This window comes from Bubalus kerabau, chromosome 9 (genome assembly GCF_029407905.1).
Source record: "Bubalus kerabau isolate K-KA32 ecotype Philippines breed swamp buffalo chromosome 9, PCC_UOA_SB_1v2, whole genome shotgun sequence".
NCBI lineage: Eukaryota > Metazoa > Chordata > Mammalia > Artiodactyla > Bovidae > Bubalus > Bubalus kerabau.
In genome coordinates, this window is record NC_073632.1 from 57824299 (window position 1) to 57896387 (window position 72089).

General features: G+C 40.0%; 1 protein-coding gene across 1 annotated transcript; it reads left to right on the top strand.

Moving 5' to 3' along the window:
* Positions 1-3448: 3448 nt before the first annotated feature.
* MCHR2 (melanin concentrating hormone receptor 2) lies at positions 3449-41483 on the top strand. Its single transcript, XM_055591417.1, is given in 7 exon segments — positions 3449-3544; positions 5135-5212; positions 14142-14313; positions 29898-30108; positions 35048-35242; positions 38195-38314; positions 41141-41483. Coding segments are annotated over 7 exon segments (1215 nt in total).
* Positions 41484-72089: the final 30606 nt, after the last annotated feature.

Sequence of the window (72089 nt, forward strand, 5' to 3'; positions counted from 1 at the left end):
GCCACTAGAGCTTGTCTGGTAGGACTCCAGTCTCGCGGAGAAGAAGGGCGTTCGAGGGGAGGGCAGAGAGCACTCAGGTTTCCGCAGGGCCGGAGCTCCACGGCCGGGGCGGCAGCACTGGGCCGGCCGGGGGGCTCGGGGCCCGCGCGGGGGACCGAAAGGCCGGGCTCCACCCGCCGCTCCTCCCAGGGGCGGGTTGACCGACAGGTGTCGCATCGCACTGAGCATTTTCTCTCCACCCTCAAGGTATAGAATGGGCTTCTGCGGAGGCGCCGGCGGGACGGAGCGAAGGGCGGGTGGCCAGTGGGTTTCATACACACGAAAGGAAATGGATACACAGATGGGAAAAGAAAGGCAGAATGGCTTTCAGAGAAGCAGCAGCCGCAGCTCAGAAAGCTGGAGCGCGCAGAGCTCACGCATCCGGCGTATTTCCGAGAGGAAAAATGCTGAATCAGAACCGCGAAGGCGAGGCATGCATCGCTGGGTTATGCTTCCCTAATCAGGGGTGCAGGATGCCTTTTTTAAACTAAAAAAGCCAGAGTTCCTCACCCAAGTTGATGCCCTCGGCCCCTCAGCCCATACCGTGTTCGCACCTCTGGTCTCTTGGTTAACCTTGCATTACTCATCTGTCACATGGCGCGTGCAAGGTTGTCAGAACTCTGCCCATGCCTTTAGGAAGTTAGTAGCTGTCAGGGAACCACAGCGGGGAGAAGGGAATGTGGGCTTTTGCACATCAGCCCAGAGCTTCTCAGAGTCCTTGAGAAATTCTTTCTAAAAGTTCTTTCTTTAGCAATGAGAGAGAAACGCACTCTCTTAAGCTTCTTAGTAAGATTTTGCCCCAAAGTTTTATATCTTTATTTGTAGTGGAATCTTATTAAAAGGCCCCTGAAGCTACTACTAAAAGAAACAGGCATAAACGTGCAATTGTCTTTATTTCCTGTATGCACAGAAATTTCACAGAACTTAGCTCAGTGCAAATGTGGGGGCCAGGTGTTTTCAATGAATGTTTTCTAATTTTTCTAATGTTGCATTTTCTATTTAACCTGTTTCCTAATATAATTTGTGGGTAGAGATGTGGAAAGGGGGTACCACCTGACTGGCATGACAGGATGGGGAGCCCACTATTTGTTTTTCATTTGGATCATGACATCTGTTTTTTTTTTAATTTATTTTAATTAGAGGCTAATTACTTTACAATATTGTATTGGTTTTGCCATACATCAACATGAATCCACCACGGGTGTACACGTGTTCCCAATCCTGAACCTCCCCTCCCACCTGCCTTCCCATACCATCCCTCTGGGTCATCCCAGTGCACCAGCCCCAAGCATCCTGTATCCTGCATCAAACCTGGACTGGTGATTCATTTCTTATATGATATTATACATGTTACAATGCCATTCTCCCAAATCATCCCCTCCCTCCCTCTCCCACAGAGTCCAAAAGACTGTTCTGTACATCTGTGTCTCTTTTGCTGTCTCGCATACAGGGTTATCATTACCATCTTTCTAAATTCCATATATATGTGTTAGTATACTGTATTGGTGTTTTTCTTTCTGGCTTACTTTACTCTGTATAATCAGCTCCAGTTTCAACCACCTCTGTTTTATGTCACCGTTGAATTGGCCTTTTGCAGAGCAGACATGCCCTCATCTATTGCCTCGTGGCTATGACAAGATAGTTACAAGGTCAGGATTGCTTGACTCCTAGCCTAGCACAGCTTGTTAAACTGCACAGAGTAATATATTCCAATAAAAGAGCTTGGGGAATAAAGAACCATCAGTGTGCAGCCCACCCACCAGAAATGTTAATGTTGATTGCTAAACAGAAATTGAGATTGAGTAGGAAAACCATCAGGCACTTTAAAGAGGAACCTGGTACAGTCCTATGAGTCCAAGATGCTACGAGGGAACAAATTCCATGCTTAGTGTCAGCCTGCTTTCCTCAAAGCCCCCAGAAGTGGATTCGGGGAGAGGATTACTGCAATCTAGTGATAAGTCTAGCATCTATTAGAGTTGAGCCTGTACCTCTTAACACAAGTGATGGGCTAAATGTGTAAGGTGCAGCAATTGTTCCACCAGACATCAAATTTCCCAGTTAACTAGATTGGCCCCAGAGTATAATATGGGGGTTCCCTCTACAGAACCTTTGAAAGCCCACTAGATCCAGTGGTCAGGGCAGTGTCTGGTCAGAGGCCCTAGGTGCCCTGGGAAGGAGAGTCACAGCTCCCAATCCACAAAGGACAAACGAAAGGACATGCCCCAAAGACACTGGGACTCTTCTACCTGTTACCATGACACTCCCTCCTGCATGCCACCTGGAAGGAAGCAAGGCTTTCACTTACCTCGTGTCCCACACTCACCCACCCCCAATCCCCTCTGCATTTATTTTTAACATTCTGATCCTCAGAAGTGAAATGAAATAAATACAGGTGGGGGAAATTGGAGAGAGCAGGAAATGGGGAAAGAGGGAGGAAGACTTGTTCATGCCTCAGGCCTGAGGAAAAGAAAGAACTTTTGTCAAGAGCCTACTCTGCTTTAAGCAATGTTTGGGTGCTTCATTGTATTAACCTCCCCCCCTCCCCGAGTGCGATGATAGAGAGTATCATTCTCCCACTTCACCAATGGGGAAGCCACGGTGGGAAAAATGAGGCTCAGAGAAGTTGGTGACTACTTGAAGTCACACAGCTAGAAAGTGACAGGGTTCGGATTAGGCCCTAAATTGTCAGATTCCTCCAGGAAGGTAGCATGCTTGACCTGTGAGGGTGGAGGAGGAAAGCCCGCGTGCCTCTGTCCTCTCTGTGCGTCTAGCTCCTGGCTACCCTGAAGAGGGGGAACTTGGAATAAAATGATCAAAAGCTGTGCCCCAGGGATATAAAGAGATACCTGAGTCTCTTACAGAAGTGCTGGGCCTCACAGATGGTCTGCTCCCCTTCTCTCCCCATCCTCTGTCTCCATATCTACACTCTCTCATTCCTCTGGCCCCAAACTAGGGGTCAAATGCTGGGGAACCCCAAATGCTAGGGTTCCAGAACCACTGACAGGTATCCTTTCTCTCCCTGGGTACCACCTTTTCACACCATACCTGGGTTTCTTCTTTCTATCCCATGCTAACGGAATCGGGGATGTTATAAAGATCCCTTGACCAGTCCTGGTGTCTGAGTGATTTCCTGGGTCCAGCAAAGAGACCAAGTTTCCAGAGCCTTGAAGACAAGGGCTAACACCCCAAAATATGGACTCATTTTTCCACTCTACCTTCATTGGCTGAGCAGCTGCCAAGAACAAAGGCCACATCTCCCAATACCTGGCAAACAAATGCAGTATTGTCTCATGAATCAATTGCTTCTCTGAGGTGCCCACCAGTGTTTTTGGAGAGAAGCTTCGAGAACAAGTTGAGGAGCGGCTGTCCTTCTGATACTGGAGAGATTTCCCGAAAGAATCTAGACGTCATGAAGGAGGCAATGGTTCAGACAGAGGAAGCGGCTGCTGAGATTACTAGGAAGCTTGAGAAACAGGAGAAGAAATGCCTGAAGAAGTTCGAAAAGGCTGGCTGCAATTGCCCTGGCTTCTTCAGAAAATATTAGTGCCCCAGAGGAGAGTGAGAAGACAAGTGAAAGACCCAAAAAGAAGAAAAAGCAAAAGCCCCAGGAGGCTCCTCAGGAGAATGGAATGAAAGACCCATCTGTCTCTTTTTCCAAACCCAAGAAAAAGAAATCTTTTTCCAAGGAAGAGCTAGTTAGTAGTGATCTTGAAGAGACAGCTGGCACTGGAAGTCTTTCCAAGAGGAAGAAATCTTTTCCCAAAGAAGAACTAGTTAGTGACCCTAATGAGTCAGAAAACAAAAGGTCCCCAAGGAAAAGCAGAAAGTGTCTTCCAAGGAGGAGCCACTCAACAGTGGACCTGAAGAGGCTACTGCCCCCAAGAGCAGCAGCTCCAAGAAAAAGAAAAAGCTCTGAAAGTTATCCCAGGAAAGTTAGAATGGACATCTTCCTAGTGGGGCATAACTTACGGAGGTATTCCCTATCCCATCCTCTAAAGCCCAATAAAAATTAAAAAAAAAAAAAAAGATCCCTTGAAATATAGCAGCAGATGCACATCTAAGGCCCAAACTAAGTGTGTCTTCAAGGTCTGCAGAGTGTAGGGATTCCCCTGCCTAGGGTGGGAAGCCTGAGAGGGTAGATGACTGGAGACACTTAGGCAGACTCGGGGGTCTCTCTCTTTGGAAAGGGCAGAAGGAAATGGAAAGGGAGGAGATGGAGAGGGAGAGAGAGAATGATTCTGATGCAGGGAAGACTTTATAGAGAAGTTTTTAAAAATTAGATTCAATTGTGTAAAACTTAATGTTGACACAATGACAGTCTTTTGCAAATTTCCTGTGACTTAGAGCTAATTACCATGCATCACAGTAACAGCTGTATTTCATTAAATTTCAGAATAACTTGGGTACATCTTATTTAATTAATAAAACTCTTAACTCTTTATGTATATTCAAGTGAAATAGCTGGATCACAGATCCAAGTATTTGGCATGATTACTGATTGCAATAAACACACACACAAACATACATACAAATATACCCACGCACTTCCATACAAAAGCAACCTGTTTCAGTGTGCCCTGCCCAGCCCTGACAATCAGATGTTCCCAGGTAAGGTGACCTCTCCTTAGCATAAGAACGGTTCAGATTTAGTAGAGGATGATGGAGTATACTGACCTTCCTTTGGTCCATCTCACTCATCCGTGTGGGAGAGTTTGTGGTTCTGAGGAAACTCATACACCTGGACACTAGTATTTAACAAAGCTCCACAGTTGATTGAATAAAGCTTGCCAGTGTGCTTTTAGAATGCTTACTTTCTCATTAATTTACAGACAAACAATAAAACATAATAATCAGTATGTAAATTGAAATTATCAAATTAATCAAAATATGTACCAAACATAGCCACTATATTCATATGAGACTATTTAACGCTAGCAGATTTTCAGCAACGGACTCTCTTCTTAAAATAAAAAGCTTATAGATTAGGTAGGCAAAGAGTCAAGTGATTAAAAAATATATATATATTTTAATTTAATTGTTTTTGCCAAGAAGGAATATAAATTTTTCAGAAATTTTCTTCTTTAATCTTATTTAGGATTATATCCCATATAATCCTTTAAAAGCATATGAAATAAGAGATAAACTGAGGCAAGCTAAAAAGGATATGAGATGGGTTAGAATTATACTAATGAAATTTTAAATTAATAGCAATATAAATAATTATTGTATGTTATCAAGGACATTTTCTCTAATCAGCATTCTAAGGCAGCTCTGTCCAACAGAAAAATGAGCAACCAAGGCAAACCACATATGTAATTATAAATTTTCTAGTAGCCACATTTAGAAAGCCAAAAGGAACAGGTAAGATTAATTTTAATAATATATTTTATTTAATCATTATATAAAAATGATCATTTCCATATGCAATCAACTTAAACTTGTAATTAAGGCACTGATTTATTTTTTTATATTTAGTCAAATTCAAAATGTTGTGTACATTCTATATTTACAGTCCATCTCAATTCAGACAAGCCATTTTTCATGTGTTCAATAAGCCACATGTAGCTAGTGGCTGCTGAGGTCCTAGGGAAAGGTCAATTTCACATACATACTGTGCTACTATATTAGGTGATAGGGAAAAATGATGATTAAAACATGATTCCTGTCTTCAATGAAGGCAATGTGTAGGAAGTCTTTTGAACTAGGAATCTTCCTAGGGGGTCAAGGACTATTAGCCTATATGTACCTTTCTCCAAATTAGAGACTCTCTCCTTCCCCAAGTCACTTCACTCTCATCTGTCAGAAAATAAATATAATAAGCTGGTTCTATTAAAATAAGATACTCTACTACCACCAGTCAAAAAATGTTTTTATAAATATATAAACCTATGATGCCTACAAAGTAAATGAAACACCCTCCCCTCGATGTAGGGCTTCCCTGGTAGCTCAGACAGCATAGAATCACCTGCCGTGCCGGAGACCTGGGTTTAATCACTGGATTGGGAAGATCCCCTGGAGGAGGAAATGGCAATCCACTCCAGTATTCTTGCCTGGAGTATTCCATGAACAAAGGAGCCTGGTGGGCTACACTCCATGGGGTCACAAAGAGTCAGACATGGCTGAGAAACTAACACTACAACACTACAACAAAACATGACTCCTGTCCTCAATGAAGGCAATATGTAGGAAGTCTTTTGAGCTAGGAATCCTAGGGGGTCCAGGACTATTAGCCTACATGTACCTTTCTCCAAATTAGAGACTCTCTCCTTCCCCAAGTCACTTCACTCCCATCTGTCAGAAAATTATCTAAGTCTCAGTTTCCCCCATACTTTGAGATAGGTACTGTTCTTATTACTCTTTTACCAAGGGGGGAACTGAGACTTAGATTCCTCAACCAAAGTTACACATTGCAAGTGGCAGAATGCAGTACAATTTATATAACCATAAACCCTTAAACATTAGGATGTAACTCCAGGAAGTAGAAATCTTATTGGTTTTGTTCTTTGCTATAGACACTGTAATGTAATGAGTGAATGGATGACTTACAGTTGAGCATACCTAATCATTAAAATAGAGATTGCCCAAAGACAGGTTCAGTAGAATGGGAGGAGATGAGTGAATCAGGTGAAAAATAATGAGATCTCCCAGTTAGTTGGGCCACAACTTAGAGAGAAAATCTACACACTGGACCTCATAGGTATGTGTGCATGTGTATATGGACGGGGTGGAGGCAGGTATATACAATTGTTTTATTTTGTGCTTTGTGGCTATTGAAGCATTCTTAATGACTTTATGACTTGTTAGCAGCAGATTTTTTTCCCCAGATAATTTTTTTCTGATATTTAACTTGAAAATAGTAACAGGTAGCCATAAACTTGGTTCATTAGATTCATGACTATGGTTACTGAAAAATAGTTGAGGATTATTATTTCAGGATTTATTTCTAAAAATAATCAAAATTGTGTGAAACTGTCATTCAGATGTAAATAAATTCATCATCTGTTCTTTTGATTTATTCTCCACATCATGCTCCTCTTTGCCATGTACATATTCTTATCACTTTTCAGACTTCTTAACACTTTCTTTTTTCTTTAAAAAAGTCTAATTTCCTTGAAACTCATTCCTCCTTTTGCTTGTCCTAGTCATCATGAATAAATTGTGTATGTATGAAGGTGTCAGTGTATATAGATGAACGATGTGTATCAGAATACATTAAACTGACACTGTCAGTCTTCTTACAACACCAACCTCACAAGCATAAATTTCCTTTTTTTTTTTAAGAAAAAAAAAAATCTTCTTACAAAATGACATTCTCAACTACTTAAGACCAGTTTTCTGGGGTTATATTCCAAGTCAGTATCAAAACTTGCAATTTAATAAATGAGAAAGTTTTCTACCCAGAAAAGTTTCAAGGGAAAGTATTGATTACCTGGGTGGATGGAGTCACTCCAGAGGTACCACGTGAAGAAAAACAGGGATAGTGCAGGGTGTTTCCTGCAAGATAGTTTTTATTAAGTTAGTCTTAATTAAGCATTGACTTTTTTTTTTTTTTTTTTTGGTTGCACCATGTAGCATGCAGAATCTTAGTTCCCGGACCCGGGATAGGGCCCAAGTCCCTTGTGGTGGAAACATGGAGTCTTAGCCACTGGACTGCTGGGGAATTCCTTAAGCATTGGCTTTTGTTGTAATGTTAGAGGGAGCTGACCTGGATAAAAATGGCCCTTAGATATAATGAAATCATATTTAACAATTGAGACACTGTTTATATAAAAAGTTCTTAAAATAACCTCCTGAGTAAATATTAATAATATTTAAAATATGAACAATTTAAAAATAATGCTTAAAAGTTTTCAACAGCTAATATTTACCAGCCATCAGTGAATTCATATTTTCTTCCTATATATTTAACTAATGAGTCTATTAAGGACAGGAATATAAGTATATGTTACTTTGTGAACCTTGTGAAACACTAAATATTACTGGACACTAACTTTTCATGTTTGGCAGTCATATACCTGCAGGGCAAGCAGGCCACCACCTGCAATAGCTAACAAGACAAGATGAAGAACAAGGAGATTATTTTCCTTGACATGAATTTATTATTCAATTGATGCATTTCTGAAGTTTGAAATTAAGTGAATTGATCAAGTAAGAAATTTCTTAAAAATATGACGGATTCACAAAATTTTACTTAGAATTTTCACAGATGCATCAATTTGCCTTTACTTAGAATTCTAACATTTACAGCAGATGCTAAGTATTTGGTTTTGATTGACAACAGGAAAACAGTCACAGCCAAGATACAGGGCTTTTACTCTGTCAGATTCTTACTGATATGAGTGAAAATTTTAGATGAAAGCTTGCAGTTTACTTTCAGAGCTCTTTCTACACATAGTATTATTTCATAGATAACTTCCTTCCCCACTCTCTGAAGTCCCCATCTTCCTCAGAGAAGTTGAGAGCTGGGAGATAAAATAAAGCAAGAGGTACAGAGAGATAGAAGGGTGAAGATGAAGAGATTTGTGTTGAGATTTAAATAGCCCAGGAGTTGTCACTAACATGTTTAACATTTGTTAAATGTTTTAAAAAATTAATGTATAGCCATATACATTACACTCCCAAATTTTAGATGTGAGACTGTTAGTCTTGGAAACACACAGTGTGAATGTTGGCTAAAACTTGGGGAGTTACATTCCTGTAGATTCTATTTGGAGGAGAGATATTGAAATACATAAATGATTTGGGAGATGATGGATATGCTATACATAATTCATTGGAAAAAGTTTGCATATGTCTTAAACTTAAATCACTGTTTCCAAAAGTACATATGTTTGCCAAGCCTATTAATTTGAATATATAATCCATATTTTCTTTTTTAACTTTGTGAAAATGCTAAAAAGAAGTTGTCATAAAAGTTAAATTTTCACCTCTTATCTTGAACGCTAGATTTCTGTGTATCTCCTCAAATCACTCTTAAACATCATATTTTTTCATGACCTAATAACAGAATGAAAACTGAAATAAACTAATCATCTAGATCTTTTCAAATAGCCACGTTTGTTGTTTTAAAGACAACATGAGGTCACTGAGTGTGACTGTTTTTCTGCATGATATTTTCAGAGTTCAGTCAGTCATATATAACTGTTTTGCCTGAAAATACTTCTTTTGCTAAGTTTTTGCATATATTTAGGCATCAAATTTCAGCATAACAAAAGCACAAAGTTAACATTTATATTAGCTGATTTTTAAAGTTTGAAGTAACTGAATAGAAAAGTGGGAACATTAAGATGAAAATAGGTACTAACATTAAAAAAGAAGAATGAACGTTAATTTAGGTTATTGCCTTGAAACTACATGGTCGATGTCAGACTGCCTTGTAAAAACTATTTTTACTATCAATATTACCTGCAGAGCCATATATAAAACTCTCTCTTTAGCGGTGACCATCAATCTGACTTTTCCAGTTATCACTTCTTTGCTTTTCTTTATATTTTTACTGTTATTATATGTATCTGTGGAAAATTATTAAAGAGATGGGAATACCAGACCACCTGACCTGCCTCCTAAGAAACCTGTATGCTGGTCAAGACGCAACAGTTAGAACTGGACATGGAACAACAGACTGGTTCCAAATCAGGAAAGGAGTACATCAAGGCTGTATGTGGTCATCCTGCTTATTTAACTTATATGCAGAGTACATCATGAGAAATGCTGGGCTGGATGAAGCACAAGCTGGAATCAAGACTGCTGGGAGAAATATCAATAACCTCAGATATGCAAATGACACCACCCTTAATGGCAGAAACCAAAGAGGAATTGAAAAGCCTCTTGACAAAGGTGAAAGAGGAGAGTGGCTGGCTTAAAACTGGCTTTAAAAAGCTGGCTTAAAAAGCTGGCTTAAAACTCAACATTCAGAAAACTAAGATCATGGCATCCTGTTGCATCATTTCATGGTGAATAGATGGGGAAACAGTGGAAACAGTGACAGACTTTATTTTTTTGGGCTCCAAAACCACAGCAAATAGCAACTATAGCCACGAAATTATAAGTCGCCTGCTCCTTGGAAGAAAAGCTATGACCAACCTAGACAGCATATTAAAAAGCAGAGACAACACTTTGCCAACAAAAGTCCATATAGTCAAAGCTAAGGTTTTTCCAGTAGTCATGTAAGGATGCGAAAGTTGGGCCATAAAGAAGGCTGAGTACCAAAGAATTGATGTTTTTGAACTGTGGTGTTAGAGAAGACTCGTGAGAGTCCCTTGGACTGCAAGGAGATCCAACCAGTCCATCCTAAAGGAAATCAGTCCTGAACTTTCATTGGAAGGAGTGATGCTGAAGCTGAAGCTCCAATAGTTTGGCCACCTGATATGAAGAGCCAACTCATTGAAAAAGACTCTGATGTTGGGAAAGATTGAAGGCAGGAGGAGAAGGGGACAACAGAGGACAAGATGGTTGGATGGCATCACCGACTCTCTGGATATGGGTTTGAACAAACTTCCGCAGATGGCAAAGGACAGGGAGGCCTGGCGTGCTGCAATCTATGGGGTCACAAAGAGTTGGACATGACTGAGCAACTGAACAGCAACAAATATGTATCCCTAAAAATACTATACAGAAAGCTGAGCACAGAAGAATTGATGCTTTTGAACTGTGGTGTTGGAGAAGACTCTTGAGAGTCCCTGGGACTGCAAGGAGATCCAACCAATTCATCCTAAAGGAGATCAGTCCTGGGTGTTCATTGGAGGGACTGATGTTGAAGCTGAAACTCCAATACTTTGGCCACCTGATGCCAAGAGCTGACTCATTTGAAAAGACCCTGATGCTGGGAAAGATTGAGGGCAGGAGGAGAAGGGGACGACAGAGGATGAGATGGTTGGATGGCATCACCGACTCAATGGACATGGGTTTGGGTGGACTCCAGGAGTTGGTGATGGACAGGGAGGCCTGCTGTGCTGCAGTTCATGGAGTCACAAAGAGTTGGACATGACTGAGCGACTGAATGGAACTGAACAATATAGATTAGTTTTGCCTGTGTTTTAAAATTCTACCTAAATATTGTGTCTGTATATATTGTATCTGTTATATATTGTATCAGTTCCCTTCTAGTGCTGTACAATATTTCATTATGTCAATTTATCACTTCTGGTAACCATCATTTTACTCTCTGTTTCTATAAGATCAGCATTTTTAGATTCCACTTGTAGATGAGAACATACAGTATTTGTCCTTCCCATCTTATTTCACTTAGCACAATGCCCTTGAGGCTCATCCATGTTATCACAAAAGACAAGATTTCACTCTTTTTTATGACTCAATATTATTCCTGTGTGTTTGTGTATCACATTTTCTTTTTCCCATCAGTGCACACTGAGACTATCTCTATGTCTTGGCAAATGTAAATAATGCTACAATGAACATAGGAGTACACGTATCTTATGATACTGATGTATTCAGACCCTGATGCTGGGAGGGATTGGGGGAAGGAGGAGAAGGGGACCACAGAGGATGAGATGGCTGGATGGCATCACCAACTCAATGGACATGAGTGTGGGTAAACTCCGGGAGTTGGTGATGGACAGGGAGGCCTGGCGTGCTGCGATTCACGGGGTCGCAAAGAGTCGGACACGACTGAGTGACTGAACTAACTGACTGAACTGATTCATTTCTTTCAGATGTATACCCAGGAGTGGTACATTAAAACTAGTAGTTCTAGTTTTTAATTTTTTGAGGAAAGTTCATTCTGATTTCCATAGTGGTTTCACTAATTTACATTCCTACCAATAGTACAAAATGATTCACTTTTCTCCACATCTTTGACCCTTGTTCTTTTCTTTTTTTATAATGGCCATCCAAACAGATATGAGAAAATAACACATTGTAGTTTGATTTGCATTTCCCTGACAGTTTTGTTGACATCTTGTCATATACCTGTTGGCCATTTGTCTGTCTCCTTCGGAAAAAAATGTCTATTCAACTCCTTTGTGCTTAGTTGCTCAGTCGTGTCTGACTCTTTGCGACCCCATGGACTGTAGTGCATCAGGCTCCCCTGTCCATGGGGATTCTCCACGGAAGAATACTGGAGTGGTTTGCCATGCCCTCCTCCAGGGGATCTTCCCAACCCAGGGATCAAACCCAGGTCTCCCACATTGGAGGCAGATTCTTTACCATCCGAGCCAACTAGATTGCTTGTATTTTGCTAGTGAGTTGTATAAGTTCCTTACGTATTTTGGATATAAATCACTTATCAGATGGCTGGTTTGAAAATATTTTCTCCCATTCAGTATGTTATCTTTTGATTTTGCTGATTATTTCTTTTGTTGTACAGACTCTTTTTACTTTGATATAGCCCCATTTGTTTATTTTTGCATTTGTTCCTTCATTTTGATGTCATGTCCAAAAAATTCATTGCCAAGACAAGTGTCAATGGACATTTACCCTGTGTTTTCTTCTTTTAGTTTTATAGTGTATGGTCTTACATTTAAGTCTTGAATGCATTTAAATCAGCATATAAGCAATAAATGTGTCTTTGCATGCTTGCTGGTCATTGCCCTCAAAAATATTTTGATGATTTTCTGATACCTTAGGATAGCTGTTTTTCCCTTTAAAAAGGATTTGCATTTCTATCTACCCGGTATCTAGGGGGCTTTGCAGACCTGGACCACGTAAGATTAATTTCAGGCCTTGAGAGTCCATGGCCTGCCTACTCATGGTCTAAATCTGCAAGGATTCTTCTGGAGCTTCCCAGTGAAAATCTGCTTTTCTTTTCCTTCTCTCTCTCCTCTCCATTCCAAAGTCACCAAGGCAGCTCTCTCAGAGTTCTCAATGGTTGTGGAGGTAAGAAAGGAAAATGTAAATAAGGTTCATTCATAGCTAAGAATGTTGCCCCTGGGGTTCCAGCTCAGAAGAAGGGTTCTTCTGCAAACTTCCCCACCTTCAATAGGCTGAGAGCCTTGACAATTCCTCTGGACAAAATACAGACATTCAACCAGAGCTCAAATTGTTGTGGCATTAAGCGCCTTCTGGAGAAAGATAGCCTTGATGATTCAGTATTCCTCTTACCTTGTAGTTACTGGATCTCATCTAAAAACTAGCCAAGGAGGGCCCACTAATTTTTCAGATCTTGAATATTTTTAAATTGCTGTGTGTACACACACACACCCATATATACATTTTGCCCATAATATTTTTTTTCACTTTAATTTTTTTTTATGAATGGATAAGAAAGCTGTACATATACACAATGGAGTATTACTCAGCCATTAAAAAAATTAAAGTCATAATATTTTATTGCTTTCAGTGAGAGGGTTAATCTGAGTTACTCAGTTTACTATTACCAGAAACACTTAGATGGCATTTTTTTAATGTCTTTTATCAAGATGGTTGACCAAGCAAGTAATTTCCCGGCTCCATTGGTTTTGTTTATTTACTTTTTATTTTCAGGTTGGTTGCTGGACATTTTTTCCTGTGCCGTAATTCTGCTTTGAACATGGTCCCCTGAGTTGCTACAACACTTCCCTTACCACACTGTCCTTTACTGATTTAACTCTTCCTCATTCCTCAAGACAGGCCAGGAATCATCTTGGGAAGTCTTATCCCACTGCTTTTCTAAGCAATCAGAGTTGGAGTCTCCCATTCATTTTTATCAGAGATAGAGAAGATATACTTAACAACCTAGGCACTGTGGGGGTTCGAGCCAATACGACTGATGTGCAAGTCAATAAGAACAGATGCCAGCTGTAAACAACCAGCACCAGTGTGTCCTGAGTAAATATTAGCTGTGATTGAAGCGTGTACTACAATCAGGTGGAGAACACGTGCACATTATCCTGGTACACTGTTCAATAATTTACTGTTTCCATATCTCCTCTGGTAATTCATCACATCATATGGACAGGAAGCAATCATACTCACCCTGGAATCTTATGTTGCATGAGCTCTTGGTGAAAAGAAAGCCCCAATAAATATTTGTGGAATTAACAAAAACTTATATGGAAGGAATTACCTCAAAATTTCATTAAATAAATCACATCCTATTCCTTCACAGCTTTAACTACAGGGGGTTCATGGACAATGAATTTACTTCACTCATCCTGTTGTAACAGGATGTTACATCCTGTTGTAACACCTCTGCTGAACTTTTTAACAAATCATGGAATGGAGAGTTTGCTTATCAAACCCTCAGCATGGTGGATACTGTCATCCTTCCTTCCATGGTTGGGATTCTCTGTTCAACAGGGCTGGTTGGCAACATCCTCATTGTATTCACTATAATAAGCTAAGGGCTTCTTTTTCTTTTCCATCATTAACTTCGTTCTATACTTCCTAAATGAATCCTTTCTCCCTTGTAGAATTTTTCCTAATGAAATCAGATTTTGGAAACATTTGTTTAAGATACTTAAAGAGGATCTATAGATATTTTCATCATGTAAATATTTTCATCAAGTAAATGCTGAGTCACAAATACCAAAATGAAGAAACCTAGGCCAATGCTGACTGCTGAGTCAGTCAGTTTTTAGAGCAGCAATTCTTATTCTTAGCCATACATTAGAACCATGATGGAGCTTTTAAAAATCCTAACACACAGTTTTTCCCCCAAACAAATTAACTCTGAATCTCAGGCAGCAGAGCCCAGGCAAGGATTGAAACTGTTTCAAGGCAACTATTTTATTTTCTGGCAATAAGAGTTTTCCTAAGAGGCTGATCTGGTTTGGCTGGTAAAAGAGACTCTTCTGCACTCATTTGGGCAAGAGAGAGACTCTATCCCAATCACCCAAACATTCAAGCAGTCATGCATGGTGGGCTATTCCCTACAATACAGACCACCCGTGTGGGTCAAGCTGAGAGGCATCTGCTCCCTATCACCTCCTGCCTTTCTGTCACAATCCCCACCTAATTCAGCTAATTTCCTGCTTCCTCTCAAACCTACAGCATAAGGTTTAACTTGGAGCATGAAGAACAAGTTACAGTTGGCCCCCAGTATCCATGGGCTCAGTATCTGCAGGTCCCACACCTGCAGATTCAAGCAATTTCAAAAATATCTTGAAAAAAATTCCAGGAAGTTCAAAAAGAGCAAAACATGAATTGACCATGCTCTGGCAGCTATTTCCATAGCATTTACATTGTATTTAATACTGTTTACATAGTATTTTCATAGCATTAGGTACTATAAGTAATCTAGAGATGATTCAATGTATTAGGGAGAATGTGTGTTGGTTATAAAGAACACGGCACCATTTTATGTGAGGGACTTGAGCATCTTCGGATGTTGGTATGGGGGGTCAGGGCGGTGGCTGTCCTAGAAATGATCCCTTGTGGATATAGAGGGACCACTGTACTTGTTCTCTACCAGCTTCAGAAAATGGATTTAGAGTTTGTATGCACATGCCACATTATTACATGATTATCTTTGCTCTACTGACTATTTTCACATTTAAGTTTTACTTGTTTTAATACATACAAGATGTTAAAACTTTTTTGTCCTGGTCTATGATCATGCTTATAGCCACCATTTTAAAAGATTTTTGTCCTCAGTTCAGTTCAGTCACTCAGTCATGTCCGACTCTTTGTGACCCCCTGAACTGCCGCACACCAGGCCTCCCTGTCCATCACCAACTCCCGGAGTTTACTCACAATCATGTCCATTGAGTCGGTGATGGCATCCAACCATCTCATCCTCTGTCGTCCCCTTCTCCTCCCACCTTCGATCTTTTTGTCCTTATTTATATATTATAAAACAATTTTAGGGCTTCCCTTGTGCCTCAGTGGTAAAGAATCCGCCTGCCAATGCAGGAGACGTGGGTTCCAACCCTGGTTCAAGAAGATCACACATGCTGTGGAGCAACTAAGCCCATGTGTCACAACTATCGAGCCTGTGCTCTAGAGCCCGGGAACCACAAAGACTGAGCCCTTGTCTTGCGACTACAAACTGGAGAAGGAAATGGCAACCCCACTCCAGTATTCTTGCCTGAAGAATCCCGTGAACAAAGGAGCCTGGAGAGTTACAGTCTATAGGGTCGCAAAGAGTCAGGCACAAGTGAAGGGACATAGTACGCAGGCAGTGCACATGAAACAAATCATCAAAACTATCATTAAAACGACAAAGATGGTTGGATTTCCCATGTGCATGGAAGAATCCTCACAGGACCAACTGAAAACAAGAGCAGCCCTGGGGATGGTAATACGAATGACACTATCCCTAAGAAAGCCCATCACTAGTCACTTTCCCCATTCGGCTTCTTATCAGCCAGGCCACTTTCAAATTTTATTCTCATTATCTCTGTAGTTAAATATTGTATATCAATGGTATTTTTATACCATCCATAATTGAAGGCTTATTTGGTATACTGGAATTCTACTTCTAGTAAATTCAAACATTCCTTATTGTGTCCTATAAAACCATTTGTGAATATCAAGCATTTAAAATTATTTCTTAAGTTCTGGAAGCAGTTCAACTCAATATGTATTACTAAATACCTGCTGCATGCCCAGCACTTTTATAAGTGTTATGTAAATACCAAAGAAATATGGCAGCATCTGTCTCTAAAAGGTCACGATTTAGTGGAGGAGATAAGATGCAAATACATGAACCCATTTGAAAAATAATACAAGGTATTAAGAACAATCAAATGGGAGGGGGAAAGATGGTTCAAATAATAAGTTCCAGGAAGGGAAAAGAAAGTAATCAAATAGTCTCAGAAAACTTTAAGGAGGCAATAGCATGGAGTAGAAAGTTAATAGTCAGAGGACTTTCCTGGTGGAACAGTGGATAAGAATCTGCCTGCCAAAGCAGGGGACATGGGTTTGATCCCTGGTCCAGGAAGATTCCACCTGGCTCGGGGCTACTAAGCCCATGTACCACAACTACTGCACCACACTCTATAGCCCACGAGCTCCAACCACCAAGCCGGTGCACCACAACTACTGAAGCTCAGGAGCCCTAGAGCCCACGCTCTGCAACAAGAGAAGCCACTGAGTAGCCTGAGCACCACAATGAACAGTAGCCCCAACTCCCTGCAACTAGAGAAAATCTGGGCAAAGCAACAGAGACCCAGCACAGCCAAAAATAAGTAAATAAATAAAAATTTTTAAATGAAAGAAAGCTAATAGAGACCTGGGGTGGGAGGTGTGGTTTCCAGCTCACTCTGTTTGCCTATTGCTCCTGATCACTTCTCCTTCCATCTTTCCTCATGCCCCTCAGAATTTCTGCCATCCTGTCCTAAAGATCTCCTGGTAGCTCATCTGGTAAAGAATCCACCTGCAATGAGGGAGACCCCAGTTCAAATCCTGCATTGGGAAGATCCTCTGGAAAAGGGATAGGATACCCACTCCAGTATTCTTAGGCTTCCCTAGTTGCTCTGCTGGTAAAGAATCCACCTGCAATGCGGGAGACCTAGGTTCAATCCCCGGGTTTGGAAAGATCCCTTGGAGAAGGGAAAGGCTACCTACTCCACTGTTCTGGTCTGGAGAATTCTATGGACTGAATAGTCCATGAGTATCACAGAGTCAGACATGACTGAGCAACTTTCACTCACTCCTAAGGATACAAATTCCATGCATCATGCCTCTGGAGCCTTGGTCCCACAGTTGAGAAACCAAATTCTTATAAGGTGTTCAGTTCAGTTCAGTTCAGTTCAGTCACTCAGTCGTGTCCGACTCTTTGCGACCCCATGTATTGCAGCACGCCAGGCCTCCCTGTCCATCACCAACTCCCGGAGTTCACCCAGACTCACGTCCATCGAGTCAGTAATGCCATCCAGCCATCTCATCCTCTGTCGTCCCCTTCTCCTCCTGCCCCCAATCCCTCCCAGCATCAGAGTCTTTTCCCATGAGTCAACTCTTCACATGAGGTGGCCAAAGTACTGGAGTTTCAGCTTTAGCATCATTCCTTCCAAAGAAATCCCAGGGCTGATCTCCTTCAGAATGGACTGGTTGGATCTCCTTGCAGTCCAAGGGACTCTCAAGAGTCTTCTCCAACACCACACTTCAAAAGCATCAATTCTTCGGCGTTCAGCCTTCTTCACAGTCCTCCAGAAATGGTTGCATTTTTACAGATAACTTTTATTTGCAAATACTCGAGTGAAATTCAGGCCCCATGACAAGCAATTCAAGAAATATGGATCCAGAGAAATTTCTTAGTCCCTTTCATTTTTTTTTTTTTAAGATCAAATTTTTTATTATAGTTATAATTAACAAACAATATTAGTTTCAGATATACAATATGGTGATTCAATATCTTTTATGGCAGAGGTCCCCAACCTTTTTGGCACTAGGGACCAGTTTTATTTAAGACAATTTTTCCACAGATGGGAGTGAGGGGTAATGTGAATGATGGTTCAGGTGGTAATGCAAGTGATGCGGAGCAATGGGGAGTGGCAGGTGAAGCTTTGCTGGCTCACCACCCACTGCTCACCTCCTGCTGTGAAGCCCAGTTGGGCACCCCTGTTTTATGGTATGAAATGATTAACACATTAAGGTCAGTTACCACCTGTCACCATGCAAATTTGTTACTGTTACAAATTTTTTTTTAATTTTATTTTATTTTTAAACTTTACATAACTGTATTAGATTTGCCAAATATCAAAATGAATCCGCCACAGGTATACATGTGTTCCCCATCCTGAACCCTCCTCCCTCCTCCCTCCCCATTCCATCCCTCTGGGTCGTCCCAGTGCACCAGCCCCAAGCATCCAGTATCGTGCATCGAACCTGGACTGGCAACTCATTTCATACATGATATTTTACATGTTTCAATGCCATTCTCCCAAATCTTCCCACCCTCTCCCTCTCCCACAGAGTCCATAAGACTGTTCTATACATCAGTGTCTCTTTTGCTGTCTCGTACACAGGGTTATTGTTACCATCTTTCTAAATTCCATATATATGCGTTAGTATACTGTATTGGTGTTTTTCTTTCTGGCTTACTTCACTCAAGAAATATGGATCCAGAGAAATTTCTTAGTCCCTTTCAAATTACACCAATAGACAATGGACCTGATTCCATCCACTCACATGGAGACCAACCTGGCAAAAAGAAGAAATTTGGAATGTGAACTCTTCTTAAAGTCAATATTGAGCTGTAATTCCTAGAAACAGATTCTCAGGAAGTAAACTGCCATTAAACTGAAAAAAAAAAAAAAAAAAAACAAAGGAAAGAAGGAAAACCTGAGCTGTCATCCTTACAAACTATTTGCAATGACTGTGAAAAATCTATAACTTCTTCATATCATCATTTTATAAATAACATGTGAAAAGATATATATTAATAGAGCTTTTAAGATAAATCTTTTACTTGTTCAAAAATCATTTGAAGGCAACTTAGTTTTTATTTTTATTGCTAAATTGTTAATATTTTTCTTTGTAAACTTTTCTCCAAAAATTTATTAATCAGTCCAAAGTCATTTGAAAGTAAATTAGTTTTAATATTTTTGGCTTAAAATTTAACAGTTTTTGTTAATTAATCTCCAAAATTTTAAGGCAATTTGCATTAATGTTTTTAATCCTGCTTTGCCATGATGTTTTACTTGCTACCTTCTTAACAGAAAATAGCTCAATTAAAGACCACACCAAATATTAGTAGTACTACACTAAAAATAAGGAGAAATGGATACACTTAAAGAAGATTTAGGACTTTCTCAATTATGGTAAATATTGTATCAGAAGAGAATGAGTAGAATAGTCAGATCATTAGTGACACTAGGAAGCAAGAAATAACTTAACTTCTACTTTGCCAATGGAAGACTACAAACGTGTATGAAAATAATAGATTTAAAGAAGATGGAGCTTCTGGAATAAGATATCTAATGTGGCTTTCTTAAAAACTAATTGATTTGTGCTTTAGGAGTGTAAGTATAAAGTAATAAGACCAGATCACTATTGGTCTGTCATATTTTAAATTCATAGCAGGTCAAAAGGGAGCCAGATTAAAATATGTAGGAGGAAAATTGGGCCAATTATAACATAAGACTTTCCCCTTTTATTCTTGGGAGAGGGACTTATGAACTCAGCCCCATTACTCAACTATTCTCCATAGCCACAGTGGGTCCTGGGGAACTACTTCAATAAAGGAGATGCCATTTTTCTCTATGGTCCTCCCCCACCACCCTCAATGTCCTGAACACATCCTTCTCCTGTCTACTGACAGACTGTTACCCAGTGGGCAGAGACTCTCTCAAGAATGCTTTGTCTCCTTATAAATAAAATGTTCCCATTCTGTCATCCCCTGCCCTCGACTGGCTGTCAAGTCAACTAATTTACACTTAATCATGAATTACTGAAACATCTTACTTTTTAACCACCTCCCCGCAGTGATGTCTACATTTTACACAGAGGTTACAAGAAGGATAGTGAGTGTTCCTGAAGGAATACTAATGGCCCAGTGATGGAATTCCAGTTGTTAAGACAAAGATGGGAAATGCTTAAAACAAGCCTCCTCCTTTTCCCCACTCAGCTGAAATAATAACTAAAGCCCCTCTGACCCAGCCCTCTACTGCTCTCCGAGTATCAGCCATATGTAAGCTGTTGTTGGGGTTGACCCCCACCCATGCTGCACACGTAATGATATGTTTAGATGCTATGAACCTCACAGCCACATCTGTTTAAATGAACTGGAAAGATGGTTGGAGACCCTCGTTGCTATGGTCCAGTGCATCAAGACAACTCTGGAACTTAAAGGGGTTAAATGTCTTCCCCCAAGGACATAATAAATGGCACAGAAATGAAACTAGAATTTCCAATTAGGTTATCTTTATGCAGAGTTAGCAAATATGTCACTCTGCTCTAAACTCTCCCATCCTTGGCAGTCATCTCTAATCACACAGGTCTGTCCTTTCCTAGTGCCTGTGTGATGACTCAAAATTCTTTTCCAGCTCAGCTCTTTATGAAATCACTGCTAATCCATTGGAGTTGGCTCATGCTGACCTCAAAACAAATGGATAGCCAGTTATTTCTCCAGCAAAAGTGGAGTTTACTCGGGCTCATCAAAATACAGCAATTTGGGATCTGCAGCTATGGCAAGCCGTGGGCAAGACCCATCTAACAGGGGAAGAACAGTCTCTCATTAGCTAAGCTTTTGCCAGGCAAGAAGAGGAAGTCTTTCTTCTCTTCAAGCTCTGCTACTACAGAGCATGATAGCATCCCCTTCTGGCCCTCTGACTCAATTTTAATTGAGGTTTCAGTTTATTCATTTTTACACTAACAGTAGGAATTTAATTCAATGAGAGTTAAATGCCAAACAGGGACCGGTGAGGCAACTCAGAGATAAACAAAATTAGAAAGCTACCCCAAGGCCACCACCCCTTTCCTGGCCCTAGGCTGGATGGAGGTGGAAAAAAAAGTGGCTTAACAAATCCTGGAAATGGGGGCTGCAACCACAGTGGGATCTGGGCCCAAGGAACAGAGCCTGGAGCGGAGGAGGTGGAGCCATGGGAGGGAGGCAGCCACTGCCACAGATGCCAACAACACAAAGGGGAAGGAAATACCCTGCCTATCCTCTCTTCTCACCCTCCAATTTCCCTCCAACAGTGCTTCCTATTGGCCAAATATACCAAATGCCAGTTAGCAAGGAGACCTAGCAGAAGCAGAAGATATTAAGAAGAGGTGGCAAGAATACACAGAAGAACTGTACAAAAAAGATCTTCACGACCCAGATAATCACGATGGTGTGATCAATGACCTAGAGCCAGACATCCTGGAATGTGAAGTCAAGTGGGCCTTAGAAAGCATCACTACGAACAAAGCTAGTGGAGGTGATGGAATTCCAGTTGAGCAATTTCAAATCCTGAAAGATGATGCTGTGAACGTACTATACTCAATATGCCAGCAAATTTGGAAAACTCAGCAGTGGCCACAGGACTGGAAAAGGTCAGTTTTCATTCCAATCCCAAAGAAAGGCAATGCCAAAGAATGTTCACACTACCGCACAATTGCACTCATCTCACACGCTAGTAAAGTAATGCTCAAAATTCTCCAAGCCAGGCTTCAGCAATACGTGAACCGTGAACTTCCAGATGTTCAAGCTGCTTCTAGAAAAGTCAGAGGAACCAGAGATCAAATTGCCATCATCCGCTGGATCATCGAAAAAGCAAGAGAGTTCCAGAAAAACATCTATTTCTGCTTTATTGACTATGCCAAAGCCTTTGACTGTGTGGATCACAATAAACTGTGGAAAATTCTGAAAGAGATAGGAATACCAGAGCACCTGACCTGCCTCTTGAGAAACCTATATACAGGTCAGGAAGCAACAGTTAGAACTGGACATGGAACAACAGACTGGTTCCAAATAGGAAAAGGAGTACATCAAGGCTGTATATTGTTACCCTGCTTATTTAACTTATATGCAGAGCACATCATGAGAAATGCTGGCCTGGAAGAAACACAAGCTGGAATCAAGACTGCAGGGAGAAATATCAATAACCTCAGATATGCAGATGACACCACCCTTATGGCAGAAAGTGAAGAGGAACTCAAAAGCCTCTTGATGAAAGTGAAAGAGGAGAGTGAAAAAGTTGGCTTAAAGCTCAACTTTCAGAAAACAAAGGTCATGGCATCTGGTCCCATCACTTCATGGGAAATAGATGGCAAAACAGCGGAAACAGTGTTAGACCTTATTTTTTTGGGCTCCAAAATCACTGCAGATGGTGACTGCAGCCATGAAATTAAAATATGCTTACTCCTTAGAAGAAAAGTTATGACCAACCTGGATAGCATATTGAAAAGTAGAGACATTACTTTGCCAACAAAGGTCCATCTAGTCAAGGCTATGGTTTTTCCTGTGGTCATATATGGATGTGAGAGTTGGACTGTGAAGAAAGCTGAGCGCCAAAGAATTGATGCTTTTGAAGTGTGGTGTTGAAGAAGACTCTTGAGCGTCCCTTGGACTGCAAGGAGATCCAACCAGTCCATTCTAAAGGAGATCAGCCCTGGGATATCTTTGAAAGGAATGATGCTAATGCTGAAACTCCAGTACTTTGGCCACCTGATGCAAAGAGTTGACTCATTGGAAAAGACTCTGATGCTGGGAGGGATTGGGGGCAGGAGGAGAAGGGGATGACAGAGGATGAGATGGTTGGATGGCATCACTGACTCGATGGATGTGAGTCTGAGTGAACTCCGGGAGCTGGTGATGGACAGGGAGGCCTGGCGTGCTGCGATTCATGGGGTCACAAAGAGTCGGATACAACTGAGTGACTGAACTGAACTGAACTGAAGGAGACCTAGAAATAAAGGGCAGAATAAGCTGATCAGCAAAGCATCATCCTACATATGTGGTGTTACATGATTTTTTGGTTTTATTTAACCTATTGCATATATGTTTTCAGATCATGAACTCATTATTGCCAAATTCATACTTAAATTGAAGAAAGTAGGGAAAACCACTAGACCATTCAGGTATGACCTAAATCAAATCCCTTACATTTATACAGTGGAAGTAACAAATAGATTCAAGGGATTAGATCTGAGAGAGAGAGCACTTGAATAACTATGGATGGAGGTTCATGACACTGTACAGGAGGCAGTGATCAAGAACATCCCCAAGAAAAAGAAATGCAAAAAGGCAGAGTGGTTGTCTGAGAAGGCCTTACAAATAGCTGAGAAAAGAAGAGAAATGAAAGACAAAGGAGAAAAGGCAAGATATACCCATTTGAGTTCCAAAGAATAGCAAGGAGAGATAAGAAAGCCCTCCTCAGCAATCAATACAAAGAAATAGAGGAAAACAACAGAATGGGAAAGACTAGAGATCTCTTCAAGAAAATTAGAGATACCAAGGGAACATTTCATGCAAAGATGGGCACAATAAAGGACAGAAACGGTGTGGACTTAACAGAAGCAGAAGATATTAAGAAGAGGTGGCAAGAATACACAGAAGAACTATACAAAAAAGATCTTCATGACCCAGATAATCACGATGGTGTGATCACTCATCTAGAGTCAGACATCCTGGAATGTGAAGTCAAGTGGGCCTTACAAAGCATCGCTACAAATAAAGCCAGTGGAGGTGATGGAATTCCAGTTGAGCAATTTCAAATCCTAAAAGATGATGCTTTGAAAGTGCTCCACTCAATATGCCAGCAAATTTGGAAAACTCAGCAGTGGCCACAGGACCAGAAAAGGTCAGTTTTCATTCCAATCCCAAAGAAAGACAATGCCAAAGGATGTTCAAACTACCACACAATTGTACTCATCTCACACGCTAGTAAAGTAATGCTCAAAATTCTCCAAGCCAGGCTTCAACAGTACATGAACCGTGAACTTCCAGATGTTCAAGTTTAGAAAAGGCAGAGGAACCAGAAATCAAATTGTCAATATCCACTGGATCATCGAAAAAGCAAGAGAGTTCCAGAAAAACATTAACTTCTGCTTTATTGACTATGCCAAAGCCTTTGACCCTGTGCATCACAACAAATTGTGGAAAATTCTTCAAGAGATGGGAATACCAGACCACCTTACCTCCTGAGAAATATGTATGCAGGTCAAGAACCAACAGTTAGAACTAGACATTGAACAACAGACTGGTTCCAAATCGGGAAACGAGTACATCAAGGCTGTATATTGTCACCCTGCTAATTTAACTTATATGCAGAGTACATCATGAGAAATGCTGGACTGGATGAAGCACAAGCTGGAATCAAGATTTCTGGGAGGAATATCAATAACCTCAGATATGACACCACCCTTATGGCAGAAAGCAAAGAGGAAGTAAAGAGCCTCTTGATGAAAGTGAAAGAGGAGAGTGAAAAAGTTGGCTTAAGACTCAACATTCAGAAAACTAAGATCATGGCATCTGGTCCTATCACTTCATGGCAAATAGATGGGAAAACAGTGGAAACAGTGACAGACTTTATTTTGGAGGGCTCCAAAATCACTGCAGATGGTGACTGTAGCCATGAAATTAAAAGACACTTGCTCCTTCTAAGAAAAGTTATGACCAACCTAGACAGCGTATTAAAAAGCAGAGACATTACTTTGCCAACAAAGGTCCATATATTCAAAGCTATGGTTTTTCTAGTAGCCATGTATGGATGTGAGAGTTGGACTATAAAGAAAGCTGAGTGCCGGAGCACTGATTCTTTTGAACCATGGTGTTGGAGAAGACTCTTGAGAGTCCCTCGGACAGCAAGGAGATCCAACCAGTATCAGTCCTGAATATTCATTGGAAGGACTGATGCTGAAGCTGGAACTCCAATACTTTGGCCACCTGATGCAAAGAACTAACTCATTTGAAAAGACCCTGATGCTGGGAAAGATTGAGGGTAGGAAGAGAAGGGGATGACAGAGGATGAGATGGTTGGATGGCATCACCGACTCAATGGACATGAGTTTGAGTAAACTCCGGCAGTTGGTGATGGACAGGGAGGCCTGGCATGCTGTAGTCCATGGTGTCGCAGAGTCAGATATGACTGAGCAACTGAACTGAACTGATATATGGTTATTTCTGGCTGAAAAAAGAAAACATGTCTTTAATAGAATTTCTCTTATACATTAAACATATAAATAAGTAAAAAATCAATCATACAACTACTACCAAACAGATAATTACTGTGATTACTCAGACATACTATTTCAGTGTACTTTTAAATTAATATTTAAATAAGTTTGGGATCCTAACTAGTTACATAGTTGATGTTTTTTTTAACTCAATAAGTATTTTCCCATTTGGGCTTCCCTGTGGCTCAGACAGTAAAGAATCTGCCTGCAGTGCAGAAGACCCAGGTTAGATCTCTGAGAAGATCCGTGGAGGAGGGAATGGCAATCCACTCCAATATTCCTGCCTGGGAAGTCCCAAGGACAGCGGAGCCTAGCAAGCTATAGTCCACTGGGTCGCAAACAGTCAGACATGTCTGAACAACTAACATTTTCACTTTCATTTTCCCATTTGATTAAATATTCTTCCAAAGTATGATTTGTAACAACTATATCATGACTGCATTCATGAAATTAAAAGATATGTGCTCCTTGGAAGAAAAGCTATGATAAACCTAGACAGTGTATTAAAAAGCAGAGATATTACTTTGCCAACAAAGGTCCATATAGTCAAAGGTATGGTTTTTCCAGTAATCAAGTATGGATGTGAGAGCTGGACAATAAAGAAAGCTGAGCACCAAAGAATTGATTCTTTCAAATTGTGGTACTGGAGAAGACTTTTCAGAGTCCCTTGGACTGCAAGGAGATCAAACCAGTCAATCTTAAAGGAAATCAACCCTGAATATTCATTGAAAGTACTGATGCTGAAGCTGAAGCTCCAATCCTTTGGCCAACTGATGTGAAGAACCGACTCACTGGAAATGACCCTGATGCTGTAAAAGATTAAAGGCAGGAGAAGAGGGTGACAGAGGATGAGATGGTTGGATGGGATCCATTACGTGAGTTTGAGCAAACTCTGGGAGACAGTGAAGGAAAGGGAAGCCTGGCGTGCTGCAGGCCATGGGGTGGCAAGAGTCAGGCATGACTGAGCAACTGAACAACAACAACAATATCATTTATTGCGTGGTATTGTGGTATACCTTTGTTTATCATCATATTTAGACACAGTCATGTTAACCATTTGGAAAATGTGTTAGCTGAAATGATCATTGGTTTACATCTTTTTATTTTTAATGTTTGGTTCGTAAGAAACAGAAATCTAATGAAGTCTGGCAACAGGAAATCTGAAAATTAATTAGACCTAAAAAGAAAATACAAGTTAAATACTTAGAAAATTTACCATTCCTATTTAATTACTTTTAATTTGTATGTTATTACTTTCAGTAAAAAACAAAAAGCAATAATAGAATATGTTATACTTGTTGCCCTAGTATCTATGACCAGATAAATATATCACTTGCTTCAGAATTCTCTTTTGCTGTATACAGTGTCATCTAGAAACAGTTTAATTCTTTTGAATTGCCAGGTAATGACCTGCACCGTCCTCAACAAGGGAATTACCATAACTCCTAATCAGTCAATGCTGAGCACCTGTCTGAAGGAGAGTAAGGGTAACAAGTCTAATTGCTGCAATTAGGTCCTATGCAACCACTTATGGGTTATATCCCAATTCAAATGGAAATAACATCTATTTAACAGACTAAGATTTATAGGATTTTATATTATTGTGTTTCTGCTTTTTTTTTTTTTCCAGCTGACCTCTAGTGTCAGTTCCTCCTCACTGACACTTCTTCTGGAGGAAGACCTGGAGAGGACAAAGGAGTAGAGACCAAGAACAGCCACTTAGCAGCTCTTTTGGTTGACATGATCTTTTCCTCAACACTCTTCTTCTTGGTTTTTCTGATATGAGTCACTCAACAATGCCCAGAGTGTGTTGCTGAGTAAGGATTTGATGGCAGAAACTTCTTCACATGGTGTGTGGGACCAGGGCCTGGATAAAATATCCTGGCCCTGACTGATGCCTCACATGAGGCTTTGATGGCTTAGACATAAAGTTCACAGGCTGTAGAATTTACAGTCCCTGAATAACGAAGATAACCACTAGCTTTCAAACAACAGAGCAATAGCACCAGATCCAGAGTGAACTAGTAATTGTGGTATAATCTTAAGGCCAATTCTTATGTGCTATTTAAATCTTTATATGTTCTCAGTACATATGCCACTTCTTCCAAGAAATATGCCTTGACCACCCCCAGAGGAGAGAGGAGAGACTATTTTTATGTGCTCCTTGTGCTTTTTCTAGCTTTCTTTCATAACATTGTAAAGTTATCATTTACTTACCTATGTCTAGACTATAAGCTTCTTGATATTAGGGTTTATAGGTTATTTAGCTTTGCAGCCCAAAGCACAATATTATGCCTGAAAAATAACTCATGTTCAATAAAATATTTGTTGAATTAATGAATAATATCTCCCAGATAAAGATATGTATTTATTACTGAATGTCCCAACTCTGATGATAGGGATCAAGTGAATTTTACATTAAAATTTCTGCTCTCAGAAAATTCTTTTGCCTTCATTTCCCCAAACAGGAGAGAGGAGATCTCTCTCAGTGCTCTCCACCAGTTCAGTCATTTCATATGTCTTCCCTACACTGTCTGCATTTCAAGGTCTTAATTAATAGGCTTTTCTTTGAGTTAGATTTTATTGGAATATTTCTAAGTCATGGTTGAAAATTTTTTAACAATGGCTTCAGTTCAGATTTGAACTTAACAGCTTCAGTGGAGGGGGAAAAATCACATTGCACAGTGGAAACATTTATTTTTCCTGTTTAGCTGTGTTTGATGCTGCTGCTGCTGCTGCTGTCGCTTCAGTCGTGTCCGACTCTGTGCGACCCCAGAGACGGCAGCCCACCAGGCTCCCCCGTCCCTGGGATTCTCCAGGCAAGAATACTGAAGTGGGTTGCCATTTCTTTCTCCAATGCATGAAAGTGAAAAGTCAAAGTGAAGTCGCTCAGTCATGCCGACTCTTATTTGATGCTAGGGACAGGTAAAGACAGTCTATTGCATGAGTGAGTTTAGAGTTGGTATAATTTGATGCTGTGTAGAAATTACTTCAAAACTTAGTGGCTTACTATGGAGAACAGTATGGAGACTCCTTAAAAAACTAGAAATAAAACTACCATATGACAACAATCCCACTACAGGGCATATACCGTGAAGAAACCATAACTGAAAAAGACACATGTACTCCAATGTTCATTGCAGCACTATTTACAATAGCTAAGACATGGAAGCAATCTAGATGTCCATTGACAGATTAATAAATAAAGAGGTGGTGGTGTGTATACATATATATACACAATGGAATATCACAGCCATAAAAAGGAATACATTTGAGTCAGTTCTAATGAGCTGGATGAACTTAGAGCATATTATATGGAGTGAAGTAAATCAGAAAGAGAAAGACAAATATTGTATATGGAATTTAGGAAGATGGTACTGATGAACCTATCTTCGAGGCAGCAGTGGAGATGTAGACATAGAGAATGGACTAATGGATACAGTGGGGGAAGGAGAGGGTGGGAAGAACTGAGAGAGTAGCACTGAAACATATGTATTACCATGGACAGGGAGGCCTGGCGTGCTGCAATTCATGGGGTCGCAAAGAGTCGGACACGACTGAGTGACTGAACTGAACTGAACTGAACATTATTAGGTTGGTGCAAAAATAATTTCAATTTTGCATTGTTGAACTTTGCCATTTGATATTGGAATGCATTCTTAAATAAACATGGTTATATTAAAAAAAAAAAAAAAAAACAGTGACTTAAAACAATCAACATTTGTTATCTCACACAGTTTTGAGGGTCAAGAACAGCCTGGCTGGGTGACTCTGGCTCAAGGTCTATCTTGCTGTTGCAGTCGAGCTGTGCATCTTTAGATGACTATCCAAAGGCTTGGCTGCGACTGGAGCATCCCATTCCCTTACAGATCTGGCAAGCTGGTGCTGGTTGTTGGCAGGAGGCCTCAGTTCCTTTCCACGTGGACCTCTTTATAGTGATACATGAATTATCTCACAAGATGGCAGCTGGCTTCCCCCACAGAAAGCAATCCAAGAGATAGCAAGAAGAATACCCCTCCATGCCTTTATGTCCAAATTCCGAATGCCATACTGTCCATTCCACCACATCCTGTTCACTAAAAGTGAGTTATTAAGTTCAACCCACACTCAAAGGGAGGGAATTAGGCCATGCCCTCCTGAAAACAATGAAAGAATTTGATTTGTAGACATATTTTTAAACTACGGCAGGCAGTTATCAAACAAATAGTTTAAAACGTTTGAATATACACAAGACAAGGCATTCATATGTGCATATGTGGTGGTTTCCTTTTAACTTTTAAACTTAAGTTTAACAGTTGAAAATCTGTTAACAGATGGCATAAACTAAAGGCGTGCCCTCTCAATGTCAATCCTCAGCTTTCCCTCCATGTCTTTTGGGTCCAGGAAAAAAACGATTCCTGACATTTTTATCTGCAGCCTGGCTGTGGCTGGTCTGGTCCACATCATTGGAATGCCATTTCTTATTCACCAGTGGGCCCAAGGAGGACAGTGGGTGTTTGGGGGGCCTCTCTGCAGGACCATCACATCCCTGGATAGCTGCAACCAGTTTGCCTGTACTGCCATCATGACTGTAATGAATGTGGACAGGTAAGTGAAGAGATTCTGAAATATCTCAACCTAATTTAGAGGTTCCTGTACTTCTTCGAGGTCATCCCAATTTCAGCAACATCAGTGCTGGTTTGTAATAGCAAAGCTCCTCTCCATTCATTTGTTTCATTGTAGGACAAACCAGTTAATATTTTCCAACTTTCACAGAGGTCCATTTTTAATGGAAAACTTAAAACACTGAACATTTCCTCTTCCCCAATCATTCTTTCCAACTCAGTTTTATTTACAATTGACTGCAAGAAAAAAGCCCACAAAATCATGAAATACCAGAAACCAGAATGAATTCACTCCCCCAACCCCTGCCCATCATTATTGCAAAAAGGAAACCAAAGTCCTGAGAAGTAAAGGAAATGGCTAAAGACACACAGAGTCAGTGGCAGAGCTGAGAACTGAAGTGGTTCTCCTCACTCCCTTCAGGGTTCTTTCTGGTAAGTTTCACATCTCACACACCTAGCAGCTTTAGAGAATACATGAAGTAGAGGGCTCCTTTACAGCTATGAAGAGAAGTCAGAGTTACAAGAAGACCATCCTTTGCACTCACTGTTAGGATCAATTAATGCAAATGCTGCCATTTTACATTACCAGACATATCCTGGAACATTGATTGAAGGCAAAAGGAGAAAGGAACAACAGAGGATGAGATGATTAGATTGTATCGCCAGCTCAATGGATATGAATTTGAGCAAACTTGGGGAGATAGTGAAGAACAGGGAAGCCTGGACTGCTGCAGTCCATGGGGCTGCCAAGAGTTGGACCTGACTTAGCAACTGAACAACAATCCCAGAACATGTCATAGCCATGTTTACCAAGCTCGTAAGCTAATGTTACTCAAGGAGATGATGGTGATGGTGAGATGTTTGTGGAGCCAGTGAGTGCTGAAGCCCAGTTCAGAGCCAGGCTGTCCAACTCTAGAGAGGGCAGGTAGCTGGCAACTACCTCACCATCTGGCTTCTTTTAGGAAGCCTGTGAGCTAGGATGTTAGGATGTTCCCTGTGGCATCTAGATGGTATGGACTTTCACACCAGGTCTTAGCAGCATGCCCCAAACAGAAACAAATCCTGAAGACAACAGTAAAAACACAACAGTAATATGCCCACTCAGAGAAAAACCCATGTAAAATCTCCATCCACCTTCTTCCCACCCCAATCCCAACCCAGCACACTTAGTCCCTCTTGCTCTGATCTACTTTTCTTTCTCTCTTGCTTTAAACATATTACAGACTTTAATTTCTTTGGTATATAGAGATAAGTGTGTGTTGTTTATTGTCTAGCTTCCCCCATACATCGAATGTGAATTACACAAAAGCAGGATCTTTGATCACTAGTACATTCTGAGTGTCTGTGTAACAGTGCCTGGCATATGGGCACGTAAACGCTATTATGAATGAATGAATGCTAGTCTTAAATTTCTCTGAGTCCATGGAGCACTCTTTCTTGAGCTCTGCCTCTTTTACCCTTCCAACAGGGCCTTTTAGGGTTGGGAAGTGGTGAGCAGTTCATCAGATGGCTGAACAAAGGAATAGCAGCGTTCATATAAATCTAATTTGCTGGATCATTATTATTCAAGCATGAATAATGATGATAATGTTTAATACATTTTTTTAATCCTGCTGCTTTTCTACAAAAGAATTCTCAGAATATGTAGAGTATACTTCTCAACTTATAATTAACATCACATTTTTTAATCTACATGCTAGGTAGGTATATCTGGTTAGTTCAGCTGATGCCACCAAAGCTCACAGAGTGTGGAATAAAGCCTGGTAAGTTTAGGGTTCCAACACCAGGGCCAGGGCCCTGTGCAGGGCTGGAACCCACTGCAGAGAAGCAACTTAAAATACGAGCCTCACTGTTGTGATCCGTTCTCAGCAGAATAAAAGCTTCTTCATACCACGTACGTACCATGAAGGCAGAAGAGTATCGGCTTTTTCTTTTAAGAGGGGGAACTGAACCTCTTCTGTAAACCTCTTACTGCAAATAAAGTGAAATCATATTGTCTGCCTTAGAGCAGACCACAGAATATTTCCTAATCATCACAGGATTTTTCTGAGTGTGTATATGTGTGCATGTGTATCTTACACAATTGAATAGCATGTATTTTTTTTTAACCTTGTGGCCACAAAATGCTAAAATTTTACTTTCAAATAAAGACACTCAGGCCCTTATCTTTCTCCCAGAGGATCACATAGCCACAGACAAATGAAGATTTTTTAACACTGAACTTTTTTCCCAGCCTCTGGAATTTCTCGTAGTTCTAACTCTACTAAATTCATAAAATTTCAAGAAAATGTGTAATTTTGTAAAGCAGAAATGAAGTTTTATCTGTAATTCCAAAACTGTCAGTGCATCAGTATGTGATATTATTTATACATTTATTTTAATTTTCAATTTGTTCAGTCCCTAAGTCCATGTCCGACTCTTTGTGACCCTATGGAGTGCGGCATGCCAGGCTTGCCTGTCCTTAACCATCTCCTGGAGTTTGACTAAACTCATATCCATTGAGTCAGTGATGCTATCCAACCATCTTATCCTCTCTACTCTTCTCCTCCTGCCCTCAATTTTTCCCAAGCATCAGTGTCTTTTCCAATGAGTCAGCTCTTTGCATGAGGTGGCCAAAGTGTTGGAGCTTCAGCTTCAGCATCAGTCCTTCCAATGGATATTCACAGTTGACTTCCTTTAGGGTTGACTGGCTTGATCTCCGATTTAGTAGACCATAAATATCAAGTGTTTCCCCAAACTCTTTCATTTTCCTTTCTCTGATTAGTTAATAATTGCAAGTATGTGAAATATTTTAATAGTGGGTTCCTACCTTTAAAGCCATATGAAAAAAATTTTAGACACCCAAAATATTATAAATATTTGCCTCCAGGTGAAAGCTACCTAGACTTTTGTTAGTGGTTACTTTTTTAATTAAATTTTCTGGAACAACAACCAAGTCAGTAAATAGAAGCCAAAATTCCCTATTCATTCATTTAACAAATATTTATTGAGCATGGACCATATGCCAGGAACCATGCAAGACACATGAGATACAGCAGCATTAAACTAATAGCCAAGGCTCCTGCCTTCATGGTGCTTCCATTCCACAGGTGTAGACAGACATTCTGTGAAAAGTCACATGGGTAAATGTGTATTATTATTTCCACATAATGATACATCCTAGGAAGGAAAAGTAGAGTCCCCTAATATCCAGATTTATAGTCATGGGCCCTCGTATAGAGTGAGTGGTCAGGGGAAGCTTCTCCAAGAGGGAGACCTAATGGGGATCAGAGGGAAGGAGGAACTAGAGGCAGGTCCTGCCAGATGGGCTGAATAGCAGGTACCTGGCACTGAAAGACACAGAACTTGAGGGAAGGCCAGAGATGGGCACAAACTTCAGCCTGAGTGACAGGAAGGCCAGGTGGAAAAAGACCTCAAGGGTCATGGGGAGAATTCTGAATTTTATCTGAAAGATAAAGAAAAGTCACTGAAGGGTTTTCAGCTGGGAAGGTCATCAGAGACGATTCCCTAACCCATCAATGCCATGACTCCATTGTCTTTAATCCCAGACAGAAAGATGGTGGGGCTGCTGTACAATCACTACCTATTCCCTTCCTCAGCAGGGAGGGAAGGGGACTTCGTCTCCTTAGCGACAGGTGACTGGTAACGCAGATGCAGGGTAGGGAAGGAGGGGTGGCTGAGGTACCTGGGGCCACAAGCCTGTCCCTGCATGCCAAGGGCTCCCTTAACTGAGTGCAAAATTGAAAAGCGAGGAGACAGAGACTTTTCCATTTTCATAAATCTTCATTAAGAAGCTCTACAAAATCCTGGAGAAAATTAATGGACCATAGACCATATTTCACATTTATTGAACGTCCACTAATCCTGCTTTCCTACAGCCCCCAGCCCCCTCAAAACCGTGCCTCCTCAAATCCCCTCCTCTGAATCTGAGCTCTCTTTTTCATGCTTTAGCTTGTCTCTGAAAAATTATTTTTGGATTTACTGGAGACCAAACATGCTTGCTCTATCAGGATTTTCAAGTCTAATTAACGATTATCTTTCTTCTGGATCAAAATGGGGGGAAAAAAGAAAAATAGAACCCTTTCCCCCATGAAATTAGTCCATTTCTGCACCCCTATCAGCCTCAAGCCTCAGTTCTCTAGGAATTTGCATTGTCTGTGCTAGTCATGTTTGATTACTCTGTTAGTTCTGTGACCTGAACCTCTAAGAGCCTTTGGCCCTGACTCTAACACCATCTAAGCAGGATGTCTGTCCTGGGTGCCCAAACCTCATGCTGCTGGGGATCCTCCCACCAGCCTCCTTCCTGTCCTATATCCGTACACCCTCCTGGGAAGTAGGCCATTCCCATCTGGAGGGAATCTCCCTACCCTCATTCAGATACAGTTTTCCAGAGCCTCCTGCACAAGGGAAGCACCTTTGTAAATAAAAAGGTTGTGGGACTTCCCTGGTGGTCCCAGTGGCTGAGACTCCATGCTCCCAACACAGGGGGGCCAGGGTTCGATCCCCAGTCAGGGAACTAGACCCCACATGCTGCATTTTGGATGCTGCAATGAAAGATCTTGCATGCCACATCCCATGTGTCACAACTAAGACCACAACTAAAACCCAGCACAGCCAAATAAATAAATAAATATAAAAGGGTCAGCAAACCTAAAAAATTTGCACAGCAGTGTACCATTTTCAGGGTCTTTATGGAAGTGACTGCTGTGTATCAGTGAGTGGTTTATTCAGACTTACAGGGTCAAGAATTGTTTTCTCTACAAGTACCAGCCAGCTCTTTAAAAATATAACTTTCACCCTGATAGAGGTGTGCTTCAGGGAGGATCATAATACTAATAATTTACTCTTGTCATGAACCTTTCATCCTTGGAGCTCAGTGCTTTTATTGATTGTTCCCAAACCCTTCTCCACTGGCTTTGCAGGTTCTTGGCTCTCGTCCAGCCATTTCAACTGACAAGCTGGAGAACCAGGTACAAGACAATCTGCATCAATCTGGGCCTCTGGGCAGCTTCCTTCATTCTGGTGTTGCCTGTCTGGGTCTACTCGAAGGTCATCAAATTTAAAGACAGCGCTGAGAGTTGTGCTTTTGATTTAACATCCCCTCATGATGTACTTTGGTAGGTTGTTAAAACTTAAGAAAAATAGAGTTGAATTAAGTTGTGAAGTGCTTCATCCTCCTTGTGAACACGTGAGCAGCCACACGGAGTGTCCTTAGGGAGCCTCTCCGGGCCCGTCTCTCCACTTAAGTTCTCTGCTTCCCACCATCAAGTCGATAGTTTGATTTTTAAGGATAGGGTAACCTTTAGAAAAAAATTTTGCACTTAATCATGTAACCTCAATGGGTGCAACTATATTTAAATATGCATCTTAAAGATCCATGGAGGCCAGTTTCAGTGGGAACATAGCAATCAAGGGACAGGTGGACATCACAAAAGGGTCTAGAGTTCTGAGATTCAATCCTTGTCAACGTGCAGCTGGAGTTTGGTTGGGTCCCTGGAAAAGATCTATCTGAGTCCCAATTCTCAGCACTTGTGGATATGATCTTACATAGAAATGGGGTCTTTGCAGATATGATCAATTTGAGATGACCTCTTACTGGATTAGGGTGGGCCCTAAATACAATGACTGAGGCCTGATAAGGAGAGAAAGATTTACAGAGACACAGAGAGCATGCAGGTGAAGACAGAGGAAGGGATCGGAGTGATGTGTCTGTAAGCAAGGAACACCAGGCATGACCATAAAACTCCAGGGAGGCTGGGAGATCACATGCTCAAAACCTCAAAAAGGAACAACTCTGCCAACACCTTGATTTAAGACTTCCAGCTTCTAGAACTGAGAGACAAATTTCTGTCCTTTTAAGCCATCCAGTGTGTGGTAATTTGTTACAGGAAGTTCTAGGAAACCAATACAGCAACCAACACAGGCACTTCTTATGATTTAATTTTTTGTTGATTCATGTATTTATTTTTGGCTGTGCTCGGTCTTCGTTGCTGCACACGGGCTTTCTTCAGTTGCAGAGTTGGGGCTACTCTCTAGGTGCGGTGCACAGGCTTCTCATTGCGGTGGTTTCTCACTGAGGAGCATGGGCTCTAGACGCACAAGGGCTCAGTAGTTGAGGCTAGCAGGCTTAGTTGCTTCAAAGTATGTGGGATTTCCCTGGACCAGGGATCGAACCCAGGTCAAAATTTTTCTAGTTGAAACTTTCAACAGAGCATTTGTAATCCCTAATTAAATGTTTCGATCTCCTGCCAAGAGCCAGGTATTGTGCTGGTGCTTTTTACATACATTATGGCAAGTCGGTCTGGCAGATTCCTTTTTCCCATACCACCACTTGTCAAATAGAGAAATCATTTCTGCATCACATAGACACAGCCCAAGAGGGATGGAGCCAGAGGCCTGACAAGGCCAAGAATCCAGCAGCAAGAAATTTCTAGAGGAATACAACAGTAAAATTAATACCATGATTATTTATTTGCTATTTCTCAGACCAGCACTGGCTCCACTCACAGACAGAAGCATCAGCCCATCTCAAGGTAAAGTGATGTTTAATCATGGTGGGCTGAGAGATTAACCTGGGCCCCACCTGTCTAAAAGGAGGGCAAGACCTGAAGCTCACCATACAACTACAAGACTTCAGCCTGTGTCAAATAAACAAAGACTAACTATTTTGCACCTACAGCTGTTTCTGCTCCTTAATGTTGGTTATGGTAAGGGACATTCTGAGGTTTCAGACTCTATTGTTTCTCTCAGAATTAAGTCCTCAAGATGAACAAAAGGCTGGGACTAGTGTGCTATGTTCAGAAGCCCTGTGGTCCCAGAGCTCTTTCTCTGCCACCCTGTCCACACCCACCCAATCCGGGTTGCCTTCTTCCAGAGCCTCCCTGGTAGCTCAGCTGGTAAAGAATCCGCCTGCAATGCAGAAGGATTCAATTCCTGGCTCGGGAAGATCCCCTGGAGAAGGAATAGGTTATCCACTCCCAGTGTTCTTGGGCTTCCCTGGTGGCTCAGACGGTAAAGAATCTGCCTGTAATGTGGGAGACCTGAGTTTGATCTCTGGGTTGTGAAGATCCCCTGGAGGAGGGCATGGCAACCCACTCCAGTATTCTTGCCTGGAGTATGGACAGAGGAGCCTGGAGGGCTACAATCCATGAGGTCACAAAGAGCTGGACATGAGTGAGCAACCAAGCACAGCATACAGCACAGGACACCAGAGTTCTGCCAGGAAGGACCCCTGGTGTCTATGCAGAAACGGAGTGGCGCACGCAAGAGCTTTCCCTGGTGGAGAATAGGGAAATAATAGCTGATTTGACAACAGGTCCTCCTGGGGCTTCCCTGGTGGCTCAGAAGATAAAGAATCTGCAGGAGACCTGGGTTCAATCCTTGGGTAGAGAAGATTCCCCTGGAGAAGGGAATGGTACCCGACTCCAGTAATCTTGACTGGAGAATCCCATGGACAGAGGAGCCTGGCGGCTACAGTTCATGCTGTCACAAGAGTAAGAAAGACTGAGCAAATAAGCATGCACACCCACCTCCTGAGTGCCCATTGAGAGGCCATCTGGAGCCTCAGTTACCACTGGGTTCAAATCTCACCTCTGCCACTTACTGTGTGAGTAACCTTAGGCAAGCCACCTAATTTACTCAGCTAGTAACCTGTGTCTTAGTTTCCTCTTCTGCAACATGAAGATGTTACTGGCATTGTATTCATGGGGTGCACAGATTCAGTGGGTTAAAATAAGTAAAGCACCCAGCACAGCACCTGCTACAGAACAAATGCCACTTATGGCCTCTTGTTGTTAATAACACTAAATATAATAACAATAATAAGCACGCTCACTTGTTCTGTACTCAGTAGCGTTGGCTGCTGAGAAGGGCTGGCGAGGGAAGAGTCGTTGTCTGTGAATAATGAAAAGCATAACTTCACACCTCTGGATGTGAAAGGACCCAGAGATCCTTAACGTTTGCTCCAAGCACCGTTATTCTGGGCCCTGAAAAATCAGAGAATCATAAACCGTGAAAGTCAGTTCTAGCATTGTGAATGTAACAGTCATGTCCTCTCTCTCATTTTATAGGTATACTCTGTATTTGATGATAACATGTTTCTTTTTCCCTTTGCCCTTGGTTTTGATATGCTATATTTTAATTTTATGCTATACTTGGGACCTATATCAACAGAATAAGGATGCCAGATGGTAAGTGTATGTCTTATTTGCTAAAAGAACAATTCAGAAATCTAAGATATCTACAAAAGAAACTTAAACAACAGTCACTTGAAACATGCCAAGCTCAGACATATGGGCATTAATGTCTATATAAGGCATTTTCAGAAAATAAGTCATGTTCTGAAGCAGAAAATAAGTCATATTCTGAAGACTTATTTTCAGTCATGAAAATAAGTCATGTTCTGAGACTTGAGGGTCTCTCAGTGATAAATATTGAAATTAATGATGTAATGGTTTCATAAAAATGTATGTCATCAGCACTGTTATTTAAATGTTTTATTTGTACATTTTACAGAGTTGTGTACATATGTAAAGATCCTAGATATTGTGTATAATTTATAGCCTTTTCATTTTTGTGATGTTTTTAGTGTAGAGAAGCAGGATTTCATTAATATTTGAATACTTAGAATAAAGTCAATTAGGACTAAATAAAGCCAAAAACTTACCTAAAGACAATAACTTAGGAAGGATCTTTAAATATTTGTTGTTGTTTGTGATTTAGCAACTAAGTTGTGTCTGGCTCTTTTGTGACCCCATGGACTATAGCCCACCAGGCTCCTTCTGTCCATGAAATTTTCCAGGCAAGAATACTGGAGTAGGTTGTCATTTCCTTCTCCAGGAGACCGTCCCAACCCAGGAATCAAACCCACATCTCCTGAATTGGCAGGTGAATTCTTTACCACTAAGCCACTAGGGAAGTCCACCTTTAAATAAACTTATCTCTAAAGCTACATGAATAAATCTAAATTATTTTCCACTGAAATTATATATATCAAGTTGTTCAAATGAGTCAGTGATTATATGTTAGGTTAAAGATCATTATTAAAATTTGTCTTTAGAATATATCATTGTATTTCTTTTGAAAAGACAAGTTGCTGGGTTTCCCCATACATGATACATAACATGGTGAAGATTTTTTTTTTTTTTTAAAAGAATATGTGAAAAGAAAAAAAAAAGAATATGTGAACAATTTTACCACCATTAGTCAAAATTTGTGGCAGAACCTGGTACCAGAGGTTTAGGTGGTCTATTGGCCCATGACATTTTTATTGACTTCTTTAAATTTTTTGGATATATTATATTATTTTAAAAATAGACTATTTAGAATGGGAACAGGAAGCAGCCACAGTTACAAGGAAAAAAAATAGTTTCTAAATATATCATGGGGAGCTGAGTTGGTGAAAAGGTTGAAATGGAAGCATATGGAATATTACGACATTGACAGCTGGAGAGGATACTCAAGCTCTTTTAAAACAGTTCTCCAAATCAGATCACTTTGCTCCTAACACTTTTCTCAGAAATGTTAAGAGCATCTTATGAAACAAAGTTCATACTGTCCAGTTATCCTTCAGATGCAATAAGTTAGAGGAATAATGGTGCCTACTCTGATGAGCTGCAGAAGAATCACTATCTTAGAATGACTTTTAGCTACCATACTTTTATTTTATAATATTCTCCAGGCTTATTCATCTGTTTCAGTCATGTCCCAGAGAAATCTCTATGAAATGTCTAAATATGACAGAACAGGACAAAATTTGGAAATTTCAAGTATTTTTAAATTTTAGAATAAAGTTAAATTTACAGACAAGTTGCAAAAATAGTAGAGAGTTTCCATATATTCCTCACCCAGTTTCCCCTTTAACATCTTACCATGATTCATTTGTCAAAACAAAGAAAATTGCCTTGGTATGTTGCTGATGCTGCTAAGTCACTTCAGTAGTGTCGGACTCTGTACGACCCCATAGACAGCAGCCCACCAGGCTCCCCCGTCCCTGGGATTCTCCAGGCAAGAACACTGGAGTGGGTTGCCATTTTCTTCTCCAATGCATGAAAGTGAAAAGTGAAAGTGAAGTCGCTCAGTCGTGCCCAACTCTTAGCGACCCCATGGACTGCAGCCTACCAGGCTCCTCCGTCCATGGGATTTTCCAGGCAAGAGTACTGGAGTGGGTTGCCATTGCTTTCTCCCATTGGTATGTTATTATTAACTAAACTCTACTCTGTATTAAACTGCAGCAGTTTTACCATTAAAGTCCTCTTTCTGCTCTAAGACTCAATCCAGGAGATCACACTGCATTTAGTTGTCTCCTCTGGTCTTTCCTTGTTTTTCATAACCTTGATAATATTAAGTAAGCACTTGAGTAGGTATCCTGTAGAATGTCTCCCAATCTGGGTTTGACTGATAGTGTATCACGATTAGACTTTAGTTAGGTATTTTAGAAGTCTCCTCACAACATGTCAGGGGGTATGTGATAACTACACGACAGCTCTGTTGATGTTAATCTTGATCACCTGGTTAAGGTAGTATTTGCCAGGCTTCTCTGATACAAAATTAGTATTTATCTCTTCCTCTATTCTATTATTTGAAAATGAGTCATTAAGTATAGTCTACCCTCTAAGGGAAAAGAAGGAGGGTGAGAATTAACATTGAACTCCTGGAAAGGGGAATATCTATATATATTATTTGGAATTTTTCTGTAAAGAAGATTTGTCTCTTCTCCCACATATTATTCAATTATTTATATGAATGTAGATTCATACATCTTTATTTGATACTTTGGATTATAATTAAATCCTATGTTATTTATTTTGTTTCTCAAAATTCTCCAGCTTTGGAAAATCAGGGAAATTTTTAATGGGATGAAAAAGGGTATTTTTACAGCATTCTGAATAAGTAGGAAGAAAAATGAGCTTTGCATTTCACTGCAGAGCTATTATGGACTGGCCAAAGAGTTCTGGGAAATCATTGCCCATAATTTCTATGGTTATGTTCTGTCTTTCCAAACTTTTCCTCTACAGCTACAATCCCAGTGTTCCAAGGCAGAGAGTGACAAAGCTGACCACGATGGTGCTGGTGCTGGTGGCGATCTTTATCCTGAGTGCTGCCCCCATCACGTGATGCAACTGGTGACCTTAACAGGTGGAGCAGCCCTCACTGGCTTTCTGTCTGAGATATTACCCCTCCATTTGTCTCAGCTATGCCAGCAGTAGCATCAATCCTTTTCTCTACCTCTTGCTGAGTGCAAATTTCCGGAAACGCCTATCTCAAGTGCAAAGGAGAGTGACTGAGAAGGAAATCAACAATATGGAAAACATTTTGAAACAGAGCTTTGAGGAGAGGACATGGATCATAAAAGTCTAGACAGTACCATTTTTTTAGATTCTGTATATATGTGTTAATATACAAAACTTGCTTTTATCTTTCTGACTTACTTCACTCTGTATAACAGACTCCAGCTTCATCCACCTCACTAGAACTGACTCAAATGCATCATTTTTATGACTGAGTAATATTCCATTGTATCTGTGTACCACAACTTCTTTATCCATTCATCGGCTGATGAACATCTCGCTTGCTTCTATGTCCTCAGATCAGACCAGATCAGTCTCTCAGTCCTGTCCGACTCTTTGCGACCCCATGAATCGCAGCATGCCAGGCCTCCCTGTCCATCACCAACTCCTGGAGTTCACTCAGACTCAAGACCATCAAGTCAGTGATGCCATCCAGCCATTTCATCCTCTGTCATCCCCTTCTCCTCTTGCCCCCAATCCCTCCCAGCATCAGAGTCTTTTCCAATGAGTCAACTCTTCGCATTAGGTGGCCAAAGTACTGGAGTTTCAGCTTTAGCATCATTCCTTCCAAAGAAATCCCAGGGCTGATCTCCTTTAGAATGGACTGGTTGGATCTCCTTGCAGTCCAAGGGACGCTCAAGAGTCTTCTCCAACACCACAGTTCAAAGGCATCAATCCTTCAGCACTCAGCCTTCTTCACAGTCCAACTCTCACATCCATACATGACCACAGGAAAAACCATAGCCTTGACTAGACAAACCTTTATGAACACTGGCATACATGTAAGACACATGTTTCAGTTATGGTTTTCTTAGGGCATATGCCCAGTAGTGAGATTGCTGGGTCATATGGTAGTTTTATTCCTAGTTTTTTTTTAAGGTACTGTTGAACCTATTTGCACAGCAGGAGTAGAGACACAGATGTAAAATACAGACTTTGGATACAGCCAGGGAAGGAGAGGGTAGGACGAATTGAGAGAGTAGCACTGACATATGTATACTACTGTGTGTAAAATAGCTAGCTAGTGGAAAGCTGCTGTATGGGCATGGAGAAGGCAATGGCACCCCACTCCAGTACTCTTGCCTAGAAAATCCCATGGGCAGAGGAGCCTGGTGGGCTGCAATCTGTGGGTTTGCAAAGAGTCGGACATGACTGAGTGACTTCACTTTCACTTTTCACTTTCATGCATTGGAGAAGGAAATGGCAACCTACTCCAGCATTCTTGCCTGGAGAATCCCAGGGACAGGGGAGCCTGGTGGGTTGCCGTCTATGGGGTCGCTCAGAGTCAGACACGACTGAAGTGACTTAGCAGCAGCAGCTGTATGGGCACAGGGAACTCAACCTGCTGCTCTGTGACAACCTAGAGGGGTGGGATGGGGATGCGGGTGGAAGGAGAGGTTCAGGAGGGAAGGGACATATGTGTACTTGTGGCTGATTCATGTTGTTGTATGGCAGAAGCCAACACAATATTGTAAAGCAATTATTCTCCAATTAAAATTTTTTTTTATTTTTTTTAAAACTTTACATAATTGAGTCTAGACAGGCTTGCCTATGTTATTGGTATTATTAGAAAGAGCAGGTTAAACAGTGTGCTTGCGGTCCATGATTCTTGTGTCCCTGCGACTCAGAAACAGTGCTGTAACAACTCAAATGCAGTGAGTTTAATATACTAACCTTAGTGACACATAAAATAATTGTCTGTGTAGACATTAGGAAGTGTGATAGTCAAAGAGACCAGAGTTCCATGCCTGTGAATGTTATTTCCAGTATCTTATAAACTTGTCACTGATGGATATGGACATCCCTGATCATCAGGTGAAAACTCACCAAGGAAATTGACCGTGCCATGTACACTATGGCCTCACTGTAACAGTGCCCTTGAGGTTCCTAAGAGGGGAGCACCTTACAATGAAACCTGAAATTTGGCCATTTTTTAAATCTATAAAAATGCCAATTTCATGTGGTCTAATCTAATGCCTTCAGTAATTAGCCCTATCTGTTAGCATGACCATAAGCATGTAATGAACACATATAACAAGTAAGATTACATCTGTGCTAAGTCACTTCAATTGTATCCAACTCTTTGTGACCCTGTGAACTATAGCCTGCCAAGCTCCTCTGTCCATGGGATCCTCCAGGCAAGAATACTGGGGCAGGTTGCAGCCCCTTCCTCTAGGGAATCTTCCCAACCCAGGGATCAAACCCACATCTCTTGTATCTTCTGCATCGACAGGAAGGGTCTTTACCACTAGTGCCACCTAGGAAACCCTAACGTGTAAGATTACATGTGACACACCTGGGAGGTTAAGTATTACCTCAGTTTACTCAGGCTCAGAAAGGTTAAGCAGTGGCTGTAACACTGCACAGCACATGAGAGCTAGACTGACATCCAGGTCTACCTGTTTCTTCTTACTGCACCCCTTGGCAACCTGTACCCATCATCTTGAAGAGAGCCAATAATTGGGTTTTATTGTTGTTGGGTTTTTTGCTTTCTCCTACACCCCTACAGGAAAAGAACTAAGTCTGAAAGAAATGAGTTCATATTCTTAAAGAAATAAGTTTATGCATATTATTTTGCATTTAGCTCTGTTCTCTTATCTACAAGTGATAGAAACCAGCATCTGCATTATATTTGGGCTTCCGTAGTGGCTCAGACGGAGAAGGCAATGGCACCCCACTCCAGTACTCTTGCCTGGAAAATCCCATGGACAGAGGAGCCTGGTGGGCTGCAGTCCATGGGGTCGCAAAGAGTCGGGCATGACTGAGGACTTCACTTTCACTTTTCACTTGCATGCATTGGAGAAGGAAATGGCAACCCACTCCAGTATTCTTGCCTGGAGAATCCCAGGGATGGGGGAGCCTAGTGGGCTGCCGTCTATGGGGTCGCACAGAGTCCGACACGACTGAAGCGGCTTAGCAGCAGCAGCGGCTCAGACAGTAAAGAATCTTCCTGCAATGCAGGAGACCCCAGTTTGATTCCTAGGTCAGGAAAATCCCCTGGAGAAAGGAACGGCAGCCCACTCCAGTATTTTTGCCTGGAGAATTCCATGGAGACAGGAGCCTGGCAGGCTACAGTCCATGGGATTGCAAAGAGTCCGTCACAACTGAGTGACTTTCACTTTCACTTTTCAGGATATGAAGCCCACTCAGGCACATTCTCTTTAGGTTAGAGTGTATATTTGGTCAAGACTGCAGAAGGTAATGAGCTTTTAATCTCATAGATGTTCATTATGTCTGTATTTTCCTTTTCTGATTTGTATAAAATATGCCCTTTGATATAGTAAGAAAAAATGCTTTTAAAGCCAACACTCTCAACAAAGGTAAATATTTTATTTTATTTGGGACCGAATCTGTAAGCCCACCTCCTTTGTCTAAATAGTTAAAACTGCTTGCTCCATGGCCATTTAAAACTGATGCTGATTTTTAATAATAATCAGACCTTTATATAAAAGAGTCATGGAAACCAGATTTTTAATAACCTGATCTCCACTTTTATATCTCACTTATCAAGACAGATGACTTTGTACTTGGTTCTAGATCTTTTAGAGACCATTTTGGAACAAGATAATATCCAAATGCATATCTGGATGAAAGGTTGTATAAACAGCGTGAGAACTACAAACGAGACAGGTCATATCTGAAATATTTCAGTTCTGTAACTGAGATCCAGAGAGCCACACACAGAGGCTGGGTGTTCTTTTATAGTTCCCATCAAAAGCTGGGCTGTGGCTACAATTCCTGGAACCTTCATTCTCGATTCTCTAAGCAATCAGGGTTCAGTGAATAACCCTGACATGTGAAGACCCAACACAATGGGTCTTATAAATAAACAGGGTCTGTCACCATTATTATTTGATAATTAGAAGTTATTCTATTAGAAGAATAAGTTATTCAAATAAGAAGAAGTTATTATTTGATAATTGAAAAGCAATGGAAGAGTTTACCTCCATTGTCTTTTTAATATGGAAAATATATGATTCTGTAAATGGCTTTAAACCAACAGACATTTTTCTAATAATATTTCCAATATGCCTCACATAAGTCCAGTATATAAAGTGGTCAGTGAATTATTTTAATTTAATATATTAAGAGTTATATAAAAAAAGTTAGCACTTAATCAAAGTATAAAAGAAAAAGCGTGACAATTAAATTTATTTTTCTGCCTTTATATAGTTTTTCTATGCATAAACATATACATGCAGATTGGCAGAGTTGGTCTGACAGAGATTTTTCTGTGTATTTTGTATTTGTGTTCATGATATGTATACATGTTTACTTGTAAGAGAAATCAATGATTGGTTTCATTTATCTAATTAATATTTAGATATTTGTCATTATGTAAACTCATAACTGTGTCCCTCCTCCATACTTATTCAATTTTAGGTGACTCATTTAAATTTTGATTAATACAAATCAGTGAATAAAAATTGCTTACATATTAATTTATTTGTAGTTTGTCACTTCTATACTTAATATTTTCTTATGTAAAAATATTTCTTATTTCCTTAACATAGTTTCTCCTGAACAATGAAGAATTAGTAAAGATTTAATAATTAGTAAAATATTTTATCAGTTCAGCTCAGTTTAGTCGCTCAGTCGTGTCCAACTCTTTGGGACTCCGTGAATTGCAGCATGCCAGGCCTCCCTGTCCATCACCAACTCCCAGAGTTCACTCAAACTCATGTCCATCGAGTCGGTGATGCCATCATCCAGCCATCTCATCTTCTGTCGACCCCTTTTCCTCCTGCCCCCAATCCCTCCCTGCATCAGGGTCTTTTCCAATGAGTCAACTCTTTGTATCAGATGGCCAAAGTATTCGAGTTTCAGCTTTAGCATCAGTCCTTCCAATGAACACCCAGGACTGATCTCCTTTAGGATGGACTGGTTGGACCTCCTCACAGTCCAAGGGACTCTCAAGAGTCTTCTCCAACACCACACTTCGAAAGCATCAATTCTTCAGCGCTCAGCTTTCTTCACAGTCCAACTTTCATATCTATACATGACCACTGGAAAAACCATAGCCTTCACTAGATGGACCTTTGTTGGCAAAGTAATGTCTCTGCTTTTGAATATGCTATCTAGGTTGGTCATAACTTTTCTTCTAAGGAGTAAGCATCTTTTAATTTCATGGCTGCAGTCACCATCTGCAGTGATTTTGGAGCCCCCAAAAATAAAGTCTAACACAGTTTCCACTGTTTCGCCATCTATTTCCCATGAAGTGATGGGACTGGATGCCATGATCTTCGTTTTCTGAATGTTGAGCTTTAAGCCAACTTTTTCACTCTCCTCTTTCACTTTCATCAAGAGGCTTTTGAGTTCCTCTTCACTTTCTGCCATAAGGGTGGTGTCATCTGCATATTTGAGGTTATTGATATTTCTCCCAGCAATCTTGATTCCAGCTTGTGCTTCTTCCAGTCCAGCGTTTCTCATGATATACTCTGCATATAAGTTAAATAAGCAGGGTGACAAAATACAGCCTTGACGTACTCCTTTTCCTATTTGGAACCGTCTGTTGTTCCATGTCCAGTTCTAACTATTGCTTCCTGACCTACATATAGATTTCTCAAGAGACAAGTCAGGTGGTCTGGTATGCCCTTCTCTTTCAAAATCTTTCACAGTTTATTGTGATCCACACAGTCAAAGGCTTTGGCATAGTCAATAAAGCAGAAATAGATGTTTTTCTGGAACTCTCTTGCTTTTTTCATGATCCAGCGGATGTTGGCAATTTGATCTCTGGTTCCTCTGACTTTTCTAAAACCAGCTTGAACATCTGGAAGTTCATCGTTCACCTATTGCTGAAGCCTGGCTTGGAGAATTTTGAGCATTACTTTACTAGCGTGTGAGATGAGTACAATTGTGTGGTAGTTTGAGCATTCTTTGGCATTGCCTTTCTTTGTGATTGGAATGAAAACTGAACTTATCCAGTCCTGTGGCCACTGCTGAGTTTTCCAAATTTGCTGGCATACTGAGTGCAGCACTTTAACACCCTCATCTTTCAGGATTTGAAATAGCTCAACTGGAATTCCATCACCTCCACTGGCTATGTTCGTAGTGATGCTTTCTAAGGCCCAAATGACTTCACATTCCAGGATGTCTGGCTCTAGGTCAGTGATCACACCATCGTGATTATCTGGGTCGTTAAGATCTTTTTTGTACAGTTCTCCTGTGTATTCTTGCCACCTCTTCTTAATATCTTCTGCTTCTGTTAGGTCCATACCATTTCTGTCCTTTATTGAGCCCATCTTTGCATGAAATGTTCCCTTGGTATCTCTAATTTTATTGAGATCTCTAGTCTTTCCCATTCTGTTGTTTTCCTCTATTTCTTTGCATTGATCACTGAGGAAGGCTTTCTTATCTCTTCTTGCTATTCTTTGGAACTCTGCATTCAGATGCTTATATCTTTCCTTTTCTCCTTTGCTTTTCGCTTCTCTTCTTTTCACAGCTATTTGTAAGGCCTCCCTAGACAGCCATCTTGCTTTTTTGCATTTCTTTTCCATGGAGATGGTCTTGATCCCTGTCTTCTGTACAATGTCATGAACCTCCATCCATAGTTCATCAGGCACTCTGTCAATCATATCTAGTCCTTTAAATCTATTTCTCACTTCCACTGTATAATCATAAGGGATTTGATTTAGGTCATACCTGAATAGTCTAGTGGTTTTCCCTACTTTCTTCAATTTAAGTCTGAATTTGGCAATAAGGAGTTCATGATCTGAGCCACAGTCAGCTCCCGGTCTTGTTTTTGCTGACTGTATAGAATATGGCTAATTGTCTGAAGGCATTCATCACACCAGATTCTCAGAAATCTAGGCACTTGCATTACATTTGCCGTCCCAGGAATTACTGTATAGTAATCCTACCTTTTAAAAGGTATGATGTCACAGTGATCATGGAACCTTGGACCTGAAAGATACTTTAGAGACTACCAAATGAACCTTAGTTAGATCAAATAATTTTTAACACAGTCCAATGCACTCCAGTACTCTTGCCTGGGAAATCACACAGACGGAGGTGCCTGGAAGGCTGCAGTCCATGGGGCACTAAGAGTTGGACATGACTGTGAGACTTCACTTTTACTTTTCCTTTCAAGCATTGGAGAAGGAAATGGCAACCCGCTCCGGTGTTCTTGCCTGGAGAATCCCAGGGACGGGGGATCCTGGTGGGCTGCCGTCTATGGGGTTGCACAGAGTCAGACATGACTGAAGTGGCTTAGCAGCAGCAGCAGCAGTGTGTGCCCAGAGACCTGTACCTAATGTGAGCAGAGAGAAACCAGCCCTGAGATTTTCTTAGAACTAGTAAGAAAAAATCCACACCAAATGCCTTAACAAATTGCTGAGGCTTCAGTGAGTAAATTAAGACTGGATTGAATTATGTTTTAGAAGTTATACACTTTTTAAAAAATATCCAAGTCTTCCTGATTGCTTTGGACTTCTTGTCAGGAAGGCAAATATTAATTTTCCATTTACTTCAAAGAGCTCAATGGAATGAGCCCAGAGCAAAATATAAAATTTAACAATCAATATCTTTTTTTAATATCCCATTTTTTGTTGACACCTATCTGTGCTAAGAATTTGGTTCCTTCTATAGGTAGCCTCCTCCCTCACCTAAGGTTAAGCCTACAGCTATAACTCCTTTCTGACTTCACCCAAAAGGGATAGCAGCAAATTGTTTCATTTGCCCTTTCAGCTATTAGCTCAGACACAGCTATAGTCCATGTAAAACGTAGGCTAAATTGGTATTTTGATTTCTGGTGTTTGCAAATTTATCACTCCATATGCATTTACAGAGGGGCTTCCCTAGCAGCTCAGTGGTAAAGAATCCTCCTGCCAATGCAGGAGAGGCAGGTTCAATCCCTGGGTCAGGAAGATCCCTGAAGAAGGAAATGGCAACCCACTCCAGTATTCTTGCCTGGGAAATCTCACGTATAAAGGAATTTGGTTGGCTACAGTCCATGGGGTTGCAATAGACCTGACAACTAAACAACAACAACATTTACAGAACAATTTACCCCCATGCTGGGCTCCAAAGAAATGAAAAAAATTTTAATTGCCTAAGACATCATCTAGTCTCAAGGACTGGATATCCAGTGTCTCCTGTTTCCTGCAGATCAACTCTACCTTCTTGGGTGAACCAGAAAACAATCTACAGCAATTTCTCAACTCTAAATTACATGGAAGGGCATGCCTGGTGGCTCAGTGGTGAACAGTACAATACAGGAGACGCTGGCTCTATTCCTAGTTCGGGACAATCCCACATGTGGTGGAGCAACTGAGCCTGTATGCTACAACTCTTGAACCTGTGCTCCAGAGACTGGGAACCGCAACTACTGAACCCACACACCACAACTACTGAAACCCATGTGCACCACAACTAGAGAGTAACCTCCACTCGCTGCAGCTAGAGAAAAGCCCACACAGCAGTGAAGTCCTAGCACAGCCAAGAGTAGATAAATAAGCAAACAAAATTGAGATAAAATTCAATGGGTTTGTAAAATGTGCCATTGATGTGCCTCTGGGAAACCAAAATACAACAATAAATGTTCACATAACTAGTATACTGCACTCCATCAGAAACACTAACATGGGGAAATGCACATCACAAAGTTGAGGGAAAAAAACAAGATTGACAATCAACATTTGATGCATTTTCTTCTCAGATTACATGTGCTCATCTCTGTTACTCAATGAAAGAATTCGCCACCAAGTGATTTCCTCACTGCTAATAAATACTCAATCCAAACACATAAATAAATCATATAAAATGATCAAAATTGATTTAAACACCTCATAAAATGTTTTACTTTTTTCAGGCACAAGTTTGAGGGAAAAAGTGTAAATAATTTTGAAATAAATTATATTTCTATAGCAACAAACCCACAAGCACTTGCTACCTTAACAACTGAAAATCTTAACACTACATCCTGAAAATAAAGCTTTGAGTTTCTTGAGGATGAAAAGCTACCCTGGGTTTCATCACACTATTATTAGGAATGCAATTCTGGGATACAGCTTTAAAGGTATTCTCTTCTATCAAAATCCTATTTAAAAGTATAAAGTCACCCCCTAATCAAAAGCAAAAATATTTTCTAAAATACTGCCTGATTTCTACTGAGAATACATTTGCTTCTGTAGCATCTTAAATAAAGTGGGGTGCTTTCCTTAACTTATAAAACTGTGTACATTTGCTACCTCCCTGAAAAACTTCAAAGCAAGTATCTATCTTTTGCAAATAAATTTAATTAATACTGAGCACTTCGTTTTTTTCAGTTATGTACTCAGAAGTGGGACTGATGGATCATGTGGCAGTTCTGTTATTTCTTTATAACAATTTTATTTTTTATATTTCTTTTTAAAATTTTGTTTATTTTTTAACTGGTGGAAAATTGCTTTACAATTTTGTGTTGGTTTTTGCCATACAATGTGAATCAGCCATAATTATATACAAATATCCCTTCCCTCCCGAGCCTCCCTCCTCTCCCCATCCCACCCCTCTAGGTCATCACAGAGTGACAGGTTGGCTCCTTGTGTAATTTAGCAACTTCCCACTATCTGTTTTACACATGATCATGTATATATGCCAATGCTACTTTTTCAATTCATTCCGCCCTCACCTTCCCCCACAGTGCCCACAAGTCCATTCTCTACTACATTCAGTTCAGTTCAGTTGCTCAGTCATGTCCAACTCTTTGCGACCCATGAATCGCAGCATGCCAGACCTCCCTGTCCATCACCAACTCCCGGAGTTCACTCAGACACACGTCCATCGAGTCAGTGATGCCATCCAGCCATCTCATCCTCTGTCATCCCCTTCTCCTCCTACCCCCAATCCCTCCCAGCATCAGAGTCTTTTCCAATGAGTCAACTCTTCTCATGAGGTGGCCAAAGTACTGGAGTTTCAGCTTCAGCATCATTCCTTCCAAAGAAATCCCAGGGCTGATCTCCTTCAGAATGGACTGGCTGGATCTCCTTGCAGTCCAAGGGACTCTCAAGAGTCTTCTCCAACACCACACTTCAAAAACATCAATTTTTCAGCACTCAGCCTTCTTCACAGTCCAACTCTCACATCCATACATGACCACAGGAAAAACCATAGCCTTGACTAGACGGACCTTTGTTGGCAAAGTAATGTCTCTGCTTTTCAATATGCTATCTAGGTTGGTCATAACTTTTCTTCCAAGGAGTAAGCGTCTTTCTACTACATTAATCAGTACCATTTTTATAGATTTCATATATATGTATTAATACATGATACTTGTTTTTCTTTTTCTGACTTCTTTCACTCTGTATTAAGAGGCACTAGGTTCATCCATCTCACTTTGAGGACTCACCATACCACTGTCCATAATGGCTGGACCAATTTACATTTCCACCAACAGTGTATAAGGGTTCCCTTTTCTCCACAGTCTTGCCAACATTTATCGTTTATCTTTTTGGTAATAGCCATTTTAACAGGTGTGAAGTGATATCTCATTGTCATTTTGATTTGGATTTCCCTGTAACTAATGATGTTGAGCAATTTATCCTCTACTGTTAATTATTTGTATGTCTTCTTCGGAAAAATGTCTCTTCAGGTCATTGTTCATTTTTTAATCAGGTTGTTTTGAGTTATTTGAATTCCTTATATATTTTGGACATTAACCCTCCCATTAGATACATGGTTTGAAAATATTCTCTCTCATTTAATAGGTTGTTTCTTCACTCTATTGATAGCTTTTTTTTGGTGGTTTTTTGTTTGTTTTATTTGTTTTGCAGAAGCAGTTTTATTTGATCAAACATCAATTGCCTGTGCTTTTGATGTCATATCCATGAAACCAATGCCAAGACCAATGTCAAGATAATTTTCCCATATGTTTTCTTCTTCTAGTTTTACAGCTTCAGGTATTAGATTTAAATATATAATCCATTTTGAGTTGATACTTGTATATGGTGTGAGATAAGAGCCCAGTTTCATTTTTCTGCATGTAGATATCCAGCTTTTCCAATACTATTTATTGAAGAGGTCCTCCTTTTCCCACTGTGTATTCTTGGCACCTTGCCAAAAATCAGTTGACAATAAATGCATAGATTTATTTCTGGGTTCTCTATTCTGTTTCATTGGTACAAGTACCATATTGTTTCGAATATTATAGCCTTTAATATATTTTGAAATCAGTAGTTATGCCACCACCTTTGCTCTTATTTAAGAGTGCCTTAGCTATTTGGGGTCTTTGCTATGTCCATATGAATTTCAGTGTTGTTTTTTCCATTTCTGTAAAGAATGTCATTGGGATTTGGTAGGAATTGCACTGAATGTATAGATCACTTTGGGTGATATGGATATTTTAACAATATTACTGTTTCCAATTCATGAACCCAGGATATGTTTCTATTGGTGTTTCATTTAATATCTTTCATCAATGTTTTTAATTTACAGTATACAAGCCTTTCACCTCTTTGGTTAAGATTATTCCTATTTTTTTTCTTTCAGTTGGTATTATAAATGGGATTGTTTTCTTAATTTCTTCAGATAGTTTGTTGTTAGCGCATTGAAATTTCACTCATTTTTGTGTGTTGATTTTGTATGTTCCTGAGACTTTACTGAATTCATTTATTAGTTCTAATAGTTTTTTGTTGAGTCTAGGATTTTATACATATATAATCATGTCATCTGCAAAGAGAAAAAAAATTTACTTCTTCCTTTCTAATTTGGTGTCTTTTATTCTTTTTTCTTGCCTAATTAGACTTTTAGTACTAAGTCGAACAGAAGTGGCCAGAGTGGGCATCCTTGTACTGAATCTTAGAGGAAAAGTTTTCCAAAGTCTAGACCTCGAGAGGCCTTGAAGCTTCCACATTTGCCCTCTTGGAATCCTGCATTAACTAAGACACTGTGTAGAAGAGCCAGTCTAGCCTAGTGGAGGATGAGAGGCTACCCGGAGCAGAACTGTGGTAACCCAGCTGGTAGCTAACACCAACTGCCAGACACAACCAAACCATCTTGGATCTGACAGCCCAGCTGACTGTCCAGCATTTACAGTAAGTGACCCAGAAGAGGGCAACAGAGGAACCACCCAGCCAAGCCACAGAATAGTGAAAAATAACAAATTGTTTACATTTTAAACCATTAGCTTTGGGGCAATTTGTTCTGAAGCAATAGGTAACCGAAACAGCATCCATGAAAGTAAAAATTAATAAAATGGTTCAGTTCAGTTCAGTCACTCAGTCATGTCCGACTCTTTGCGACCCCATGAATTGCAGCACGCCAGGCCTCCCTGTCCATCACCAACTCCTGGAGTTCACTCAAACTCACATCCATCGAGTCAGTGATGCCATCCAGCCATCTCATCCTCTGTCGTCCCCTTCTCCTCCTGCCCCCAATCCCTCCCAGCATCAGAGTCTTTTCCACTGAGTCAACTCTTCTCATGAGGTGGCCAAAGTACTGGAGTTTAAAATGGTACTTGGTGATAAAAACAAGTGTGAGTCTCTGAAGTGTTAGACTTATTATAAATCTTGAGTCCTTCCTTTCTTCCTTCATTCTATAAATATTTATTGAGCACCTAGCATATTCCAGGTAATATATTGTTTCAGACATAGATTGACAAACAAAATATTTTCCTGCCTTTGCAATGTTTATAAACCAGCTAGCATTAAAAATGCTAACACATAAATACGTACTTAACTATAAAGTGTGATAGGTGCCTAGAGAAGAGAATCACAGAAACAGACCTTAGCTGTATTGGGAAGTTTTTCATTAGTGCTTAGACACAGAGCAGCTGTGAAATAATTTCTCTCCCCTTGATTTTATTCTAAAAGAAATGGTTATTGCATAGAACTCAAAAGGTTGAAAGTATGAGGAAACTGTTGTTCCATCTCTTTTCTATTTAAAAGAGTAGATATAAATAAATTGTCTACAGATATGAAGAAAACAGATGGATTTGAAAATTCAAGCTCACACTGAATATAATTAACTTGGAAAGAGAAGACAAGGATGGCTGAGATCATAGGTGTCCAGGAGACAGGCAAAGGGCTAACTTATTTTTAACACCATAGTAGTTTCAGCAGTAAGGAAAATTCAAACTCCATTAAAGTCTCTGAAAAGGTGAAAGAGCAAGTGAGAAAAGAAAAAAAAAAAAATGTGACTACTGAGGAGTAATTAACATTTTGACCCAGTTGCCAGCCTGAGGAGGTATTTCTTGCTGATTAGCAAAGTTGGGTTTCCTAGGTCATTGCAAATGAGGTCCTGTGAAGCACTCTGGGTGTTGTTTACTATTAGATTCTGAAAGAAGTACACCTGAAGAGACAAAGGGAGCAAGAATACAATTTTTTATTTGAAAGTAGTAATGCTAGTAAAGTAATGCTCAAAATTCTCCAAGCCAGGCTTCAGCAATACGTGAACCGTGAACTTCCAGATGTTCAAGCTGCTTTTAGAAAAGGCAGAGGAACCAGAGATCAAATTGCCAGCATCTGCTGGATCATGGAAAAAGCAAGAGAGTTCCAGAAAAACATCTATTTCTGCTTTATTGACTATGCCAAAGTCTGTGACTGTGTGGATCACAATAAACTGTGGAAAATTCTGAAAGAGATGGGCATACCACACCACCTGACCTGCCTCTTGAGAAACCTGTATGCAGGTCAGGAAGCAACAGTTAGAACTGGACATGGAACAACAGACTGGTTCCAAATAGGAAAAGGAGTACGTCAAGGCTGTATCTTGTCACCCTGCTTATTTAACTTATATGCAGAGTAAATCATGAGAAACTCTGGGCTGGAAGAAGCACAAGCTGGAATCAAGATTGCCGGGAGAAATATCAATAACCTCAAATATGCAGATGACACCACCCTATGGCAGAAAGTGAAGAGGAACTAAAGAGCCTCTTGATGAAAGTAAAAGAGGAGAGTAAAAAAGTTGGCTTAAAGTTCAACATTCAGAAAACGAAGATCATGGCATCCGGTCCCATCACTTCATGGCAGATAGATGGGGAAACAGTGGAAACAGTGTCAGACTTTATTTTTTTGGCCTCCAAAATCACTGCAGATGGTGATTGCAGTCATGAAATTAAAAGACACTCCTTGGAAGGAAAGTTATGACCAACCTAGATAGCATATTGAAAAGCAGAGATATTACTTTGCCAACAAAGGTCCATCTAGTCAGGGCTATGGTTTTTCCAGTGGTCATGTATGGATGTGAGAGTTGGACTGTGAAGAAAGCTGAGCACCAAAGAATTGATGCTTTCGAAGTGTGGTGTTGGAGAAGACTCTTGAGAGTCCCTTGGACTGCAAGGAGATCCAACCAGTCCATTCTAAAAGAGATCAGTCCTGGGTTGTTCTTTGGAAGGACTGATGCTAAAGCTGAAACTCCAATACTTTGGCCACCTGATGCGAAGAGTTGACTCATTGGAAAAGACTCTGATGCTGGGAGGGATTGGGGGCAGGAGGAGAAGGGGACGACAGAGGATGAGATGGCTGGATGACATCACCGACTCGATGGACATGAGTTTGAGTGAACTCTGGGAGTTGGTGATGGACAGGGAGGCCTGGCGTGCTGCAATTCATGGGGTCGCAAAGAGTCGGACATGACTGAGTGACTGAACTGAACTGAACTGAGTAATAAAACACTGCCATATCACTTGTGAGTTAAAATACTTGCATACATTTTATCTTTAGTTGGGTCTTAGCAGGGGTTTTCTAAAAAGCAACTAATTTGTACCCCTCAAGATTAAATGTGAAAAATATTTTTTAAAAACAAGATTAAAAGATTTAATGTGGTTTTAAATGGCTTACTGCAAATCTATGAGAATACTATTTAATAAATATATGTGCTTAACTTAAAGCTTGCACCCTGTAAACCAATTTCTAAACTTCAAAAATGCCTACTGCATTTTAAGATCAAATGACCTTTTCAAAATTATACAATTACATCAAGTATCAAGTGGAAAATACTCATTTCTGTCTTTTTCTTTTTAAATCAAAATCCCATAAATGTAATCAAGCAAATAACCACAATTTCTAAAGACAGCTAGTTCTACCTGGTATTTTCTCTGTGTAAGTAAGTTCTTTCCTGCTTCCATAGAATTCTTATAATTTGATGGGTATTTGAAATAAATAAATAATTTTATTTAAAAGAAAATAAAAATAATCCCAAATTCGGCAGTCTAAGTATTGCTAATACTTTATCATAATAACATTTCATTAGAAAAATAATGTACATAAAAAATTTAGAAATACAAAAGCAAAAAATAAAATATAGGATAATTTTTCTACATTATTTTCTAAGTATGTATGTTATTTTAACACAATTTGTACCATAGTATATATTTTTAAACAGAATTTAGATCAGTCCTAGTTTTTTGAGATAATAATTAATACTGCAGTGGACTTGTATGTATTTGAGTTTTCAACTACTATTTTGGAACAGATATAGAAGAGAAATAAATAGATCAAAAAAGCACTTACTGGGTCATATGGCAGTTCTATTTCCAGTTTAGGGTTAGGGTTAGGGTTAGGGTTGCCAGTCCAGGTTCGATGCACAATACTGGATGCTTGGGGCTGGTGCACTGGGATGACCCAGAGGGATGGTACAGGGAGGGAGGAGGGAGGAGGGTTCAGGATGGGGAACACGTGTATACCTGTGGCGGATTCATGTTGATATATGGCAAAACCAATACAATATTGTAAAGTTATAAAATAAAATTTTTTAAAAAAAGGGAAAAAAATTTTTTTTAAAAAAGCACTTACTTTTGAAGACTCTTAACATGTGTTGTAAAAATACTTTCCAAAAACTTGCCACCATGGACTGTCCTACTACAATAGAAAAAGCATCTGTTCCCCATCTCCTCAATAATATTCAGTAATATTATTTTTCATCTCTGTTAATATGAGAGGCCAAAGTTGTTTCTGAACAGTTTTGTGATTTCTTTTATTATGAAGTGAAGTTGGGCGATTCTTCACATGTTAATTGACCATTTGCTCTTCATTTATTGTCAATTAAGCTCCTTGAGGAGAAGGCAATGCCACCCCACTCCAGTACTATTGCCTGGAAAATCCCATGGATGGAGGAGCCCGGTAGGCTGCAGTCCATGGGGTCGCTAGAGTCGGACACGACTGAGCGACTTCACTTTCACTTTTCACTTTCATGCATTGGAGGAGGAAATAGCAATCCACTCCAGTGTTCTTGTCTAGAGAAACCCAGGGATGGCAGAGCCTGGTGGGCTGCCGTCCATGGGGTCGCACAGAGTCGGACACAACTGAAGCGACTTAGCAGCAGCAAGCTCCTTCAAAACAAGAGTGTTTGTCTGTCCCAAGGGCCCCCTTGTCTGTCACATCATAATTACTCAATAACTGCTATAAAAATAATATTTTTATATACTTTGAGCATTTGTTACAATGGTTTTTAATGTTTTTATTGCTGACTTCTAAAACCCTTTTTCATCCTAAATGTTTATTGCAATTATTTTCCCCCAATTTCTCATTTTCCTTTTAATGTTGTTTATGGTATTTCACTTTCATGCACTGGAGAAGGAAATGGCAACCCACTCCAGTGTTCTTGCCTGGAGAATACCAGGGACGGGGAGCCTGGTGGGCTGCTGTCTATGGGGTTGCACAGAGTCGAACATGACTGAAGCGACTTAGCAGCAGCATGGTATTTTTTTGTGAATAGTCTTTCATTTTTATGTAATTGCCCATTGGCCTTTTTGCTTTCTTTTATTCTATTTCTATTTACAGTTCTGAGAGTTGCTTTTATGTTTTATGAAAGTGAAGTCACTCAGTCGTGTCCGACTCTTTGCGACCCTCTGGACTGTAGCCTACCAGGCTTCTCTGTCCATGGGATTCTCCAGGCAAGAAAACTAGAGTGAGTTACCATTTCCTTTTCCAGGGGATCTTCCTGACCCAGGGATCTAACCCAGGTCTCCCGCATTGTAGGCAGACGCTTTAACCTCTGAGCCACCAATTCTGAGATGATTTTCCCATGTAAACATAATTCACCTTTATTGTTGGGGGGGTGGTTGGCATAACTAATACAATTTTGTAAAGTTTAAAAATAAAATAAAATTTTAAAAAAAGAAAATAAAAAAAATTATTGAAATATATTTGATTTACAATATTGTGTTAGTTTCAAGTGTACAGCAAAGTAATCAGTTATACATATATAGATACCTACTCTTTTTTAGATTTTTTTTCCCATACAGGCCATTTACAAACTATTAAGTAGAGTTTCCTATACTGTACAGTAGGTCCTTGTTATGTGTTTTATATCTGTTAATGTGTTTAACTTACACAAAGAGATTCAGTGCCAAGTGAGAATAACTTAAAGATCAATTGGTGTGTTCTGCCAGCTCCTAAGAAGTAAGAATGTGAGACTTTGAAGAGGATACATTTTTCCTTAGAAGGATTCCTAATTTGTGGTGAATTTCCTCTGAGCCTATACTATTTAATATTCCACTTTCCTGGGTAGGATCTGAGAGGATTCTGTACTTCCAAAATTCTTAAGAATCATTAGAAGTTTGTCAAAGAACATTCATGTCTGAGACTATCTGGATTCCCCAGTCTTTAAACTTTAATGACTTGCCTTCAAATCCAGAGCTTGACAGGGCATGAAAAGAAAGAATAAGCTAAAGAAAAGTGACTGAAGATTTCAAGCTGAAGAATAAATTCAGCACAAGCTTTTCTGAAGTTGCTGTCATGATGAACCCAAACTTTACCAGTGATAACTTAGAACACCAGATGCCAGCCTTACATGGATGCCAGCCTGTGTATATGTCATTAAAAATTCAATAAATCCTATGTCAGCCTTTTTACATAATCTAGACTTCGAAAATTTCTCAATTGGTTAAGAATTTACAAGCCTATAAGCCTTTTAGTCTTACATCAGAATCCTCTCCAAAAAATCTCTCCAACAGCCATCAGCAAGTCTATGATTAAACATTTTTAGGGAGAGGGAACTCTTTACTTCTTGAGACAATTCATTGCAGAATTTCTCCCTCCAGCCCTTCTTTCATGAAGATCTAAGTTTTCCATTTATCTTACTGAAACAGTGGAGTCCAGGTAATCGGATCCACCTGCAGGAAATCTGCTGAAACAACTTTTCAGCCTCCTTAAATGGATGAGCTGAGACATAATCAAAACAGCATGTTGCTGCTCTTAACAGATTCTTGCTGAAAGGTTTATGAAACTATGAGATTCTGAATACAGGGTACTCCTTAAAAATCATGGCAGAATTTAAGTTACAAAAAGCATGTAGTAAAGTATGAGCTAGTGTTTAGACTCCCTAACTTGGGGAAACAAGGCTAGTAGCTAATTTCTGTGTAGGTGATCATTAAGACATAAGATCTTGCTATTTTTACAAATCTGTCCCGTCATTTTAACAAAGCTAAACACATGGGTAGAGAGATTCTCTTTTTTGACTTGGAGAAATGTCCCATTGCCAACACAAGCAAATGTCTAAATACTCCCAAGATTGTGACTGAGAAAATGGACTGTCGGCTAGATTCCTGTCAAGCAATGAGGGTGAGGCCTGCAGGGCTGAATGTGTAGCTATCTTCAAGTACAAATATGCATATGGATGCAAAACATGTGAAATAACTTCTATCTCTTTAAATACTTATTTTAAAATAATGTCCTTGTGGTTTGTCCAAAAATAACATAGAGACTAGATATGGGAATTAGCCTATTAATTTCTACATCACTCGCAATGATCAAGAGAGGAAATTTCAATCAGAATTCCATAGAGCAGTGCTGAATTAGGGTGAACTTACTACCATCTCTGGGTCCCTAACGTAAAAAATTTTGCTCTAGTTAAACACTTTTCTGAGTCTTGTGCTCTGCTTTAAAGTATTTTTATAAAAGGTTTTGAGGAACAGATTTTTTAATGCTTATCTGTGTATTCAGGATATGAACTAACAGTGTTTTTTTAAACTACACGTTGTACACAATCAGAGATTCATGAAACCAGGTTAGTAGCTCTCAAGGAGTTGTTTTTCTATTTTTCTCTTGGTTTCCAGAAAATACCACAGTTGTGCATATATACGTGTGTGTGGTATGTACACATGCATACACCAGTATGTGATATAAAATGCATTTCTTATTCTAAGCCAAAAGCAAATATGTTTGAAAGACATTTTTTATAGATTAAATAGAGACTAGATAGATGATAAACAATGATAGATTCTCATTTAAGAATAGATTTTGTTCCTATATACAACATTGATATAACTGATAAAACCACAACCCAGAAATGATTATATTTTTCTTAAAAGGTTTTCTACCATATGCTATCAAAGAAATGTTTTTAATGACTTCATTAATCTTCACAACTCTCCTGTATGGAAGAATACGATTTGTATTAAATGGCACTGTCAACTTCACCTCAGTTCAGTTCAGTCGCTCAGTCATGTCCAACTCATTTCGACCCCATGGACTGCAGCACACCAGGCCTCCCTGTCCATCACCAACTCCTGGAGTTCACCCAGACTCATGTCCATTGAGTCGGTGATGTCATCCAACCATCTCATCCTCTGTCATCCCCTTCTCCTCCTGCTCTCAATCTTTCTCAGCATCAGGGTCTTTTCCAATGAGTCAGCTCTTCACATCAGGTGGCCAAAGTATTGGAGTTTCAGCTTCAACATCAGTCCTTCCCATGAACACCCAGGACTGATCTCTTTTAGGATGGACTGGTTGGATCTCCTTGCAGTCCAAGGGACTCTCAAGAGTCTTCTCCAACACCACACTTCACCTCAAGGGAATGGATTTCTACAAGAGCTTGCTGCCAATTTTTATTTGCCAAATCAAAGATGTTTTAAGAACATAGAGTAAGACTTCAGAGTTGGGACTAAAAATGAAATGTTAGCAGTAATTTATTTCCAATGATAACACTTTAGCCCAGGTCAAGGCACAGACTCAGAGAGCATAAAATACCATCTATGTAACAGCATGTCTTCTTAACTTTTGTCTCTCAATAGCCACATCTCAGTTAGCTGGAAGTGGACTATCTTCAGTGTGAATTATTCATGTAAATTTCTCCAAGAAAAAAAAACAACCAGGGATTGTACATGTATTCTCCATCAACATGCTTCTCTTGCCTCTTTGGTGTGGAAATAACTTGCCTTATGCTTGCTTAAACCACAGCCGAGAATCTAACTTCCTGGATCACCACCTTAGACTTGTCTGACTGAGCCTCTGATTAGACTACTCCACTTTCTATCTGACTCCATACCTGGCCTTCCATACTAAGTAGATTTCTGCCAAGCTCTGTAGTTCTCAGTACTTTTTTCATAAGCATCTTTGACACAAGAATTTTTGCCTTGTAACTTGCTGGCCATAAGGCAATTTTGCTGTAAAATATAAAATAGAGAAAAATAAAAAAGGAACACTTAAAAGAACATAATAAAGCATGGGAAATAAATAACAAAATTAAAAAGACTTTATTGTGAGATGAAAAAATATTTGAATACATTTTAAATGGTAGGTGGTTTAAGCGGAAGGTAGGTAGTTCTCTTGTCATATAAAGTAATTGTTTCCAAACCAGTTTCCAGTAATTCACTGGTTACAATAAAAAATACTTTTCAAGTAACAAACAGGGGAAGAAAAAAATTATGTGTTGAAGTGGCCATTTTTACTGAATTTATCATTTAGTTCTGTCAAATATCTGGCCAATTTATTGAAAGGAAAAATAAACAAGTGGTTATTTGGTTCAACTAATTAGACCAGTTTAAATGCTGATTCCTTTGTTCTACATAGAGCTGCCTCTCGGCCACCTCCAAAAATTAAGAAAGCAAGGGTTCATTTCATAGCATTTACTTCTGATGTATTAGGTCCAGTTCTACAAAGTGTGAGCAGGGATGTTCACACCAATTTTTCAGGACCAATACATGGAATGAAAAAGGAATAATCCAGGAATGAGAGATTTTCATAGAAAAGGGTTCTAGAGGCAGAAGGGACCAGCAGGCAGGTTGCCCAGTCAGTTATGAGGACTTCAAAGATATGTTTGTTTGTCTCCAAGGATGTATTGGAGTTTCTTCTCTCCTGAACAGCTGCAGCAGATGAATAAGGACTAATTCATAAACCAGTAGGTTATGCTTTGAATTATATAAAGAGAGAAACTCTAAGAAAAGATTAGACTTTGGATTCATGAGAAGGCTTGCATTCTGTAACTAAAGGAAATACATCAGTCCCACACTGGTGAAAGAAAACATCTTGATTACAGTAGGCAAACCGATTTCCCAAATTCTTCAGGTGGGCTACAACATCCTTGATTCAACAATTTTGAGTAAAAATGTATTATGTCTCAGAAATAGATTTAAGGGACTAGATCTAATAGATAGAGTGCCTGATGAACTATGGATGTAGGTCCATGACATTGTACAGGAGACAGGAATCAAGACCATCCCCAAGAAAAAGAAATGCAAAAAAGCAAAACAGTTGTCTGAGGAGGCCTTACAAATAGCTGTGAAAAATGGGAAGTGAATAGCAAAGGAGAAAAGGAAAGATATACCCATTTGAATGCAGAGTTCCAAAGAATAACAAGGAGAGATAAGAAAGCCTTCCTCAGTGATCAATGCAAAGAAATAGAGGAAACCAACAGACTGGGAAAGACTAGAGATCTCTTCAAGAAAATTAGAGATACCAAGGGAACATTTCATGCAAAGATAGGCTCGATAAAGGACAGAAATGGTATGGACCTAAAAGAAGAAGAAGATTTAAGATGAGGTGGCAAGAATACACAGAAGAACTATACAAAAAAGATCTTCACGACCCAGATAATCACGATGGTGTGATCGCCCACCTAGAGCCAGACATCCTGGAATGTGAAGTCAAGTGGGCCTTAGAAAGCATCACTATGAACAAAGCTAGTGGAGGTGATGGAATTCCAGTTGAGCTATTCCAAATCCTGAAAGATGATGCTGTGAAACTGCTGCATTCAATATGCCAGCAAATTTGGAAAACTCAGCAGTGGCCACAGGACTGGAAAAGGTCAGTTTTCATTCCAATCCCAAAGAAAAGCAATGCCAAAGAATGTTCAAACTACCGCACGATTGCACTCATCTCACACGCTAGTAAAGTAATGCTCAAAATTCTCCAAGCCAGGCTTCAGTAATAGGTGAACTGCAAACTTCCAGATGTTCAAGCTGGTTTTAGAAAAGGCAGAGGAACCAGAGATCAAATTGCCAGCATCTGCTGGATCATGGAAAAAGCAAGAGAGTTCCAGAAAAACATCTATTTCTGCTTTATTGACTATGCCAAAGCCTTTGACTGTGTGGATCACAATAAACTGTGGAAAATTCTAAAAGAGATGGGAATACCAGACCACCTGACCTGCCTCTTGAGAAATCTACATGCAGGTCAGGAAGCAACAGTTAGAACTGGACATGGAACAACAAACTGGTTCCAAATAGGAAAAGGAGTACGTCAAGGCTGTATGTTGTCACCCTGCTTATTTAACTTATATGCAGAGTACATCATGAGAAATGCTGGGCTGGAAGAAGCACAAGCTGTAATCAAGATTGCCGGGAGAAATATCAATAACCTCAGATATGCAGATGACACCACCCTTATGGCAGACAGTGAAGAAGAACTAAAGAGCCTCTTGATTAAAGTGAAAGAGGAGAGTAAAAAAGTTGGCTTAAAGCTCAACATTCAGAAAACAAAGATCATGGCATCCGGTCCCATCACTTCATGGCAGATAGATGGGGAAATCGTGGAAACAGTGTCAGACTTTATTTTGGGGGGTTGCAAAATCACTGCAGATGGTGATTGCGGCCATGAAATTAAAAGACACTTACTCCTTGGAAGGAAAGTTATGACCAACCTAGACAGCATATTGAAAAGCAGAGACATTACTTTGCCAACAAAGGTCCGTCTAGTCAAGGCTATGGTTTTTCCTGTGGTCATGTATGGATGTGAGAGTTAGACTATAAAGAAAGCTGAGGGCTGAAGAATTGATGCTTTTGAACTGTGGTGTTGGAGAAGACTCTTGAGAGTCCTTTGGACTGCAAGGAGATCCAACCAGTCCATCCTAAAAGAGATCAGTCCTGGGTGTTCATTGGAAGGACTGATCTTGAAGCTGAAATTCCAATACTTTGGCCACCTGATGCAAAGAGCTGACTCATTTGAAAAGGCCCTAATGCTGGGAAAGATTGAGGGCAGGAGGAGAAGGGGACGACAGAGGATGAGATGGCTGGATGGCATCATTGACTCGAGGGACATGGTTTGGGCAGACTCCAGGAGTTGATGATGGACAGGGAGGCCTGTGGGGTCGCAAAGAGTTGGACACGACTGAGTTGACTGAACTTATCTGAGCTGAACTTAGTCATCATTGAGTCTACCTCCTTTAGTACTTCTCATCTATAAGAAATTTAGAGCCATCATGCCCTAGTCCATCATCAGAGCACTCATCCAACACACTCTGCACATATGCCTTTTTGTGGATCTTTGGATGCCCAACTAGGACATCACATCTCTTCTTACCTCCTGGTAGTATCTCTGTAATTAACAGCAGCAGTTCAGCATCAGGGTGCCACCAGCAGCCATTGCATTAGCAGTTAATAGGGGTGGCACCTGAAGTCTGAGTAACATGCCTTTTTATTATTTGCTTGTCCATCCTTACAACCTATAATTGTGGCCAACTCCCTGCATTAATTCCTCTCTACTTGAAATACCTAAGTTGGTTTCTGTTTTCCTGACTGGACCTAATTAACACAGGCAATATTTATCCTCAAAGCTCATTTTCCCTCATTTATTCCTCATATTTTATTAATTTACAAATTAAATGTTTTGTTCCCATTTATAGGACTCCTAGGAAATTTTTAAAGAATTGAGGACAGGCACATTTCCTTAAGCCTGCCCTTATTACATCATTTCCCAATCCTTCCTCCAAGAAACATTTGTCATTGGAGTACAAGTGTTAATATGTCCTACTATATGCAATAGTTTGACTGGAAGAACTTGTTGGAGACAAATTAATGAATTATTCTTCATTCTAACTGTTTTCCACAAAAATAAAAGTATTCAACTCATTTCAAAGGAGCCACTTAGAGCACAAATAAAATCTTGAACATTTTTTCCCACATGACCTAGCATGATAGTTCTGACTACAGAAAGAGAAAAGAGAACACCCATGCTGAATGCTTAATGCTAAACATCTTCTACTCACGATGATTTAGAAGGATTCTTTTTCCAGCAGAGTAAACATTTATCTTACAAACATGTTTAAAAACATTATCCTGATTACATAGCCTAAGAAGAAACAATCATTTTCACAAGTAAAGAAACTTTAACCAAATAAATTATTCCTTCGTTTTCTCACTCTCAAAAAACTATCATATTGCCCATTTATACCCAAGGAGTTTCCATTGATTGCTCTGAAAATTGACTACAGTCTGTTTTGATCTTCTGATGATAGGATAACCACTTAACAAAGTAAGACCTTTATTCTTTACCAGCCCAATATCTTCCAAAGAACCTACAAAGGGACCATCTGGCAGAAGGAGGCAAGAGTGTTTGAAGATTAATTCTTCTGAATCAATTTAGAACGCTAACTTGGAAGTGTGGCAAAAGCTGACCGTGTAAGTGAACATTAAATGAAATATGGTATTAAATTATCTCTGAGACACTTGTGGGTTCTGAAACTATTGAAACCAAGTCTAAATGTGTTTGGAGTTGAACATGAAACGTTCAGTTGGTAAATCTAATACCACAAAAAAATTTTTTTGTTTAGTTTCATAAAAATGACAATACTAAATTTCCCAAAGGCATCTTTTTTGCCCACCCCAGTTTAAAATTGAACAACTCACAGTATTGTTGCCTGAGGAATCAGAGATTATGGTACAAGTCTGAGAGTCAATTAATGACTTTCTTTGAACTATCAGATATATTTGAAAACAATCTGTTAGAGCATAGTGACAGAATCATGGTCTCATTCTCTGTAAGCACTAGCTAGTTGCATTCAGTTTCATATCAGTGGGCTGCTCTCAAAATGCAAAAAACCACCCTGAAAATATATTCTATCCATCCCAAGAAAATTAAATAATCAATGAATTATGGCATTTTAGAACATCACTGAACTTCAGAAATCTTTTCAAGATATTACAATATTTATCCAAAGTTTTATCCAAAGATTTACCCACATTGATGAGTGAGCAGTCAGGATCAGAACTGAAAAGTTCCAACTCAGTTCACAAAATGAACTGGTTTAGTGAGTTGGTTTAGTCACTAAATCATGTCTGACTCTTGTGACCCCATGGACTGTAGCTCACCAGGCTCCTCTGTCCATGAGATTTTCCAGGCAAGGATACTGGAGTGGGTTGCCATTTCCTTCTCCAGGGGATCTTCCCCCTGGGTTGATCTTCCCAACCCAGGAATCAAATCCAGGTTTCCTGCATTGCAGGCAGATTCTCTACTGACTGAGCTATGAGAGAAACCCTCATTTTGTCTTAAGCATGTGGATAATGATCTTGGAAACATGTTACCACATGCAGAACATTCTCAGAGTATGTTCTGCTCACAGTTAGTTGATCACACATCCTAGTCATTTACTCTTCCTAGGCCTTTGGAATCCACTCTGACTACAAATTCTGAGTTGTGATTGAAAATTAGTCTAAAAGACACTGGATTTGACCTGTGAACTCATTTTCAAAGGGGATAAATGCCTTCAGCTCTGCCATTTTTAAGAAAATTATCACAGAGCTATGGTTTTTATAGTAGTCATGTACGGATGTGAGAGTTGGACCATAAAGAAGTCTGAGCACCAAAGAATTGATGCTTTCAAACTGTGGTGCTGAAGAAGACTCTTGAGAGGCCCTTGGACAGCAGGGGGATCAAACCAGTCAATCCTAAAGGAAATTAACCCTGAATAATCATTGGAAGAGCTGATGCTGAAGGTGACGCTCTAATACTTTGGCCACCTGATTCGGAGAGCCACCTCATTAGAAAAGACCCTGATGCCAGGATAAGATTGAAGGCAGGAGGAGAAGGGGGTGACAGAGGAGGAGATGGTTGGATGGAATCACTGACTCAATGACCATGAGTTTGAGCAAAGTCCAGGAGATGGTGAAGACAGGGAAGTTTGGTATGCTACAGTACATGGGTTCACAATAAGTCAGATACGACTTAGCCACTGAACAATGAACAACAGTAACGGAGTTTACCAAAGCTAGTAACACCATAATAAATTAATAAATAGCAAAAGCGATGAGTAAAGCTCAAGTGAACACAATTTTATATGACGACATTCTAGAAATGTATTTTCTTGTAATAAACATTCTAGTCTAAAGATTATATGTCAACCATTTGAAGAGCTATTTTAAAATCTTTCTTTGTTACAAGAAGGATCTTTCCTTTAATTATAACAGAGGCTTAGAGAGAAATACAATTTTATAGTGATGGGATACAAATAAATATTGATCAAATTTAAACTTTTTAGTGACAGGTATGGTAAAGAATCTGCCTGCAATGCAAGAGACCCTGGTTTGATTTCTGGGTTGGGAAGCTTCCCTGGAGAAGGGATAGGATACCCACTCCAGTATTCTTGGGGTTCCCTGGTGGCTCAGATGGTAAAGAATCCACCTGCAATGTGGGAGACCTGGGTTCGATCCCTGGGTCAAGAAGATCCCCTGAAGGAGGACATAGCAACCCACTCCAGTATTCTTGCCTGGAGAACCCCCATGGGCAGAGGAGCCTGGTGGGCTACAGTCCATGGGGTCGCAAAGAGTCAGATACAACTGAGCAAATAAGCACAGCACAGCACAGCACATGCAAAAGTCACTAACATTGTTCTTATCTAACAATATATAATGGCTTGTTCTCCCAACAAGCCCACAGACTCATTTGTCTGAGGTTCTTCATTTGTGGCCATTTCTGCTATAAAATATTTTCTAGACAAGACTGGGGTAAGCTGTATGTGGATTAAAATTCTATGTTTCAAGAATCTCTCTTTCCCTATTTTCACATTTCTAAATCATCATCACCCCATGATGTGGACATGGGAAAGAGACTGCAGGAATAAATTCCCTCAGGCATCTCCCCATTACCTGTGCCAGAAGGAAAAATCTATTCTCCCAGCGTATTCAGGTTAATCCTCAAAACCACATCACAGATCTCTGGTCTTTTCATTCATCCAAATTCTGCCTTTCTCTCCAGGATGAGTTAATGAAATCTGTCTTTACTCTTCAGTGATAATGCCCTCCACTGACTTTTCCATCATTTATTGTCTATATGGCTTGCTACTTTAGGTAGCATCATTCATATTCTCACATGCTAGTTCAAATTCTCACATGCTAGTTCAAATATTGCAGTTTTTGACGATGACTTTTCTACTCTTACACTAAAGTAGAAGTAAAACTTCTCTTCTGTGGCCCAAATCACCTTGAATTTATCTCCAAGAGATAGCATTGTCTGATTAATCAATTGATTTTTATGATCCCTTTTGATTTTGAGAGCAATAACTTATTTACCTTTGGATTTCGGTGCTTAGAACTGTCCTTGACATGAATTCAAGACTCAGGGCATGCTCGTTGGAAGTACTCAGGACATATTTTCTCCATTTTTTTGCCACTTTAGGGTAGAGAAAAGTCTGAAACAAGCAAAATCTAAGGCACTTTGCTTTTCTCTTGGAGAATTCTGGGAAAGGAGAACTTGTGACTGTCATTAGAAGCCTTTTACTCTTTTTAAAAAAAAGATTTTAAATTTTTATTTATTGATTAGGCTGTGTTAGTTCTTAGTTGTAGCTTGTGAGATCCTTTGTTGTGGTGTGCGGACTTCTCTAGTTACAGCACATGGGCTGCTCTCTGTTTGCAGTGCGCGGGCCTCGTTGCCCTGTGGCACATGGGATCTTAGTTCCCTGACTAGGGATCAAGCCCACGTTCCCATGCATTGCAAAGCAGATTCTTAACCACTGGACCACCAGGGAAGTCCCAGAAGCGATTCACTCCTAGTTGGCAACTTTTCTCTGATTAACTAAAATCTCTCATGCTGTAATGAAACATTTAGTACAACCCCAGTACATTCCTCATGGAGCTTCTTCATCTTTTCTTGATTATTCTTTTCTGAACCCTATTAAACAGCATTGTAAAGAGAAAATAAAGTGAGCGTGACCCTGTAACTCTCTTGTTGGAGGAATGGCTGTGTGTAACACGGGGATCAATCCTCTGAGCCCTGTACAATGTGTGAGGATTACCCAGAAGTTCCACTAGAGTAGAGAACTGGAGAGCACTTTTTCCTAGAGTAAATACTCCGAACGAGTGCAGAGGTGAAATGTCTCAGCAGGATGCCAATGTCTTGGCATGCCTGCTATGCCATCTTCTTTCCTTGCAGAAGACAATGCCTACATAGTTGAAGCCAGAACCAGAGTTGAATTTTGGTAGAGCTGAAACTCAGCTTGCTTTAGCCCTGAGTCAAGGAGAAATCAAAGTCCTCTAAGGCCCACACAGTCTGTTTAGGGAGTGACTGTGTGGATCACAACAAACTGTGGACAATTATTAAAAGAGATGGGAATACCAGACCACCTTACTTGCCTCCTGAGAAACCTGTATGCAGGTCAAGAAGCAACAGTTAGAACTGAATATGGAACACAGACTGGTTCCAAATTAGGAAAGGAGTATGTCAAGGCTGTATATGGTCACCCTGTTTATTTAATTTATATGCAGAGTACATCATGTGAAATGCCGAGCTGGATGAAGCACAAGCTGGAATCAAGATTGCAGGGAGAAATAACCTCAGATATGTTGACATATGTTGACAGATGATGACACCCTTATGGCAGAAAGCAAAGAGGAACTTAAGAGCCTCTTGATGAAAGTGAAAAGTAAAGTGAAAAAGCTGGCTTAAAACTCAACATTCAAAAAACAAAGATCATGGCATCTGTTCCCATCACTTCATGGCAAATAGATGGGGAAACAATAGACAGTAACAGACTTTATTTCCTTGGGCTCCAAAATCATTGTTGATGATGAAGGACAGGGAAGCCTAACATAGTGCAGTCCATGAGGTCACAATGAGTTGGACATGACAGTGACTGAGCAACAACAACATTATAACCAAATTTTCCAAGATCAAAGAACAAGAAAGAATTTTGAAATCACCAAGAGAAGAACTCACGCACAAAATAATCCTCATAAGACTATCAGGGGAGTTTTCAAAAGAAACCTTTCAGGCTATAAATTTTGAAGATTTCACAGAGGGAGGGAGCTGCTAAGTCAGTTGTGGTCACAGATTTCCATATATTCCTCCTTCCCATAGAGTTTCTCTTATTTGTTAACATCTTGCATTAGCGTGATATACTTGTCACAGTTAATGAGCCCACAGGAATACATTATTGCAATATAAATACATTGAGCCAGATTGATATACTGTTACATTATACTGACATACTGTATACAATTAAACACTGTTACATTATAATATACACACATTGAGCAAATATTGGTACAAGTGATATACTATCCACATTTATTCAGATTTCATTAGTTTTAACCTAAAGTCCTTTTTCCTGTTCCAAGACCCCATCTAGGACCCTGGACCCAGGGCCACATTACATATACTTGTGTCTCTCTAGGCTTCCCTTGGTTGTGATGGTTACATTTTTCTTGTTTTGATGACCTTGACAATTTTGAGTATTAGTCAATATACATTGTAGGATGCCTCTCTATTGGAACCTGATGTTTTTCTCAAGATTAAACTGGGGTTATGAGATTTGGGGAGGAAGTTCACAGAGGTAAAGTGCCCCTTTCATCACCTTATGTCAAAGAGACATGCTATCGACATGATTTTTGACTGTCAGTATTGACCTAGTCTCTCCCCCCACCCCCATTTTTTTGACTTTTTTAAAAAAATTATTTTATATTGGAACATAGTTGAATAACAATGCTTTGTTATAACAATAACAACTGAAAAATGTTGCTAGCCAAACCTGGTTCTGTCCACTGGAAAACCATTGCCTTCATAAAGAAAAAGTAAAAAATTGCCAACTGTGCCTTCAGATTTTATACATGCTGTTTATTTTGATGCCCAGCATTAAAATTGGCTTTTAACTTTTATTTGGATTTGTGCTCTTGTATACATGTCATTTCTCTTTAAAAAAAAAAATCACAATTTTTTTTCTGAGAAAGCCAGTTGTGGAAGAGAAATTGTTTTATACGTATTTTGACATGAATCTAGGTTTTGTAAACAATCTAAGTAAAAATGTACATTACTAATCTAGCGTCCCCCTATGTTTAAACAATCATTTGTATCCTGTATTATCTGAGTGCCTGCAGCCTAATGCTGCGCAGTGGTTCACTAAAATCAGACTATAACAAATTTTCATTGACTCTCAGTAAAATGTGGCTGCTTGCTCCAGGATCCTAGCCCATGCAGATGAACGTGGGTCATGGTTCCCTCTGGCTTCCCCTTGGGTTCGATCAACAGGAAACTGGAGAGAGGGAGGTAAGATCAGGGTGTTTATTCCCCAGGTTCACTCCCCATGAAGTTATCTCAGGCCATATTATGCCTCTTAAAGAAGGTCATCACTCCTCCATCTACTCCCCTTTTTATTCTGAGTTTCAACAACCTCTCCCATCCCTGCCCCTTCAGGCCTGAAGGGTTACACCTACACATGTTCCAGCCCCATCTTCCTGTACCATCCCTTGAGGTTTTCTTAGACTACATTCACACCGATATAGTGAGTTCATAAACAAACTCTCCTAGAATTATAGTAATTAGACTATGCCTTTGGT